General features: G+C 36.2%; 3 protein-coding genes across 4 annotated transcripts; 1 reads left to right on the top strand and 2 right to left on the bottom strand.

Annotated features, from left to right (window-relative positions):
- Positions 1 to 11877: 11877 nt before the first annotated feature.
- Positions 11878 to 14423, bottom strand: LOC118481727. The gene is made up of 3 exons (XM_035976945.1): positions 14369 to 14423; positions 14048 to 14205; positions 11878 to 12567 (listed from the first exon to the last, which is right to left on the bottom strand). The coding sequence occupies exons 1-3, from the start codon at positions 14421 to 14423 to the stop codon at positions 11878 to 11880; spliced, it is 903 nt and encodes a 300-aa protein (XP_035832838.1).
- A 2148-nt stretch (positions 14424 to 16571) lies between these two features.
- LOC110877631 (ankyrin repeat domain-containing protein 2B) lies at positions 16572 to 26499 on the bottom strand. 2 transcript variants are annotated; one of them, XM_035977379.1, is made up of 10 exons: positions 26361 to 26446; positions 25471 to 25513; positions 24751 to 25271; positions 23369 to 23520; positions 21344 to 21550; positions 21097 to 21245; positions 19440 to 19605; positions 19277 to 19369; positions 18080 to 18219; positions 16572 to 16803 (listed from the first exon to the last, which is right to left on the bottom strand). In XM_035977379.1, the coding sequence occupies exons 3-10, from the start codon at positions 24758 to 24760 to the stop codon at positions 16704 to 16706; spliced, it is 1017 nt and encodes a 338-aa protein (XP_035833272.1). In that variant the 5' UTR covers positions 24761 to 25271; positions 25471 to 25513; positions 26361 to 26446; the 3' UTR covers positions 16572 to 16703. The 2 variants fall into 2 exon arrangements, with proteins under 2 accessions (XP_035833272.1, XP_021981482.1); XM_022125790.2 differs by lacking the exon at positions 24751 to 25271 and having other exon boundaries at positions 26361 to 26499.
- Positions 26500 to 35240: 8741 nt separating this feature from the next.
- Positions 35241 to 39514, top strand: LOC110877632 (transmembrane emp24 domain-containing protein p24delta3). The gene is made up of 4 exons (XM_022125791.2): positions 35241 to 35576; positions 37921 to 38130; positions 38416 to 38492; positions 39177 to 39514. The coding sequence occupies exons 1-4, from the start codon at positions 35370 to 35372 to the stop codon at positions 39319 to 39321; spliced, it is 639 nt and encodes a 212-aa protein (XP_021981483.1). The 5' UTR covers positions 35241 to 35369; the 3' UTR covers positions 39322 to 39514.
- The last annotated feature ends 32575 nt before the right edge of the window (positions 39515 to 72089 follow it).

Below are 72089 nucleotides of genomic sequence, written 5' to 3' on the forward strand. Positions count from 1 at the left end.
ATGAAGTCTCTTGCAATCTCGTTTTCGTCTCATCCCGATGTTTCCGCCATCGGTTGGGGTGTGACATCATGACCATGATATAAGGTGTTTTGGAACAAAAAGTTTGTGATTTTGAATGATGAAGTAGGCTCATATACATGTTTTTTGGTTACTTATATCTAGTGGTTAATGGTTTGGTTATATTTTTCACTTTATGATGTAATATGTTTTTTTTGGTATGGTGTTAAGGGTGTTGATGTACATGTGCATAAAGTGAAAATATTATACATTTTGGTAATGGTAGTGTATTATGGATAGTAGGAGATAATGATAGTGTATTATGGATGGTATGATAGATGAAAAGGAAAGTGTATTCAAAGTAGTGTACCAAAACACGTTATATCATGTTCATATATGTTGGTGCACTACGTCTATCGACTTTGTCTTGTATCGAGTCTTACTCTAGATTGTTAGATCAGGGCACGTTGTACGAGAAAGTAGGATTTAGAAGTGTTTGAGCTGATTTCGCTTAAATGGGATTGATTCCGCTTGAAATGACTTGTGACAGTTTCAAGCGAAATCACATTTAACTGATTCTGCTTGAAATGTTACTTGTCACTTTCAAGCGGAACCCCATGCCTATATATAGATCTCAAGCGAAATCATATGTATCGGTTTTGGATTTTGGATACCGAGGTGCTGCCGGTTTATCCTGTGATTGTAATTACTGTTATATCAATCTAAAAGGTGTTTAAAGTGATTTGAAAGTTGTTTCAAAGTCTGTCTCTTAGTTTCCACCTCTGAAACAGATCAAAACTCCTCTGATCGACTCGTTCGGATCTCTCAACGATCCTACAATTGGTATCAGAGCTCAGGAGGAGGAGTTCTTACCGATTCAGCTTAAAATTTCTGTTTTCTACACCTTCTTTTCAAAATTAACAACTTTTCACGGTTAAAATTGGCTCATTTTCTCACATATTGTGTAAAACTGTGTTTTAACAAATCCTTGAAAGTTTCAGACTAAAATTCGAATTAAAAATGGCTAAAATGGACCTAAGATATGATTCCGCTTGAACGAACACCTTGTGATTCCGCTCCAAGTTTGTTATTCCGCTTGAGTTTTTCAGGCGAAATCAGAGATTCCACTTGAAATTGTCTGTATCCGCTTCAAAATTGCTATTCCGCTTGAAACTTCAAGCAAAACCAGTGATTCCGCTCCAAATTGTGTTGATTCCGCTCCAAACTAGTTATTTCGCTTGAAATTGTTTGGTGATTCCGCTTGAAGACGTTATTCCGCTTGAACATAGACTGTGTTTGAAAGTTTTGATTTCGCTTGAGTGCATATTCCGCTTGAACAGAGTATTCCGCTTGAAAAGGGACTTTTACCGAATCATGGAAGAAGAGTTCTATAACGCGTTTGCTACATCTTCGACTACTCCATCTGCCATTGCTCAAAATATGAACTTAGAAAACGAAATCGGAACTTTGCAAAAAAACCCCCGAAACTTATGGGAATTGAGGAGTACCATGGATGGAAGAATCGTTTTGAGAATTGGGTTCAGGCAAACCATCTGAGAGCTTGGGAAAGTATTGAAACAAAGTATGTTAGACCACAGACTGCTTTGAGAGTTGATAAAATAATTTCAAAATTCACCGACCAAGAGAGAGACAGTTATAAATGAGAGAAAATGGTGATCAATCTTTTACAACAAGCTGTTAAAGAAGACATCTTTATTTTGCTTCAGCATGATGGGAGTGCATTTTCGATCTGAGAAGCACTTGAGAAGAAGTTTGAAGGAAGTACAGAAATGCTCAAAAGTAAAGCATCTTTGTTGAAAAAGGAGTTTGAGTTGTTTACTAGTATGCCTGGTGAGACTACAAAGACTCTCATTGAGAGATACTGTCATCTTGTGCATACCATGTCTCAGTTGAAGATTACTAAAACTCCAGCAGAATGGGTTGAAAAGTTAGCTGACGCTTTACCGCAGAAAGAATGGGGTACTTATCTCATGATATTAAAGAATTCTGGAGAGTTTAGCAGATTGTCAATCAGACAGTTTATTGAAAAGCTTGAGGCACAGGATCTTGAACAGCAGAAGATTGCCAGAATGAACAGCTCATGCAATCAACAAGACATCAAACTGTACTATAAAGGAAATGTTCAAACTGTTGAAGCAAGTCCAAAGATCCAAACCGTGTTTAGTGCAGGAAATTCATCTGGATTAGTCAGTCAAAATTCAGTCAACACTAGTGGATTTTCAAATGTTAATCCTCCAAGTGTTCAAAGTGCAAGTGTTGGTAATGGGCATATGATTCAGTGCAATGTGGCATTGCATCTTCAAAATGGACAAAATTTTTCTGAGGAAGTCGTAAAAAATCATATGGCATTACTGGTTACTGCTTTGAATCTTATGAAGGACTGATTGCTGGAAAAATTGGTAATCCTATGCTAACCAAGGAAGATTATGATCAGATCGATGCAGAGGAATTGGAACTCATGGATATAAAGTGGTGCTTAGCTAGTGTCTTGAGGAGAGCAGAAAAATTCAAAATGATTATAGGAAGAAATGACTTTTTGGATGCTCACCTTTCAGCTTTAGGTTTTGATAAATCTAAAGTTACTTGTTTTAAATGCAGGGAGAAAAGTCATTTCAAAAGAGAGTGCAAAAATCAGGAGACTAGTGGAGCAAAGAATCCTTTTGGAAAAAATGATTACTGTAGAAAGGTTATATATCAACAAATCACTAATCAACCACATCAACAAAAGGATTCACAAACTGCACATGGAAAAATGATCGAAGATGCAAATAAGAAAGCTTATTATGGCATTATTGATCAAGATGATGAGAAAGTGGCTGAAGGTTTTAGCTGGGACAAGTACATTCCAGCTGATTCCAATGTTAAAGCTTTCATTGCTCAGATTGTTCAAAAGCCAGAGTTGATAAAGGAATGGATAGATATGTTATCTGATGAAGAGAAAAGTCAAGATGAAGAATCTGTTTCTTCATAAAATAGTTCAACAGAAAACAGTGATGATGATGAAGAAATTGAACAGATAAATATTGGAAAAACTCATTTTTCTTCTGACAGATTTGAATTTTATTTTGCAGATAAATTGAAGAAACTTAAAGAGAGAAAAGCTGCAAAAGAAATAAAGGAAGTCAAGGTGATTGTGAAGATAGTTGAAGTGGAAAAGATAGTGGAAGTAGAGAAGATTGTGGAGGTCGAAAAGGTTGTTGAGGTCACAAAACCATGTCTTACATGTTCAGTATCTTGCAAACAATGTGAAGAAAAAGACGAGAGGTTTAGTGAATCAGAAAAGTTGAAAGAAAAGTTGATGTTTGATGTTAAGAATGTGAAGGAGTCATATGATGTTTTGAACAAAATAGTGAACAGTTCGCAAAAGACAAACTCAGAAAGAGAAGATGCTTTGAGAATGATGAATGCTACAATAATGTCGAAGCAGAAAGAGATAAATTTTTATATTGAAGAATGTGCAAAATGGAAGCAAGAGTTGGAAATTGAGAAAGTAGAAAATGAAAGAATCAGACGTTTACTGAGAAGTTATACAAGTTCTGATTATTTAATTGACAGAATTTATCCAACTGTTGCAGGTTTTGAAGTGTTTGGAGACAAAAAGCCGAAGAAAAAGGATACTGGTAAGAAACAGAGTGTCTGTTATAATAAGTGTCCGCCTCCAATTTGGGAAGGGTACTCGCCTAGAAAACCGAATGAGGAACAAGTAAAAAAGGCAGTCAATATAAAGTTAGAGTCCGAGTTAACCGATGTATTACCAGACAACATTGACATCACATTCACAGCGTCTGACACAGATCATGAGTCCGAATTAATAAAAAGAATGGTCGATCAGGTGTTGGATAAGGATGAGGAATCAGAGTCAAAGTCCGAGTCCGAAAATTCGTGTTTGTCAGTCGGGAGTTCGTCTATCAGGAGTTCAAAAACGTCGAGAAAACGGGTTTATAGTAAAGAATTTTTGTTGTCAAAATCTAATTTGAAGGACGAAACATTTGAGGTTGCATATACTTTGAATGATTCTGACAAATTATATTTTGATAAAGAGTTTCCAATAAGAGGTGTTAAAACTAAATTGATCAAAAAGGTTTTCAAATTAACAGAAATTAATGTTTCTGAAATAAAAGATTTAAATCTTTCTGAAAAACCTAAAAAATACACCTCAAGAGTTCAACAAAGGATAAGCAAGAAAATGGGTTACAATTATGGTTCAGATTTTTGAAAGAAACCAAACCATAATGGTAATTTCAAAAAGAAAGGTCTCGGTTTTATTCCTCCAGAAAACTATCAAAATGAGAAAATTTCTAAAAATACAAAATTTGTTTCAGTTCCATCTGCTGAGGAAGAAAAGAAGAGCTCTTTCTGGAGACAATCAAATCAAGAATTTCTTGCTGAGAAGAAGAAAAATGAAGTTCAGGGGAAAGAAACCAGAACCTGTTTTAGATGCAATGAAGTTGGTCACATTGCATGGAATTGTCCTTTAGCAACAAAAACAAAACAGGGAGTTTCTGAAAAACTGAAAGAAGTAGTTGTTGATAAAACCGAACCACCAACTGAGAAATTTAAAGTGTTTAAAAACTCAACATATGAAATTGGTGAATGTTCAAAGAGATTTTACAGGAGAAGTGTGAGGTTTGATAACCAAAAGTGGGTTGTTAAGAAATCTGATGTGAAAACTGGCGATGAATCTGATTCCACAAAATCAGAGGAGTCACGTGTTGTTAAAAAGAGTGAAAACTCAGTTCCTCAAATGGATGATGAGAACTTTCCACCGTTGAGGACTGAGAATTTTAAACAAAAAATTGGGAAAGTTGAGATCTCAAACCAATTTTATTCTGAGAAGAATGATTTTGATGTTGAGAAAGTTTTTAATAGAAATGTGAAGAAAATTTTTGGAAAGATGATCGATAGAAAGGTTAAAGGGGTTAAAGATTTTTATGCTACAAAGAAAGCAACCTACACCCCAACTAAAGAAGAGCTGGTATCACCCAAGGCTGGTCAGGCCTGGGTGGACATTTTCTTTCATTGAAAATCCTGACTTGCCGCAGATCCCAAGTTTGTAATCGCGGATCAGGAATCGGCATCTTTCTTGTTAAAATAGATTTTGTGAAAGATTTTAAAATTGTTTAAATTTTACAGGTTATGACTTGCCGGAGCTTCCAAGTTGGTAAGTGTGAAGCAGGAATCAGCATTTTTGTTGGTAAAAATGATTTGTGTAGATGTTTTATTCCTACATGTGGTACTGGTTTGGTTTTTACAAGTGGTTAGTCAAGGTCATTAGTTTGAAATTGATATAATCAACATACATGTAGTTAAAATGAACAAGATGATGAACCCTAACCTACAGCTGGTTTTTAACAAACTTATTATCCAGAAAAATTATTTTGATTAAAACAAACTTAAATGTTTTGAAATCTTAATGAGAAAATGGTTTGTTGAAAGGGGGAGTTCTGATTGTTTATGCCAAGTGGATGGCGAATTGAAGCAATTCGATATCTGTTGTCACTTTATTTGTACAGTTTGTTTTCAAATTTTTATTTTATGTGTTTGCATTTTAGGGGGAGTAAAAATTTCAGAAAATCCAAAAACATTAGAAAATTTGAAAAAGTCAAAAACATGATAAAAACAAAAATGAGTTTTGTTGTGAAAAATAGGAAATGATAGTATATCAGTGGACTATCACAACATGCTAAAGAAATGGAAAGTCAAATGTGATAAACAATCTTACTGCGGATATGCCAGTAGGTTTTTGCACATTTAGTAGATTGTGACGAGATATAAACCTAAATTTCAAACTTGCTTATATCGTGGGGAACAATTTCTTGGATATATGGGTGACCCCCGAAATCTTGTTTGAAAGGTCCCTCTTTCTGAGATACTAGGTCTTTATGCTTTGTGATATCTGGGGTATTATCCCGGGACTTCTGCTGAATGGAAATTCTGACCTAGTCCCCGCATAATACTTTACGGCTTGAAATAAGCACCGCCATAAAAATGATAAAACATTGAAAAATGCTAATCATGTGTTGTTGAAGAAAAGATCCTCTAAAGGGGACACACCTAAAGTCGAGCTGTCATCTCTCTGCTGAACGGAAGTTCTGACCTGAGTTCTCACGGTTTCGCACCTAACCCCTTACAGATATCATCTAGGTATACTCACCTGTAAGACTGAATATTGGGATCTGGATACGGGAGTATATTCAAGAGGTGGGACACGCGAATAAGTTTAAGTGATTAAGACATTAATCTCATATCTCGAAATAGTTGAACTTTGTGTGAAAAATTTAAGTGGACCAATATAATGACAATCTAAGTTAATTGTTTAGAACTTAAAATAAAATGAAGCTTAACGGTGTTGGTGATTTGTCTCAAAAACTGATATGATCCTCTTACACAAACTAACAAAAATATTCTCTGTAAATATTTCTTTATTGCATTTCATTTTCTTTTATTTCAAAAATTCCAAAAAGATTTTCTTTGTGTTTTAGCATAAATTTTGAAAAATTCAAAAAGATTTTCGACAACTTGTGTTGGAGAGCTGATTTTCAAAATTCCAAGTGCTAGACATGATGACATTTCGTGAGAGGGAGTTTGTGTTTAAAACTTTCATAATGATTAAATCATTCTTTCAAGTGGTTCATCAGAAAGAGAATTTCAAGAGGTGTCTGTGGTTGTCGTCTATTAAAATTATAAAACTTACGTTTGTGGTAGAGACAATGCAGGTTTGAAATTTAAAAAGAGCCATGTTTCCGATACCTGAGGAGAATGTGATCCAGACTAAGATCCCAGCATAATTCAAGGGGGAGTCTGCTAATAGATCAAAATCTGAGGGGGAGATTAGCTGAAGACAGTAGTAGAGTGTGATAAGAGCCAGATAGAGATTCTAGAAGCCCGAAGACTGATAAAGACTGAAGATTGTAAAGACTCGACTCTGAAGACTTCGTCAATATCCAAGGGGGAGTTTGTTGGTGCACTACGTCTATCGACTTCGTCTTGTATCGAGTCTTACTCTAGATTGTTAGATCAGGGCATGTTGTACGAGAAAATAGGGTTTAGAAGTGTTTGAGTTGATTTCGCTTGAATGGGGTTGATTCCGCTTGAAATGACTTGTGACAGTTTCAAGCGAAATCACATTTAACTGATTCCACTTGAAATGTTACTTGTCACTTTCAAGCGGAACCCCATGCCTATATATAGATCTCAAGCGAAATCATATGTATCGGTTTTGGATTTTGGATACGGAGGTGCTGCCGGTTTATCCTGTGATTGTACTTACTGTTATATCAATCTAAAAGGTGTTTAAAGTGATTTGAAAGCTGTTTCAAAGTCTGTCACTTAGTTTCCGCCTCTGAAACAGATCAAAACTCCTCTGATCGACTCGTCCGGATCTCTCAACGATCCTAAATATATATAGATGAACATGTACATTTCTAATATTGGTAATGTAAAAAGTGGTGTATTACGGATGGTAGTGTAAATGAAAGTGCAATTGTCTAATACTGGTAATGTATTACGGAATTTGTCAAAAAAATGATACATATGCACATGTGCAACGATAATTGTTACTCGAAAAAAATTAGTAATGAAATATAGCGATATTTTTAAATATTAAAAAATGGTGTGTTTTTCGATATTTATAGATATTTTTTATTGTGTTCACATTGGTTCTCGCGGTTCTCGCAATAAAGGGTGGTTCCTAACCGATCCTTATCGTGTATATATATATATATATATATATATATATGGTCAGCATTTAGAGAGAACGGTGAAAAGTGTGAGAATGCTGAGAACGATTTTGGTGGTGACATGTGGCATTGATGCTAAATTACACTAAGGGATAATATTGTCAAAAAAAACCCCACTCACATGAACTGGGTGTTCAAATAAAACGCAATAAAAACACTTGATTCAGAAAAAACGCCTTGAAAATACCCAGTTAAAAACGTCATAAAACACCCAGTTCAGAAAAAACGCCATGAAAAAACTCAGTTGAAAACGCCATAAAACACCTAGTTCAGAAAAACGCCATGAAAATACCTAGTTAAAACGCCATAAAAACACATAGTTTAGAAAAACGCCTTGAAAATACCTAGTCTAAAACGCCATAAAACACACAGTTCAGAAAAACGCCATAAAACCTAGTTAATTTTTTTTCGAAAAGTATATCAATAGTATACTCGTTGGAAAGATAAAAAAACGCTGAGTTTTATGGTGTAATTTTTTTTTTGAAAAATAATCATGTATAAATAAGGAATTGTCGTTTAAATATAATGGGGGGAAATGGCATGTGATTAGCATGTGCACCTTTGTTTGGATCTTCCTATTTTACCCCTCCTGGTAGTTCCAATGCCTCTATTATTTACAAAAATGCCACCGCATCAATCTCAGCTACAAACCAATAAGATCTTGTGGCTGAGAATCGTTTTCACCGTTCTCACACTTTAAGGCGTTCTCTCCTGATCCTATTCTTATATATATAGTTTTTCTCTCATCTCATTTGTTATTCTTTTTGACTGATTAATTAGTCATAAAGATTATCATCCTCCACACTAAAAATTTTGCCTAGACACATCAAAATTTATTCTACACGTTTTTTTAAATTTATCCTACACATACAGAAATTTATCCCACACAACTCGTAATTCATCCTACATACCTCATAATTTATCCTACACCTTAAATTAATTTTTTTTCTTCTTTGAAAAGACATATTTTTTTTGAAAATAAGTTACAAATTTAATTTAGTTAGCTATTAAAAAGGAAGACAAACAATTAATTTTTTTTTCTTCTAATTTTACCAATATACCCTTACACCCATATTAAATACAAAAATTAAATGAAGTAAAATAAGGTATTCTTATTGGTTGAAGTTTGTTCTTTTTTATTCTTACAAAAAAAATCTTCTCATTTGAACCTTCCACTATATATATATATATATATATATATATATATATTGGCTAGGAGTTGGTTACAAAATCCAAATTTCTTAAAAGTGTAAAAAGTCATAAAACACCAAAATGTCAATCATAAAACACACCCAAGACCCACAAATAACAAAATGAAGATTACTAAAATATTATAATGTGGGTCGTGTTTTGTGTTTTGGATAATAAGACTGTGATTATTGAATGACAAACATTATTGTGTTTTATGTTGATTAGCATGTTGTGTTTTATATTCACAGTTCTACGATTGTGTTTTTTAAGTTTTTATAGACTACTATGGTTTGAATATAAGATTTTAGTTGTCTTCACTTTGTTATTTGTGGGTTTTAGATGTATTTTATGACTGAAATTATAGTATTTTATGACTTTTTACACTTTTTATGAAATTTGGACTTTATAGCCGAAACCCACCCTATATATATATATATATATAGGAGAAGAATCCGTTAGGAACCACCCTTTATTGCGAGAATCGCGAGAACCAATGTGAACACAACCAAAAATACCTAAAAATAGCTAAAAAACACACAATTTTTTGTAACATTTTTTATAAAAAATCGCTACTTTTAGTAGCCAAAAAAATTAAAAAAAAAATTGCTACTAAAAGTAGCGATTTTAATGTAAAAACAAAAAAAAATTGTGTGTGTTTTTTATTGTTTTAGATTTTTTAAGATTTTTTGGGGGTTTAGTTTTTAGCATTTTAGCTTTGGGGGGGGGGGGGGGGGGGGGTTAGGTTCTTGGGGGGTGGGGGTGGGGGCAGGGGCGGACCAGTAGTGTAAATTATTTTTTTTTTTTCGATTTTTATACATAGGACACCCCTGAACAAGTACGAGGACACCCCTCAATTTTTTTTACAAAATAATAAGCCTAGTTGGTAAGCCCAAATAAGTAAATAATAGCACATTAGGTAAGCCCAAATAAGTAAATAATAGCCCAAGATTGAATGATTATTGATTTGGGCGGCATGTTTAATCAGTGTTGGATATCAAACGGACTCCAAATCTCCAATAGTCAAACGTCGAACTCGAACGCAAAAAAGAGCCAACATTGCACGAACATAATTGGAACTTTGGCAGATCATTGAACGAACAGACGTCGACTCCAAAAATGAACGAACAGAATTATTTCGATTGGCAGCACTCAGCAGAACATTGAGCGTACAGAATCGGCACTTCGGCAGGTTTGTTCGATTTCGAACAGAAAATAGAGGTTTGTTTCGATTTCAAACATATTGTTTGATTGATAATTGTTACTTGTTAGTTTGATGATTGATAATTGTTCAATAATTGGCACTTTGACAGCAGCACAAAATTGGCAGGTTTGTTCGATTACGAACAGAACTACAGAAGTCAGAAGATAATCTTCGAAATCGAAATTCGAACAGAATTGGCACTTCGGCAGCAGCGACAGAAACAAAATTCAGGTTTGCTTGTACCGGTTGTAACCGCAACCGTTGAAAGATGTTTTTCGAAATTGAAGCTTGTCAAGACGGATTTACGCAATCGAATGGGCCAATAATTTTTGAACAATGCTATGGTCTGTGCGGTCGAAAAGGATTTTTTACGTGAAGTAAAAGACGACGATGTGATGGAACGATTTCAAGCAACGAAAAAAAGAAGATGACAAATCTATTAGGTAATTGTTTTACTTTATTTATTTATTAACGTTTTTTTTTAATATTGTATGATTGCACGGTAATAAAAAATTTTGGGATACCCCTGAGTTAATGTTCTAGTTCCGCCACTGGGTGGGGGGTTTAGGCTGGATTAGGTTTTTTTAGCTATTTTAGGTTGTGTTCACATTGGTTCTTGTAGTTCTCGCATGAACCTTACCCTATATATATATATAGGGTGAGATTCTCTTACAATTGTGGTTTTATCTAAGAAGTGTTTTATACCATTGGATCTAGATTTTAATGACCGAGATCAACAATGGCAAAATTATAAATTGTGTTTTATTTTTGGGTTATTGGATTTTAATAATCATAAGTTTCACCAGTTGGCCGATAATAATCCCAACTTGAAAAATTCTTTCCATTAATCCCAACTTGTAAAAGTTTTGGCCGCAATTGATCCTTTTCAAACATGTAAGAATTTAGTCTCCTCAATAGATTCAATTACACCTAGAGACTCCTTAATTGATTTAAGTGCACCTATGTTAGAAAAGGATCAATGGCGGCCAAACTTTTACAAATTGGGATTATTGGAGGGAATTTTTAAAGTTGGGATTATTATCGGCCAACTGGTGAAACTTAGGATTATTAAAATCCAATAACCCTTTATTTTTTAACAACTGGTTTGACTTGATAGGGATAATAGTGTCCTTACATCGTGATTTAAAAAGAGAAACTGTATTTTTCATTTAAAACTAAATGATCATCACTCCCTTTAAATACATTTTTTTTCCTTTTTTTTTACCGGAGAAAATGGTTCATGTAAGAAGTTTGGTTTATTTTTCAAACGTAATCATTATTTCTTCATCATGATTGTGTTTTAATAGCAGTTCCTAGAAATTTGTTTGACAAAAAAATAAGATACAATGATAATGTAGGTGCGAAAACATGTGTTAATGCAAGTGAATTAAGTTATGGTGTTTTAATCATCTGGAAATATTGTATTGTGATTCAAAGTCATGGTAATTTAGTATCTGGAATGACTGTATTATAGTTCAAGTCATGATATTTTAATTTCAAGTGTTTTAGTGATAAAAGAGTGTGTGTTTTAATCAATATATGAATAAAAACAAATGTTACAACATGTCATGTGTGTGTTTATTTTTTGCAATGCCACGGTTGGGATAGGTGGAATATTGGGATTGGGAATCCTTGACAATGCTTAGTTGTATTTTTTTAAAGGCAGCATTTCATTAAAACGGACTCACAAGCAAACAAACAAAAAACAGAACAGGAACAAACTAGAAATTACAATAAGTCAAAACGACTCCAATTCATTTCATTTATGCCCAGAGATTTAGCCCGATGCTTGATCCATAGAAAGCCCACTGGTTTGATTTCACCGATGACACCATTAGCCGAAGAATTCGACTTTTCAAAGATTAGTTTGTTCCTGGCTTTCCATAACATCCAGCAAGAGATAAGAAGAATAGCCTGTATGAGCTTGCTGCCTCTCTTCGAAGTCCTCAAGGAGCAATGAAATAATAAGATGTCTTTATAACCGAAGGCAAAGATAGGAGGAATCTTTAACCAAGACGAAACTCCTGCCCACACTTCATTTGCGAACCGGCAAGCAGAAAATAGATGATCAAGAGTTTCCGTAACCTCATCACAAAACGGACATAACTGCGAGTCAATGTGGATATTCCGGGCAGCAAGAGCGTCTTTAGATGGTAATCGGTTCAGGAAGAGGCTCCACCCAAAGATGTTCACTTTCAGCGGAATCCATTTATTCCACACAAAACCCAACCGGTCAGAGGTGTCAGAATGGCCACCGATAAGTCTGCGAGCCGACTTGACCGAGAATCGTTTGGATGAGTCTGCCTCCCATAACCAAACATCAGTGTTTAAACCGAGCTTACATCTGTACATCAAATTTAGACACGATGTCAGTTCAGTCACTTCCTGACCCGAGTCAGGCTCCCGAGACCAACTCCACTGCATGAGAGGACCAAGATTATTCATAAGCAACCTATACTGAACCAAAGCACTTTTATCCCGTTCCAGGAGAAATAAAGCTAGGAACCGAGTTTTGAGCGGATCATCACCCACCCATGTGTCATACCAAAACCTGATGTTAGAGCCGTCCCTAAGCTTGCCTCTAAACTACCTATCCAGGTTTATACCCCGGTCTTGCAACTCATTGACCGGCCCAGCGATTTGTTTCCATATCCCCGTTGTCGTGTTCTTCAAAGGCACCCAAGAATGAAGCCTAAGGTTGCAATGAAGAGCTCTAATAATGTTACTCCACAGTCTCGGGCCTTCAGCTTTTAGTCTCCATAGCCACTTAATTAGGAGACTTGTATTGAAATCCTTAAGCGGGGCTAAACCACGGCCACCCGCTGATTTTGGAGAAGTGACCTTGGACCAAGCGACCCAGTTCATGTTGTTTTTGTCATCCTTGCCCCCCAAAGAAATCGTCTCCTCAGGCCATCCAGCTTATGAATCACCCTAACCGGCGCCCTGAAAATAGAAATATAGTAGACAGGATGACATTCAAAAACCGACTTTAGAAGGGTGAGTCTCCCGCCAATAAAGAGAACTGAAGCCTTCCAAAGAGCCAGGCAGGCTTCAACTATGTCAATCACCGGTTTCCAGATTTTAAACAATTTCATATTGGCTCCAATAGTTAAACCCAAGTAAATAAACGGGAGAGATCCGGGTTTGCAATAAAGAGCCGCTGCAAAACTTGTGACCAAGTGGTTTTCCACGCCTACCCCATATAAAGAGGATTTATGGAAATTTATTTTAAGACCAGAAACGAGATAAAAAGCCCGCATAAGCCTCGCAATACACATCACATTTCCCATCGACCAATTGCCCATTATCAATATGTCATTTGCGTACATAAAGTGCGTAATACCCGGACCGTTATTTGGTGTACGAATCCCAGTGAAAAGATTTAAACTTTCAGCTTGATTCAAAAAGCACGTAAAGGCTTCGATGGCAAGAATGAAAATGAACGAAGATAGAGGATCTCCTTGCAGAACTCCCCTGAAGCACTGGAATTCGTAGGTCGGAGAACCGTTAACCAGCACCGAGGACCGAGCCGACTCCAGAATGCCCCGAATCCACATACGCCATCTTGAGGGAAAGTTCATTTGGTTCAAAATTGGATCGATAAAGTCCCAGTTGAGAGTATCGTAAGCCTTTTCAAAGTCCACCTTAAAAATAAGTGCTTTCGATTTCGTTCGCTTTAACCAAGAGATAATTTCGGTGACCACCAAAGGACCGTCCAAAATGTTTCTTTCTGAGACAAAACCTGATTGGTTGTCCGAGATCACCTTGGCCACAATAGGTTTAAGTCTTCTCGCTAAAACTTTCGAAATCACTTTCGAGATGCATCCAATCAAGCTGATCGGACGATACTCATTAAGTGTTGAAGGGTCTCCGGTTTTTGGAATCAAAGCGATAAAACCTGAAGCACATCCTCGACTGCAGTCAAGTGAAACTGTTTAAGAACTTCCACAAAGTCCTTTTCCAAAATCGACCAGAAATGCCGGATAAAAGTGAAGTTGAAACCATCCGGGCCAGGAGCCCGATCTCCATCACAGTCCCAGACTGCTGCCTTTATCTCTTCAATAGATAAAAAAATTGTTTAAATATCACTCTCACTTTTATTTTTCTCACAACTCAAAAACAATCACAACCAAACTACAAACTTCACACACCATGGAGAAATAAAACAAGGGTGATTTCCAAGAAAAAAGTTTCGGCTAGTCAAGGATTCGGTTTGAACCCAAGGGGACGCGTCTCGCAAATGAGGCGAGGCGGTTCGAACCCGAGTGCACCATTTCAACCCCCACTCGGGTATTCAACACACTCTCAATCTCATCCTTTTTACTCCCAAGCTTCAAAACCGAGTTTTTACAACACCCAACCCCAACCAATCATCCGCCACAATTATTTTCAGTCAGGGAGGGTCCAACAATGGTCGCACCCAGCCTGTATGAATATTTCATGGAAGCGCAAAACTCATTCAACCCGTTTGCTTATAGGAGCCCACCAATTCAATCACCAAAAGAGAATGTAGAACGCTTGCTTCCGATCTACGATGACAATGAAGACGAAGATGTCCCCGAAATGCAAAATTTTGACGAAGATGAAGATCTTGGCGGATACGAAAAAGAATATGAAATTGAAGAGGAAGCTGAAGATGTTAGTGAAGCAAGTGAACCAAAAGGCAAGGGAGGAAAGATGGAGCGTCAAAATTGGACGAAAAAACAAGAACATGCGTTAGCCAAGGCACGGGTTCATTGTTCTTTAAACAAGAGAAAAGTCAATCAACAAAAATCGGACGGTTTTTTAAGAAAAATACTCGAGCATTACAACCTGACGGTTGGCGGAAGTACCCAAACCACTTGTCAAGTACGTTTAAAATAGGGACGTATGTTGACTAAGTTGAACTACTTCAACGGCCTTTGGCATCAAGCGGTATAATTTTTATTTTTTTAACTTCATATATTTGTTTATATTTTCTATAACAATATTTCTGTATATATTTTTTAACATTATATATTTGTTTATATTTTTAACTTTTTATTTTTTTACCTTTATATAACTTTTATTTTCGTAGGATCGTTTATGTGGTAGTGGGAGTAACGATGTTGCAGTCTTGAAACAAGCTTTAAAAGATTACCAATCAAAATATTCGGGTGGTTTTCATCATGTTGAGGCGTAGGAGGTGCTTGGAAAACATGTCAAATGGTCCCCCACTACCATTGTTGGGTGAAGATAGTAGTAGTTCGGGCCAAAAAGAAAGTCTTCGAATCCGAGTAACTACCAAACGGGTACACCGGGAAGTGAATTCACTAGTTCTATACCCGACATAAACGAAAACCCCTCACCAAGAAGACCACAAAAGAAAGATAAGAGACCCACAACAACGTCCGATAGCTCTACGGGTTTGTCGGAGAAGCTCGAACAATACAAACTTATTAAAGAAGCAAAACAACTAAAAGAGATGGAGTTGGTGGAAATAAGAATGAAACGATAGGAAGACACTATCGCGTTAGTTGCGGAACAACGCAATGCGGTGAGACAACTTTTATATGATCGACATTTAGAGACATTTACTAAGCCACACAACAATATTCCACCGGAGATGTTACCCATTCACCCTAGCCTGAAAACGCAAAATCACGAAAAAATGCCCTTTCTAATTTTTAGTTTTGTGTTTTTATTTTCTAAATGTTATGTAATGTCTTTGTTAATATTTATTTTAATTTAATATAACGTATTTTTGTATTAATGTAATTTTATTTTATTTAAAAACTGTTTTAATTATTGATGCATAATTTTTTGAAATAAAATAAAATAAAAAAGAAATGGACTCCCCACAAAAAGAGGATCTCTTATGTTCAAGTGCAAAATGAGAAGTGAAGAGGAAGGTGACATGACATGTAGTGATTGGCTCTGGTAGAGAGTTTACCACTCACCAATGTCTAATTACTTGTTCAATAATATTCCCTTTTTTTTATTTGTTTAGCTTTTATTATTATTGATCAACTTCTAGTCTTCTACCCTTTTTCACTGCCAAACCAATCAAACATGACTTGATAAAAGGTTGCTCAAGCTCGTTTAAACTCAGCTTTAAGCAGGCTGACTCACAAGCAATCTAGCAGCCTTTACGCCCCTACTAACCATACTTTCCATCATGAAAACTTCGGCTCAAAACCCTCTCACATGAAAACTGCGTTTAGTAACCTCAGGTAAATAAATCTTAGTCAACAATACGCATGATTGTCATTGATTATCCACAAGTTGATCACTTGTGATCCCGTCACACTGCAACTTGTGTCAGGGTAGGCCGGGGGTGTGTCTGCAATGCAATGCAATGCAATGCAATGCAATGCAATGCGCGAAGATCAAATGGCACATCAGGGCAGACAAAGAAGGATCCACTCTCATCGAGTACTTACACATACCAAAAGCAAGAGGGGTGGTGATCGAAAACAAGAGACGTATGAGGTGAATAAAAATGAGTACAGTATGAAACAATACCATAAGTTATAATGGGAACCAAACCAATTCCTCTCAACACAAACATTCACTAACCATCAACCACCTCATGCTTACAGGAACGCATCCTTTTCCAACAGCTTCAATACATCGTTCTGGCTATTTAGTTTTGCAACATCAATAGGTGTCTTGCCGTCCATGTTTTGTAGTGTTCTGCACAGAAATGACAAACACAGAAAAAAGTCAAATCCAAAATTATCACAAAAGACAAGACGCCTATTTAGTTATGAAGTGTTCTATTTATAACAAGTCAAACGGGTTAAATCAAAACATTAGCTATAAGGGAAATAAATTAAACGTACCCTAAACTGTTTTTAAAGTATAAAAGCTTCCTAAATTAGATTAGTATTATTATTGTAATCATGTTCGAACTAAACTATAAAAAAAAAATTAAAAAAATTGGATCGAAAGTATTTCGTTTAAATGACAAAATCCGGTTGAAGATGAAACCTTAAACAAATGCTCTGGATATGACCAATCTAGGTGCAACTTTTGCGGCGCAAGTTACAAGTTGCCGTTACATGCATGGGTGGGTTGTGTGCCAAGAATTTTGTTAACTTGCTAGAGAATTTGGAGTTTTGGACTTAAGACTTTTGGCCCAAAATATTGAATTTACATCATAAATCTAAGGGGTATTGGATTTTAATAATCCCAAGTTTCACTAATTGGCCGGTAATAATCCCAACTTCAAAAATTGCCTACAACAGTCCTAACTTGTAAGATTTTGGCCACCAATGATCCTTGTCTAACTGGGTTATAACCTTGTTGGGCTGGTGACCTGCAACTTATTCCGGCGACCCATTTTACCCCTGAAACCACCAAACGAGACCACCACCAATCATCTCCGACCTCCTGTAATCTTCTCCGCTTCTCAAAAGTTTAAAATTTCCACCATCTACGCAACTCCGGTGACCTGCAACTTATTCAAACGACCTTCTTTACCCCTGAAACCACCAAAGGAGACCACCACTTGTCATCTCCAACCTCTAGTGACCTTCTCCGCCGCTCAAAACTTCAAAAAACTAACTGGGTTATAACCCAGTTAGACAAGGATCATTGGTGGCCAAAATCTTACAAATTGGGACTGTTGTAAGCAATTTTTGAAGTTGGGATTATTACCGGCCAATCAGTGAAACTTGGGATTATTAAAATCCAATACCCCTAAATCTAATAACAAAAATTCAAACAAGTTCGGTGCAGTTCGGTTTTAGAACGAGGTATTACCGAAATCGAACCGTCATATTAGTATGAGTGATTATTTCGGTTCAGTTAACTTGGTTGCGGTCAGGTTAATCGGCTTTTTCCTAACCCCTAGTTGTTGTGACAATCAGGCTCTCAATTCTACCGACTACCAATGTAGAATTTGGAGAAGGATCTACAAGAATAAAATATATATAATATAATATAGGTGGGTTGATCATAAGCTTACACAGCAGCGCCATTATCGAGCAAAAGAGCAACACATTCTTTCCGACCATAGCCAGCAGCATAATGGAGGGCAGTGTTCTTGTTCTTATCTAAAGCATCAACCTTGGCTCCAGCCTCAAGAAGAACCTGAGCGCATTTCACCTGGACAAACATAAATCAACACTAGTGAGCTTGTAAAAACACAAATAAAAGCCTTTTCTTGGATAAAAACAAATAACTTTATAAATAAGGTGACGCATGGTGTGTGTGTGTGTGTGTGTGTACTAGAGATAGCGATTTCAACTAAACCGATCAATTTCCCTAATATTTTGCTTCTAACGGGAGATATGGGTAAAGTTTGAAAACTGGTTGAAAGAAAACACAAGGGTGTGAATTTCTGACACGACACGAATCTAACACGAAATTCACGGGTTTGGCTTTAGTCTAGATGGATTCCGGTCAGTTTCAGGTTGAACCCGCGACCCGTTTAGCTAAACGGGTCAGGTTCAGGTCAACCCAGTCGGTTGGCGGTTGACTCGTTTAACCCATTTATATTATATTATATTTTTTACAATAGGTTTCATGTCATAAATTAAATTGAGTGTGTATTTTATGCCATAATCATAACTTAAAAAGAGATATTGGCATAAGATTTTATACTTTAAATGTAATTGGTATTGGTATTATATACATTTGTGTTTTTTTAGTAAATTTTAATTTCAACATATTAATTTGCGGCATAAAAAATAAAAAAAAAATCCAGGTTGAACGGGTCGTGTTCGTGTCAACCCGTGAATATTCGGGTCGTGTTTGGGTTCGTATAATACGATTTTCGGGTTCGGTCAGGTTGAACCCTAGAATGTATGCAAACACCATAATCATATATCATGATTTTAAGGAATAATGGATTTTAATAATCCTAACTGTTAGTCGTTGGCCAGCAACAATCCCAACTTCAAAAATAACCAGTGGTTGTCCCACATTTTCACATATTGTAAACCAATGGACCTTTAATAACAGAACCTTAATTTCTTTTTGTCCCCTTTTCTGTTAGCAAAGGTCCACTGGTTTACAATATGTGAAAAGGTGGGACCACCACTAGTTATTTTTGAAGTTGGGACCGTTGCCGTCCAATGACTAATAGTTGGGATTAATAAAATCCATTATTCCTTATTTTAAATCAAATTATGATTATAGTAATATAGTATCTTAATCATACCTCCCCATAACCGCAAGCAAAATGCAATGCTGTCCTTCCCTCTGCATCTTCTTCGTCTTTATCAGCACCAGACTCTAACGCCTTCTTCAAACCCTATTTATTGCAAAAAAGTATTTAAAATTGCATGTTTTTCCTATATAACATTAGAAAGGAAGGGACGTACCTCCACATCACCGACGCTTGCAGTTTGATGAACAATAGACTCCTGATTTAGTTCATCTTCATCTTCACCTGCTCCTGAATATCCAGCAAAAGCGGTAGGGTCTCCCGTAACTGGGAGGCCCATTGCTTCACCCAGTTTTTGTAGAACATCTTTGTCGTTCCAGTACCTAAATTTTTAAAAAATGATCTTTTATATATATTTTTTAACGTTTATGATATATTTTAAGCTTTTTTAATACATTTTAAGCTTTTTTGTATATTTTTTTTTAAAACACTACATTTTAGGGCCCGATTTAAAAAAATGATTTTTATATATTTTTTTTCTTATTATATATTTTAAGCTTTTTTTAAACATTTTAAGATTATATATATATATATATATATATAGGTAGAGGATCCTGTACAAAGTCCTACTTTTGTGAGAAGGGTGAGAAATAATGTGGTGATGACAAGTGTCCTATATCTAAATTAATTCAAAAGGGTGAATTAGTAATTTTCTATTTCTTTCAATTAATTGATTAAAAGATAACTGCCCAAAATAACCGCCACCCTTTATTATAGGAATTCGAATTTAGGAATTAATCTACGAATTTGTGTAGTGTTATATAATTCTGTAGTGCAACAACCATTCAGAACTGTATAGTGTTATATATTTTTTAATAGTGTTATATAGTGTTACTTGGTGTTATATGGTGTTATAATATGGTTTTTGGTGTTATATAATTCTGTAGTGTTATATAATTTTGTAGCGCAACCATCAAAAAACACTATATAACACCATAAATTATTAATTTTGTAATGCAACTACCATTCAGAACTATATAGTGTTATATATTTTTTATATAGTGTTACATGGTGTTATATAGTGTTCTTTGGTTATATAGTGTTAGATGATGGATGCATAGTGTTATATAGTGTTATATTTTTTCTGGTAGCATGTCTATGATGGATGTATAGTGTTATATATTGTTATATAGTGTTATATGATAGATGTATAGTGTTATATGATGGATGTATAGTGTTATATGATAGATGTATAGTGTTATACGTTTCTTGCAGCAGTTACATATTTTTGTATTTTTAGAATTAAGGATCGATATAATTTAGCAATTAAATTTGAATAGCTAGTTTTTAGGAGATTAATGGGGGTTTTGGTTGTGTAGGATATGGTTACCATTTGGAAAAGACACTATTGCCCTTCAATTTTACATAAGGTCCTTCTAATTAAAACACAATTTACATTTTTATACCCTATTGATCTCAACCATTAGATCAAATATCCAATGGTTTAAAACACTTCTTACCCTTCTCACATTTTAGACACTTTTTACCATATCCCTACCCTATATATATATATATATACTTTTTTTAAATATATATTTTAAGGCCCGATTTTCACTGCTCGCACGGGGCCCAAAGATCTTTTAGAATTTTCGGGAACGGCCCTGCATTTCTAAAGCTTGTTTAAAGCACCGTAAACAATTAATGTACCAAATATGATGGGAAAAAACAATATTAGTATAATATCTTTCAAATAAAACGATTTAGTATGCTCATGCTATAAGCATTTAAAAACATTTAGAAGCTTTTTTACTTGACAATTATAATTGGAATATATGTGTATACCAATCCTGATATAAAAGCTTATACGGTTATACCTCATCATTGCGGTCGGACCACCGGTTTCTATATCTTCTAAAATATGTTTCAATGATGGATCTTCCTTGATACGTGCCATCCGTTCTTCAAGCTGATCCTTTTGAGCTGGATTGGATAAACTCTCAAGCATCTGAGACATTGATGGATCCTGCCACATATACACAGATGAAACGGTTTGACAGTAAGTTGCTTGTAGCACACATTATGTGAGAAACAACATGCGATAAGCTTAGAGAAACTAAACACCTGCATCAAGGCACTACCAAGGCGTTCAGCCATGCTCATGAACTGAGGGTTTTGCATAACCTGTTGCATGGTGGTATAATATTGCTGTGTGTCAAATTGAGGGACACCACCTTCACCGGCTTGAAAGGTCTTCTGGAGTTGCTCTGCCATTTGGTTGAATGAGGGGTCTTTTGCTATTTGTTCTGCTAATTCTTTCACACTTGGGTCCTGCAAGTGCCATGAATAAAAAAGAATGTTGTAGTGCAAGCTGCCACCGCATCAAATGTATTATTCAGATTATTTATCTATACTCTACAAGTAGCAAATATGACCCGTGTACTTATAAAAACAATAAAGTCGTGCAAAGTGAGAAGGTGTCAAATGAACCCAACATGACAAATGGGACGAAAGTCGCGCCAAGTGTATTCTTTTTAAGCATACAAACTCCAAAATCGTTTTAGAAACTTAAATTGTTACCAAGAATAATCATCGTTGACTTACTAAATATTTACTAAAGACAAAATATTTGAATAAAAAGTGTTTCGGCCGACCCAAAATGGTTCCAGTCCGTACAAAAGAACTAGAATTACTCTTTCTGACTTGTTACACATCCTCTATTCCCATGAGGATGACTTAAGTACATAAGAATGTGTTTTGAGTGATATTTTTTAAGATAACCAGCAATACCAATGCCATAGCTATTGTTATATATCTTAAAAAATAAAGTGTGGTATTTACCACCAGCACCCTTCATTTTAAAAACTTTCAATTTTAACCCATGTGCTCTTACGTTGTAGTTACACTCTTCAAATTTTGAAAATTACAACCTTAACCCCTAGACTATTACTTTATTTTACACCCCCTCAACCTTAAAAAAAGGAAATTTTCTATCAATCTTCAGATAGAAGTACACCAAGCTAATCTCACTAGTCTTGACTTTAGCATTCTTTTCTTTCTTTTTAGGGGATATCTTAGCTATTGGATTACCAAGCCCCTTAACTAATAGATGCTAGTGGAGATCTTCCTTCCCCCTTGCTAATTACCAAGAACTTCGTTGCCACTAGTGGCGAAGAATAATGAAAAACAAAAACAAAAAAACAAAAAAACAAAAAAACAAAAAGAAAGAAAAAAAGAAATAAAGAACTCGGAGCCTAAAGAGAAGTAAGTCTACAAGAAGCTCAGCTAATATGCGCCGGAGAAAGCCAGGTGCCGTAGGTAAGCTCTATTCGGCCCGGAGCATTGATTCCCCATAACGAATAGGCCCTTCGGTCGAGCGAATCCCATTGTTCCGGTCCGAGAATCCCTATGTCTGAGGTCGAGCAGTATGCCACCCTCAAAGCAATGGCCAAGCTGAGGCGGCGGTCCCCATAGAAATCGGTTTACCTAGCTTTCGAGTTCTATCCCTTTCTTCTTTCTTTCCTTGAAGTTTGCCTTTTTAACCCTCAAGTTTGATTTCCGCCACCACCCCCCTCAAGTTTTAAACTTTACGCTTTAACCCCTTCCATTGTTATTCCATTTTTAATGCCACCACCGCCTCAAGCTTTAAACTTTGCGTTTTTACTCCTTGCACTATTACCCCCTCAAGTTTTAAACTTTGCGGTTTTACCCCCTTGCACTATTACTCCATTTTTAACACCACCACCACCCGCTGAATTTTTAAACCTTGCGTTTTTACTCCTTGCACTCAAGTTTTTAAACTTTGCGTTTTTACTCCTTGCACTATTACTCCATTTTTACCGCCACCACCCCGTCAAGTTTTAAACTTTACGTTTTTACTCCTTGTACTATTACTCCATTTTTACACCTCCTTAACTTTAAAATTTTCATTTGGTTAATGCATCACATAACGCTTGGACTAAACCATTCGATGTTTGCAATGTACCTGCGCCGCAACGCGCGTGGGTCTAATTGCTAGTTAATATTTAACAGGCAAGAAAGGTATGTGTGCTTATGTGCAGCCATGTATAAGCATGTCAATGAGTGGCATGCATGCAAATAGATAGACATGTGTGTAAAAGTAGTGAGCGGGAGAAGGGAGTACAGTACATTAAGTAGACCAGCCATAGATGAGAAGTCAAAGGGATTTGCAGGAAATCCAGCACCTGGCATGGATGGTATGGCAGGTGTTGTTCCAGATGGGGCATCTGCAGAGCTTGATTCAGGTGAAGATTTCTTCACTGCTGGATCACTTGTTTCCTCTGTATACATGTATGTAAGGATTTATATTTCTTCTAAATAAAAACTGAAGATATTTGATAACTGCCTAAACATGTGATTCGTTACAACAACAAAAAAAAGATCATCACATAGAACTAACAGCCAATACATATTGTCCATGCCTTTAATCAACTAGATGATAAATTACAAGGAAAACAAGATCAAGTAGCATTCTTAAATTGGAACAATCTACCATTCAAACCTCTTAGCATGATGGCTATCTGAAACGATTAAGAAAAGACAAAAAATCCATATTATTCTTCTAACAAAAAAGGGCTTACGAAACTATATGCTTTGATATCAAAGCAACTACAACAAAAAAACAAAAATCCTCATATGCGTTGATATAATTTTCTAAATTCACTAAAATGGGATGAAATTCTGAAACTTTGATCTTGTTGGATACACAGAAGGCAACTTGCAAAACATTGTCCTTCTAACCAACTTTATTTCAGTATGTCTTCATTCACTAAAGTTTCAAATAAATTTCTCAATTTAAGCAAGTATGATTCATGCTAAAAATGAGAAGTCCATTACCTCTGGTTAAAAATATCAACCATTTCAAATCAATAACAAGGCCATAACAGCAAGGTAATTAAAGGCACAATAAAGTCATAATAGCCTAGGCACCCAGTGCAGCCATACCGCCTTGCATCCATCAAGGCGCTCCGGCTAGATTCTGATCTGAATAGGTATGAACAGCTAAAACGGGTCTGAAACATCCAAAGATGGCCTGGAACCAGCCTAAAACATGTCTAAAACCCCTAAAAATGGTCTATGCATATTGTGTCTTGCTTAAGAAAGCCCTTGCTTTTAAGCGCCTTGTACCTAGGCCCAAGGCCCACCTTTCGCACCTTGAGTACGCCTAGCACCTTCAATTACCAAGCATAATAGTAGCTTAGACCATACGGAGTGGAGGGGCTTGAAAAGGGGGCTTGAAGCGCCATGTGGCAGCCACGTCAGCAAGTGTCAGAAAAGTGGCGTGGTGCAAAAAAGGAAGGAGTGGGACGGGGCGTGAAAGGGTGGCGTGGTGCGACACATGGCATACATTTTTTGTATTTATTTTATATTTAAAAAAAGAAATCTATTAAATTTAAATAAAAACATAAATATTAATTAGATCAATAACATAAATCAAAAAGATTACATTAAGTTAAAAAAAATCATTAAGTTAAAATAAAATTACATAAAGTAAAAAAAATTACATGAACCTTTAATCATCGTCTTCGTCAGCGTCGTTTCGTGGAACGCTCCAAATGTGTTCAACTAATTCCACTCGAAGGTTGTTGTGTGTAACATTGTCATAAAGCTCCCTTGAGTTCGCTTCTTCTCTTTATCACTTATTTCTACACCATTTGGTTGACTCCCCTCCTCATAGTACTAGCAAATTGTGCGTCCCTCGTCCTCCAAAGTCATGTTATGTGAAATAACGCACGCGTACATCACATTTCGAAAAACTTGAAAATTTTGAGTTAAAAAAATGTAAATATATAGGTTTCTTGTACATTTTTTCATCAAACTAGCCGTTCAACAGCTAGTTAGACCTCATCCAATAGAAGGCGGCCACGTCACCCCGACCATTGCCCTCAACGTCGGTCGAATTCTTCAAGCCCCTCCCCCACGCCGCTGACCACACATTTCCAGGGTGGTATGCCCGGGTGGACTAGCTTCCACGCCAGTTTTCCACGCCCACACCGTATAGTCTTACCTATGAGGTTTAGAGTCCAAAATTCTGTGTGACAAGATACTATCACTTATTATTATTATCCAATTGATACAATTATACATTTTCAAAGACAACCTTGTTAAAATGTACAACCTAATTCCACCATCAATCTTCCGGCAATCATAATCTTATTACTATCATCAAATTCAAAGTTCATCTAGTAGAAACAATGCAAAATCACAAAACAACACAATTAAAAACACACCGGTAGTGGTGGCATCCTTGACTTCTGGAACCTTCTCGTTCACCTACAAAATCACAACATAATCAAAATCATCAACAAGCTTCTACTCGAATAAATCTCAATTCAACTTCATCATATCAAAAACAACAAATTGAACATCCGCCAACACAATACCTACTCAAAACAAAACAAAACAAAACAAAATGAATAAATTCATTCAAGTATGACAAAACTGAATAGATACTTCAAATCGAACTAGTGTTTACCTACAATTAACGAGATTGAAATCATTAATTGAACAAATTGAAGTTTGCAAAACAAACTTGAAACTTCTACTCAAATAAAACTCAATTCAACTTGGACATATCAAGAACAACAAATTGAACGTCAGCTAACACAATACATAAACAAAACAATACAGAATGGACAAATTCATTCAAATATATGATGAAATGGAACAGATACATCGAATCGAACAGAACAGAACTAGTGCAGACCTGCAATTAACGAGATTGAAATCAGAACTCAACAAATTGAAGCGTGCAGAACAAACTTCTTCGCAAATAAAACTCAATTCAACTTCAACATATCAAAAACAACAAATGAAACATCCGCTAACACAACACCTAATCAAAACAACACAAAACGAACAAATTCATTCAAAAATGACAAAACTGAACAGATACATACAGACCTATAATTAACGAGATTGAAATCAGAATTGAACAAACTTCTACTCAAATAAAACGCAATGCAAATTCAACATATCAAAAACCACAAAGCAAACGTCCGCTAAAACAATATAAAACGAACAAATTCATTCGAATATGATGAAATTGAACAGATATATTGAATCTAACTAGCACTGATCTACAATTAACGTGATTAAAATCAGAATTGAATGAATTGACCTGCGACATAAGGAGATTTTTGAGAGATAATCACTCGTTATCGCCGGGAGAGAAGTGAAGTGAGTTGAACAGCAATCCACGAGTGTTGAAATAATGAACGGCCTCTGTGTGTTTATCTTGTGGCCCGGATTATCGGTTTGTGTTGGATTTTATTTTATTTTATATTTGTTTGAAAGGTTATTTTATTTTATTTTATTTTATTTTATTTTATTTTAGAGTAAACTGCAATTTTACACCCTGAGGTTAGGGGTCATTGGCATGTCTACCCCCTAAGGAAATAATTGCAAATTACCCCTCCCCCCACTGTTAACTCTTATGTCGCACTTTTACCCCCCGGCCCAACATTCTGTTAGTCTTTAGTGTTTTCTGTTAATGGTCAAAGGGCAAATAGGTAAATTGGCGTTCCTGTTGACCTGCAACCTCATAAAACCCCCTTTTCACCACTTTGAAACCCTGAGGTTAACCTAACTCAAAATTGAAGACACCGCAGTCTCGTTCAAGCATCCTTCAACAATTACAGCTGATTAGAAGTTGTGTTACGAGCATGGATTTTCGATTGTGGAAGTTACGAGCTGAAGATCAGTATTTAGAACCGGCTGAAATGTACCGTAAGTGACATGCAAGCTCACAGCGTTTGAATCAGGTAAAATTTTAACATATTTCTGTGTTAATTTGTTTTTGTTGTTTGATTACAGGTGAAACCCAATCTGAATTTAGCATAAAATTTCACCATGGAGGTAAGTTTGTAGAAAACCCAAATAGGAAATACGTTGGTGGGAAGATGAACTACATTGATCATGTAGATTTTAGAGTGTTGAATACTGATGTGTTAGAGGCGATGGTTAAGAAATTAGGATACAATGATGGGTTGGTTTTCTGCATTCATTACAAGGAACCGTATTGTTCCTTGGATTTTGGTCTTAAGACTTTAAAAGGTGATGTTGACTTAGAGCCTATCTTTGATCATGTGCGTCAAGGAGTCCACATGATAGACATGTATGTTGAACACCGGAGGTCAACAATATTGGAAAATACAAGTGAAGGTCCTATAGGGGCTAATAAAGCAATTGTTCCTGCATCATTTACAAAATATACTCCGAATGATAGTATGAATGAAGATGAGGAAGAGAGTGACGAAAGTGATCCTGATTATGAGTATGTTGAGGAAGATAATTTGGTTTATGAAATAGAGGTGGATATGCAGAGGTTCATGGCTAATGTTGACTTTACTAGGGAAGAACTGGATGGTTCAAGTGATGGGGATCATGATGATGATAGAAGCGAAGAAGGTCATCAGCCTGTTGACCTGGAGGTTTTTGAAAGTGGGTCTGATGACAATTCAAGTCTTAGAGATAAGGTTGCTAGGAAGATAAGGAGGAGAAACAAGAGTGCTTTAAAAGGTCCAAATGATTTGCCATTCTATGTTGGTCAGCTAATTGATGACAAGAAAACGATGAATCAGATGGTGAAAAGTTATGCTCTTAAGGCTAGGAGGGATGTGTTTATTCTAAAAAATGAATTGTTAAGGTATAGGGTAGTATGTTTTGGAAGCAATCCACCACTACTTGGTCCTGTAAAAAAAAAGGGAGAAGAGGGGCAAAATAGTAAATGCACCAAAGTAGGGCAAAAATACAAGCACCTTAAAAGGCATATCAAGCCCACTTGTCCTTGGGCATTTCACATCTCAAGAAACACGGACAAGGATAAGTGGTGTGTGAAGACCATTCATAATCAACACAATTGTTTGACAACAAGGGTCGTTTCTTTGTATACAATGAGTTCGATTGCCAGAGAGATTCAACCTATGATTGAAAGCAATCCAGACATGCCAATTCATGCAATCCAAAGTCAATTGCTTCGGAAGCTGATGTCTGTCGTTAGTGACATGCAAAAACCGAAATAAACTAGTAGCTAGAGTAAGTCGGATATCGAACCAGAGGAGGATTGTGGAAAGTGTGTAATGTTCAGTTTTGATTAACTACTATTGAAAAAGTAAAACTCAGTTGTTGGATTTGATTTATTATCTAAAAATTACGAACTAAAAGTGAGATTTAAATCAATAGAAAGAATAATGGTTCCTCCAGATTTCAGGTTTTATAGCTAGATTCAATTATGTGTTTAATCGAAACACTCACATAGACATAAGTGTTTAAACCTAATTCATCAATTGTGATAACCAACGACTAAGTACTCCGGTCAATACATAACGGGAGGTTATCGAATGATTATCAATTACAATTACAAACCCTAACCCCATGTCAAATATATCTCAATTACTAGAACTCTCGGGAACTGAATGCTTAGAAATTAAGGTTTAAATAAATGCAATTGTTTACAACCAATAAATCAAATCAAATCAAAGGTGAAAAGCATCGAATGCTTAGATCACCTAATCAAAACGATAATAACAAACACATAGTTTTGTCTAACTTACAAAAACCCTCTATCCGGATAAAACCATAAAAGACTAGCCGCTCATGATGGGTTGATGATCTTCAATTGCTTCGGTCATCCCCTTCTGCCGTCGAGATGATTGATGAATTGATGTGATGATATGATATCTTTTAAAACCTCCAAACCTTGCTGCCTATTCACGTGTACTTTGCATGGGCCGTCCACTAGTCAGCCGCCAAGTGATGATGATATGTTTTGTTATCGGCCCAATCCTTGTTCACGTGTTGCCTTCCACACAAAATCCAATATGTCGGCCCAAGTTAAACCAAAGGCCCAGCTGCCACGTGATGTTAAGGATCAGAATCAAAATCCCCTCTCTATGCGTGTGTATATATTAATCTTCTTGTCCAACATGTGACGTCTACACCCATGTGCGGCCCAATCAGGCCAGCCGCCCAAGTAGTCCACGTGAATATTGTTGGCCCAATAAACTCCTCTAAAAATGATGATGATTATGTTCCGATTCTCGTTCCCTCCAAACCTTAAATGGCGGCTCTCTTTCTCCAACTTTAGATGTCAGCCGCCACTTTCAATAAGTGTGTGATATATCTACCCATGTGATGTCTTAACTGATGATGATGATGTTATTTGTTGACAAAAAACCATCCCCACTTGAATTAAAGCTGCCAACATTTACTCCTCTCTCAAATGCATGTGACACTCTAAAAATAAGTCATGATTATGTTGTATCTTGACTTTTTGTGCCTCCTTGTTTTTCGTGAATCATTGTTTGCAATTTTAGAATTGTCGTAGACTACGGATTAGTACCGTAGCTTACGGTCTAGACATTCTGTTTCTATTGTTATTCTTGGCCGTAGTCTACGCTTTCTATACCGTACGCCACATCTCAACATGCTGCTGTGCCTTTGTTTGAATTAGTACAACTTTCATTTAATTACCAATCAACCTCTGGACTTCATTCTTGTGCATCTCTTGTACATTCAAGCAATCTTTTCGATCCGAACAAGTCCAGAATAACGCCTTTCGCCATGTGTTATCATCCACGGGTGTTCCGCATCATCTTTAAACTCTCCAACTTTACCGAATTAAGTGATTTACCTGTAATATCACAATTATACGTAGTTATCACATTCGCAATATATAACCGCATAAAACGCACTAAAAACACAATACTTAAACACTTTAACACCCGGGTTTCACACTCTCCATCAGAAGCATCAACTTGAAATATCACTCCATAAGGTCTTCAGAGCCAAGAGGATAGCAACTACGAAGATTTATGGTGATTACCAAGAACAATATGCTTTGCTAAGGTCATATTGTGATGAACTTCTAAAAGTCAACCCAGGTAGTACAATTAAAATTGATGTGGAGCCATGTGGGAACTCAACTAGTCCTACAAGGTAGTTTCGAAGGGTTTATTTTTGTTTCGCCTCTATGATGAGAGGATTTAAGATGATTAGAAGACCATTGCTGGGTGTGGATGGCTGTTTCATGAAAGGTCCATATCCTGGACAGATCTTGAGTGCTGTTGGTATTGATGGAAATAATAGCATATATCCAGTTTGTTATGCCGTTGTTGAGGCAGAAACAACACAAACCTGGAAATGGTTTTTGCAACTGTTGAGAGATGACCTAGGGTGTACGGCTGACTCTTGTTTCACCTTCATCAGTGACAGACAAAAGGTAATAAGTTCTTATGATTAATAAATTGCAAAAAAACTTTGGTAGCAAAATATTATAATTATTTAGCAAATTGAATTGCATTTTGTATCACAGGGTCTGATTCCTGCTATGCTAGCTGTTTTTCCTAATGGTGAGCACAGATTTTGTTTGAGGCACATCCATGAGAACATGAAATCCAAGTGGCGTGGAGATCTTTACAAGAATTTGCTTTGGTCAGCCGGAAGGAAGACATCCATTCCATACTTTAACAAAGCTATGGAAGAAATTAAGACAACAGAACGAGCTATGTATGACTGGCTGAATGAGATCCCATTCACCGCTTGGTCAAGAGCATATTTTTCTGGAAGAGCTAAATGTGATATGTTGCTGAACAACATTTGTGAGGTTTTTAACCGACAAATCGTAGGAGCAAGGGACAAGCCGATTATCACATGCCTAGAATTCATTCGGGAGTACATGACCAAGAGGATAGTTAATGTCAACAAATTGCAAGCAAAGTGTACGGGGCCACTGACACCTCATGCAACTGAGGTGTTCGATGAGATCAAGAAACAGACTGCTAAAATGTCTGTTCTCATGGTTGATTCAGACAAGTATCAAGTAACAGGTCCGAGATCACAGTGTGTTGTGAATGTCAAACATAAAACTTGTGCATGCAGGAAGTGGGATTTAACAGGGATGCCTTGCAAACATGCAGTTGCAGCCATATGGGATATGTCAAGGAATAACATTGATGCTGGCATACCAGAAGAGTGGGTGGATGATGTGTATTGGTTGTCAACATGGAAGAAAGTCTATCAAAATGTGATAGAGCCAATCAACGGGCCGGAGATGTGGACTCCTTCAGAGTGTCCAACAACACTCATCCCACCGAAGCATCATACACAAGTTGGAAGGCCTAAGAAGAAAAGAAAGAAGGCATTTGGTGAAAAGGATCTTGAGCATGAGTTCGACAAAGGAGGTAAAATGACCAGAAAGGGAAGTAGCATCAAGTGTGGTAAATGCGGGAACATGGGTCACAATGTCAGGAGCTGCAAAGGACAAGGTGGTGAACAATCAACTGCTTCACAGGAATCACACACTGCAACTCAAGGTGCACCAGTTTACAATCTTGATGAGTGATGGATGGTTTGTAAGTTTAGAGTATGTTTGTTTGTTTGTCAAGTTTCAACAAGACAATGTTTGGTTTGTACCTTTATGTTTGGTTTGTACCTTTATGTTTGTTTAATGTCATGCATGCTTTGGTTTATTATGGTAGAGTATGGCTGCTTTAGTAAAAAAATGTGTTCAAACAGATTTTTGGGGGAAGGTCATTCGATTACAAACCAACATTTAGTACAAATAAGATGTCCAAAATACAAACATACAACCGAACAAATCTAGCCTATTTCCAGTGACAATCATCCAAACAAGACCAATCCGAATCAGAACCATGCTCCCCTTCATATGGGTCAAAGTACCAATCATCGTCTTCATCCCAATATGTGTAATCCCATGCATGTTCCAGCAGTTCAGGATCATAATCCTTTGTCGGATCTCCGAATATCTTTTCATAATCAGTTTGTTGCTCCATGTAAGGTCTGAGTATCTCAGACTCTTGATCTTCAAAGTATACATAACTGTCTGGTTCTTCGGCGGCAACAACGTCTTCATCCTTAGCAATATCTTTCTCATTCTCAACTTTACCATTCTCTTTGTCAGCCATACCTACAGAATTACATCCAGGCTACCAAAACAAACATATAAGAACTTGAAAAGTAGCATTGCATAAACTTCAAAAGTCATAACCAAAATACGGTTACACTCAAAATACACAACCAAATCCAATTTCTCGACATTAACCTACTTAAGTAAAAAAAAATACAACAATCAAGACCCAAGTAATCACAAAGTACATCTTCAGTTTCAACACATCCCCATTCTTGTACCGAGCCAACTGTTCTTTACACTTAGCCAACTCATCCTTATCTTTAATGCTTTGAGTTAAAGCAGGCATTACCTCTCGACAAATCGAACATCCCTGTTCTTCACCAACATCTGCCCATCTGAGGAAGCCACATCCTCCAACCTGTTATCGGACATCATAAGCAACATAAGAATGAAACTTGAGTTTCAATAACCATTTAACAGAAGAAACTTACACATCTAAGATACAATAGACCAGGATTAGCTTTGGAATGTGACTCTTTGAACACTGTTTTCGAACCACAAGGACATATGATGTCCGAAGCTTCACTTTTTCTCATGGTCTCCTTGGATCGCAACACAGAGGAAGAAGATGAAGACATGTTCAGCGATTTTGGGGGTGGATTGAAGAAGACAGTGAGAGAGAGCGATTTACACAGAGAAATTAGGGCTAGAACCACTTAAATGAGGAAGAGGAATATGTTGGGGGGTAATTTGGACATTTCATCACTCTCTAACGGGAAGACTAACGGAATGTTGGGCCGGGGGGTAAAAGTGCGACATAAGAGTTAACAGTGGGGGGGGGGGGGTAATTTGCAATTATTTTCTTGGGGGGGTAGACATGCCAATGACCCCTAACCTTAGGGTGTAAAATTGCAGTTTACTCTTTATTTTATTTATAGGGTGAGGATTTTGGCTATGAAGATAGGAAACAATAGAATTATAATTATGACATGTGGCAAAATTTAAAATAAAGAGAAAGGGTATTTTATTCAATCATATCCTTTCTTATTTCTCTTCTCCTCAGTAACTTCAAAACCCACCGTTTTCAAAACTCACCATCTTCAACCATTTCTTCGCTTTCTATCTTAATAATCACTACATTATAGTGTGATTTTCATCACCAATCAATGATTCAAACACCCGATCAACGTGTTCTTCAGCTTTTTTTGAATAAACCTAGTTTAATTTCATACAATATCTCATTTTTTTCATGTGATTTTGAAGCGAATCACTCGATTCGTTCGATTCGATCGCTGATAAGTGTTTCTAACATTCAAATTTCGTCAATCGGTGAAGAAATCTGAAGAAATCGGCTTCGATCTATGTAAGATTTTTTTGAATTGCATTTTTACGATCTGGATTTTTGAATTGAGTCATTGCGTTTTACGATCTTGGCGGGGGTCCGGGGGCAGCGCCCCTAGGAGCATGGTCCAAGGGGCAGAACCCCTGGCTGGGGTCGTAGTCAGTTTTTGATTTGCTACTCTCTGGTTCAGACATCACAGACAATTTTATGTGTCCATTGCGTTTTAGAAATAAGAGAGTTTTATGTGTTTTCTAGCCATTGCGTTTAAAAAAAAACACATTTTTGAAGTGTTTTTAGTTCATTGCGTTTTAGGTAAACACATTTTTATGTGTTTCCAGTCCATTGCATTTTAGAAAATATACTTTCTTTTGTGTTTTTAGGTCATTGCGTTTTAGAAATAAGACATTTTTATGTGTTTTTTGGCTATTGCATTTTAGATAAACACATTTTTGAAGTGTTTTTAGTCATTGCGTTTTAGGTAAAAACACATTTTTATGTTTTTTCAGTCCATTGCGTTTTATAAAAAAGACATTTTTAAATGTTTTCTGGCCATTGCGTTTTAGAAATAAGACATTTCTTTGTGTTTTTTGTGCATTGCGTTTTAGGTAAAACACATTTTTATGTGTTTTCAGTCAATTGCGTTTTAGAAAGTACACTTTCATTTGTGTTTTTAGGCTATTGCGTTTTAGAAATAAGATATTTCTTTGTGTTTTCTGGCCATTGTGTTTTACAAATAAGACATTTCTTTGTGTTTTTGGTGCATTGCGTTTTAGAAAAATGTCATTTTTTAGGTTTTTTTCCATTGCGTTTTACGCAACTGAGTTTTTTTCCATTGCATTTTACGCAACTGAGTTTTCGATTTTTTTTCGAAAATATAGCAATAGTATACTCGTTTTAAAGATAAAAAAAACACTCGTTTTTTTGGTGCAATTTTTATAAAAAAAAAATAATGTCGTATGAAAGAGTTATTAACGTTTAAAAAAATGAGGGGGAATTGGAGGAGAGAGAAACTATTGCCTTGGATTGACTAGAATGCCCCTAGATAAACCCACGAGCTTCCTTTTTTTCTTCAATTTCACTCATTTAATCTTAGCATTTGATTAAATAAATAGATGGTGAAGATGACTTCCTAGGCTTTCTACCCAAATAAACTTCCTATTATATACTAACCCTATATTTATAATACTTTAAAAAGGAGAATTAATAATTGCAAAACTTATTAGTGTATACGGGTCGTATAAGCTTATACAACCCGTATAGAATAAGCCTTTGTCAGTTTACTTTATTCTATTATGGGTTGTATAACCTTATACGACCGTATACACCATGTGAGAATAAGATTTATGTCTGTTCCTATATAATGTATAAGATACCTTTATACGGGCCGTATATTTTAAATTTCGTTTTTTTTTAATTTTAATTGTTTGACTCGACGTATTATTTCTCGATACGCGTGTGACAAGACGTAAGATTCTTCAATTCGATGTTATATTTCTCGATTTTCATGCGAGTTATGTGATTAGACAATAGATTCTCGATATTCGTGTGAATTATTTGATTCGACGTTAGATTTCTCGATTCGAGTGTTAATCTTTCTTTATTTTTTAGTTTTGAATTTGATTTTTGAACCACCCACGAATAAAAGTCCTGCTCTCCCAAACACAAAATCACACCAATCCGAAACACCCCTTTACAATGCCGATTTCCAAGGCCCACTAAAATAACCATTTCCCAAAAATCATGCAGAGCCCAGATCACACTTTTCCACGTCATCATGCCAAACCGCATGAGTCATGACAATAACATACACCAACTTCAATTCTCTTATCATTTCTTCATCGATCATACCGAAATTCACACACAGAAAACCCTAGAAATCCTTACAAATACATAATAATTTTACACGCAAACTCAAAATGACGGATAAAATTAGATTATTGTTGCCGATTTTCTTGTTATTGACGTTAGTTTTCGTGCAAATTGGTGAATCTGTGTGGTTGAATTTACCTAAATCGGGAAATAAGTGTGTGAGTGAAGAGATACATAATAATGTTGTTGTTGTTGGAGATTATGTTGTGATTTCTGATGATCATCTTCATCCTACTCCCACGATTTCTTCTAAGGTAATTGACTATGTATTTGTTTTTATGTAGTTGAAGATGAATTAAGTTTATGAATTGTTTTGGTTTGTGGTGTAGTGTGGGGAAAGTTAAATAATTAGAGATTAGCAATTGTAAAGAGCCTCAAATGTTTAAAAGGAAAATAAAGTTTAGGTAGCCCAAGCCGCTAGACGCACTTTGGGCGTAGGCGCTTGGGCTTTTTAAATAAGGCGCATTGTATAAATATACCATTTTTAGGGGTTTTTAGACATGTTATAAGACCATGTGTAATGGGGGAAGTGACATAATGGCAATGCCCAGCATGAAGTGACATGTGGCATATGTGACATTATTGGGGTGAAGTTAAAAAGGGGTGTAGTGGAGATTTGTGAAGACGTGGAGAAATCTGATTTTTAATTTCTTTTTTTTAAGTTAAAAAAGTATTCAAAATAGATGTGGAAGGATCTGATTGGCCATTCAAATTCATCTCAGGCGTGTTTGAGGAAACGCCATTAAAAAAAGGCAAAAAACGCCTGGGGGCGCTGTGGTGGGCTTTATGGGGCGTTTTTGGGGCATTCCACGCCCAATTCCACCCCCACTACGGATGGTCTAAGTTGGTTTAGGGCTAGTTTAGGTGGGTCCCATGTGTTTTTTGGGATGTTTCAGACCACTTTTAGCTGTTTAGGACAGAATATAGCCTCACCTCGCCTAGGCGACTGCTTTGAATAAGATGTAATAAGCAGATAAGAAGTTTTTATAAGCAATCCCAACACCCCCTCATATGCATCAGAATACTCTAGGTAGATAGATACTTAGCTTCAATACACGATTCCATACACCCCTAACTCTGTGAATAATGGTATTCTCACGACTGTTGGAAGCTATAATGTTGATCTTTGTGGTAGATTTTAAAACTGGTCCTTTTATTTCATGGTAGAAAGAACAGTTATAATGTGAATTTTTCTTTTTGATAGATGAACGAGTATTTGGTTTTATATATACATTAGTGATTAGACCACTTGATTCGAAAACTAAAACTTGATGTAAAACGTTTCTGTTACGAATATACAACCTTGGTTTTAAAATGCGTGTCTGAGGCATGAGGTGATCTCACGGCCTTGAGATGGTGCCTCATGCATATCTGGATCAAAATTAGTGCATGTAGGAGGCTGGTATGTAAAAACAACCAAAGGGATGAGGAAATTACTTGATAAAAAGGCTGCAGCTTCTGGTTGTACATAAAGCTTACACTTATCAGTTCTGTAAAAGTTCATTTGAATTATTTAGGCTAACTCCAATGCGCCTGTTGGTGGTGAATCCTTTAAAATCCTTAATAGCCCTTAGCAATGTGAAAGTGTGTCCATACATGTCTATGGCAAAAAAAGCCCTTCTGCAAGGGCGTTTATTTTTCTTGGATTTTACATATGAGTGGGCCCAAACTAAAAAAATAAAAAGGTTTCGTTTAAATATTGTGTGTAGTGAGTAGGTGATGAGGTGGAAATTAATTAAGGTAAGGATATTTGTAGGGTTGGAGATGAAATGAGGGCGCACATAGCATTGGAGATAGTCTTAGAGCCCATAAAAGCTTTAGATATTTGTAAGGATATGATGTGGCAGATGACGTAGCAGCTAAGGACGCATAAGGGCGCACATAGCATTGGAGATAGTCTTAGAGCCCATAAAAGCATTTTAACAAAATGGGTTCCTTTGGTTTTCCATCATCCATGCAAAATCACCCACGAGCAGTGGCGAAGCTTTAGATTTCCGACCGGGGGGTCGAAAACGTATATACCAAAAATTTCTATAAAACCGGAAGGTCAAAAACGTATATACCCAAAAATTTCTATACGAAAACTATATACTCTCCACTACTGAGCGAAAAGTTCGGGGCGTCGGCCGCCCCCTCCTGCCCCCACAAAGCTACGCCCTTGCCCACGAGGGGTTAAATTTGGACCTAATGTGACTACTGGTTGGAACATTTAGAACAAATGATGTTTATCTGCTCAAGGGTCATTAAATAAATTATCTGGTAGTGTTTGTTATCTTCACATTTCTTAGAATGCCCTGATAAAGCATATCTTTTGTAATGCCAAGTAGCATGGACCAAACCTAAAATCTTCTATCATATGTACAAAACATATGTCATGTTGTGTGTGTATAGTCGCTGCATGTTTTAAGTCCAGCTTAACAAAGTCTTTTTTTCATGGCAACTTCTATAAAAGGACGTTTTATGTAATTAATAAATGTGTTTGGTGTTTACTTTCCTTTTCTGCATCATGTAATCAGGATTATCTGTATAATGTATATAATTTTTGCATATGTTTGAACACAAATGAAATCTAACTATGGTTTTGGCTTTTTTTTGTAGGTTACATCACCTTATGGAAACGTTCTTCACCATAAGGAGAATGTGACACATGGTCAATTTGCATTCACATCAAGTGAGTCTGGTCAGTATATGACATGTTTCTGGCCGGACCGCCCTAATGAAGGTGGTGCCTTAAGTGTTAATATTGACTGGAAAATTGGAGTCGCAGCAAAGGATTGGGAGTCGGTTGCTAGAAAAGAAAAAATCGAGGTGAGTTACAACTCTTGACATTATGTTAAAAATGTCAACAAAGCGTAAACAAATAGATTTAAGGTGGCAAAATGATTCAAAAGTTGATCTTTTCTCATAAGTGGAATATTATTTTCTCATTGTTAGTTACAGTGATTCACTTCCAAATTTTCTGTATGAATCTATGATGCATTCTATAAAATCATTTGTCAAGTTAAACATTCCGATTTTCACAGATGGGGGGGGGGGGGGGGGTTATGTTCCACTTTTACTTTTCCTGATATTTTTGGTTGAATTATGTCACAGGGTGTTGAGCTCGAGTTGAGAAAGCTTGAAGGAGCAGTGGAGGCCATTCATGATAATCTGTTATACCTCAAGAGCAGGTGAACTTTATTTCTTGCAATTCAACGTCAATGTTGTTAATCTGCTGAGGTGGCAAGATGGGTGAGTTGAAACGTTTTAACTCAAACTGCGTTGACCCGCTAACACTTTTTTCTTCTCTTTTGCATTAGTTTCTTTTTAATATAAGTAGGGATGATTTCATATACTCCCCTTAGTCCCTTACAACGAACAAAAACTCACAATATCAAATATACCCAAATTTTAAATTTATGACATGTTTACCCTCCCCTTGGATATGAGTTTGAAGCGTAAGGAGAAAGAGAAGGTCTAATTGTCATATTACAAATTGTATTCAATGAAAATGGTAAACTTGAAATTACAAGTAATTGGACTGGGTAGATTTAATTTTAATTTGTTTGGTTCGGTAAATATGTTATTTTGCAAGTTTTCAAGGGTATATATGAAATTTCCCCACATAGATATAAATAACTAATGTGTTATCTATTATTACAATAGTAATCTAGATCTAGATATATAAATAAAAAAAGATTAGGAGATTATATGCGTTAAGAAGCAGAATTCAGATAAACGACTTTTAACCCGTTTGACATGTTCCCCTGGGCTCATTTGTGATAAAAACACAGAACTTGCCACCTCTATAATATGTTATCTCTACGTGTCCGTGTGTTTGGATAGTGATTCGCGTTGTTTTATGGGTAATGCAGAGAGGCAGAAATGAGAGGAGTTAGTGAGACTACCAATTCTCGGGTGGCTTGGTACAGTATCATATCCTTGGGTATTTGCATTTTGGCGTCATGTGCACAACTATGGTACTTGACTCGTTTCTTCCAAAAGAAGAAACTGATCTAGATTTTTAATCTCTCATGGTAATGTTATAAGATAGGATTTAATCAATGAAAGAAGTACTGTTTCTTTTTTTGTTTTTCTTGATTATGGTGGATTCAAGATTCGTGATACCATGTGTAGACAAGTATACTCCTACATGTTCGCTTTTCGGATGATGGGAAATAGTTTAATGAACATAACACGTTTATTGTGTTTACGGTTGTTTAATACATGTTTTCTTCATGTTTGTGTTTGGGCCTTTCCGTAATACCAATGTTAAGGCGGTTATCAACTATCCTGTGTCTCCTCCTACACACGTCGAGAGCGTCATTTTATTAGATTATGTAGGGAGCATATTATTTTTAGAATTGTTTCACACCTGGACACAATAGCAAATCATGTAAGATAACAATAGAGTACCAGTAGGGAAAGTAGCTTAGAAAGTAGGTAGGCCAAACAACAAACATGTTGGGAAAACAGGTTCATGTTCTGTAGATGTTGGTTCAAGTGTTGGGTGAATTGTTCACTCAAAGGATTGTAGTTGGTTCAAGTGTTGGGTGAAAGTGATTACTCAAAGGATGGTGCAAATTCTGGTTCAAAGAGTGGGGAAGTGTCATGTTGGCGAGTTTCGGTCGACAAATTGAATTGATGACGTTGACCATGACCATGACCATGACCTGTATCATGTGGTGAAAATAACGTTAAAAGAGTGGGATGGTTAATCATGCATCATGTGGTAGCGTTGATAGCCGAAAGACAAAAGGGTACATGCACCAATCGGTTTTTGTCCCGATTGTTGAGTGTTATGTGCCTTGTGTCCAAGGCTTGATGCAAAACTACTATCGAGCCAGGGGTCTCACTGGAAGTAGCCTCTCTATTCCTACGGGGTAGAGGTAAGGCTGTCTACATCTTACCCTTCTTAGACCTTGATGGGATTTACTGAGTATGATGATGATGACCATGACCCGTATAGTTATTTGTGTTGAAGACATTACCCTTAACCCAAACACACATAATATTTCTTCCGATGTATTTATTTGTGATAAGAATCCTAAGCTAGACACACTTAAACTCATGTAACCTAAATATAACTCGTGTAACCCATTTTTATTTAAACATTTATCTAAATGAGCAAAACAAGTTGAGAATTTGTAAATAGACTGACCATTTGTATATGGATTATGATTAGTTGTAGTGTTTTAGACATGACCCGAAATATGATATGAAAATAATCAGATTATGGGTTAGCTAATATAATTCGTTTATCAAACATATAAACCCGAATGCAACACACATACATGTTAATCCATTTAAATGTTGTGGGGTTTTTAAAAGTTCATATTTAAACTTTATAGAGAGCTATTTAAAAGTGTGCAGATTTAAATTTTAGAGTTAAACTAGGATTAAGCATCTCCGCGTTGCGACGGGGGCATAAAATCGTGACTTGTTTATTATGACATCGATGGGCAAAAAATCGTTACTTGTTTATTATGACATCGATAACATTCCTAGAGTCTTGGGCTGAACTCGAATCCGGTTATTCATCGTGTCCATTTGTTTCTTCTCGTTACAATTAACAGTCCCACTAAAGGTTGCATATATCAGCAACAACTCAGCAACTACTAACACTTGTATTTCAAGTTATATCATCTATACAAACAACTTAAATCCCAAAGTCTACATAAACCCCCACATTGGAGTCATTTAAATTATCAAAACAAACCCAAATATCATCTCGCATTCGATTTGTGGGATTTAAACTCCCCAAAACAACAACCAAGAAGGCAAGAACGTCACAGAAACAACAAACAGCCAGCGGTGGAGTTCAAAACCCCCTTAAAAACTACGATGTAAGAGAGGTTTTAGAGAGAATCTGTATGTGGTGAAGAGAAGTTGTTTATGGTGTGTCAAAAAAACCCAAAATACCAATACGTGTCAACACCCAAATATGAGAAGCTGAAGATGGTTTTCAAAAGTGACAATGGTTTAACAAAAAATCACCATAAAGTACAATACAATTAGACATGCATAGTGTAGAACATGGTATACATAGAAAATGGTACAAACCATAAAGAAAAAGATGCAAGTAAGTCATTGCATGAAACATCAATAAAGCACAAGTTACAAGTCCCTATACACAAACATGTTGCAAATTACATAGTTATATAATGTCATTTTAGTTCCTAAGGTTTGGATCATTTTGCCAATTTAATCCAAAGATTTCATTTTTCGCCCGTAGGTCCAAAAAGGTTTCACCGTTACCATTTTAGTCCACTGGGTTAACTTTATCCATTTTTTCTGTTAACGAGAAGGGCAATTTGGTCATTTTATATGGCCGAATTGCCCTTCTAGTTAATAGAACTGCATAAAAAATGACCGAATTGCCCTTCTCGTTAACAGAAAAAATGGATGAAGTTAACCCAGTGGACTAAAATGACAATGGTGAAATCTTTTTAGACCCACAAACGAAAAATGAAACCTTTGAACTAACTGACAAAATGAACCAAACCATAGTGTGACTAAAATGACATTTAACTCTAAATTTTAATTTGAAAATTTTCTTTTTTCTATCCATTTCCAAAAGTAAAAATAAACTATCCTATTGAATTTTACACCCAACTTTATTCATCACTATTAACTACTCATTCTCATTTTTCCTTTCTCCAATCATTTTCATCCGATTATTCTAATCTCAAGTTAGATATATAAAGTTGATTTTGTTAATTAGGAATGATAGATGACAATGTTTTAACTAAATTTCAAAGTGATTTCAACAAATAGGAAAATAATATGTGGAACTAGAAATCAAACTTTTAAGAAACAGAAATACAAAATTTTTAAGTTTATATCACTTTGAAAAACTTACAAGGTTATTGAATATTACAAATAAATACTTAAAGAATTCCATGATGAAGGGTAATGGAGTTTTCTAGTACATGATAAAAGCTAAGCTTGACTCATTTTCCTTTCACAATAATGTTCTATATTTATAGAGAATGTGTGGTATGAATAAACATTTGTTTATTTATACACTTAGTTGTATAAAGTAATTTTTTAACATATTCATTGAATCCATTCAAGTCCACTTGCTACTTAGAAGTTTGTGGAGAACCTTATCTCTTTGACAAGTTATTTATGTGACAACTGGCACAAAACCGGTAATTTCCGTACTATTTTACTAATTATTTATTTCCTGCAATTATGTGCTTAAACGTCAACATTATATGCTTACTTGCTTTACATATGAATTCATGCATGTTTCATACTTCAATTATCGCATTGTACATTACATTAAGCGTTGCGTCGAAACGACTAGGAAACTCACCGGTAAGACAAGCTGTGACAGCACAGCCTCAGCATGCAGTTAAACGATAGATTTAGGGCCTAGATGTAGGTCCAGCATAAAAAATACAATAAAACCGAAGTGTGGGAACTAGGGATAACATAAACACTTTCCGGAAGATGAAACAAGCACTAAAAACTGCCTGAAACACACCTAAAATGCAGAAATTCAGCAAAATCAGCATTTTAACACCAAAATTACATGCAAAATTAATGTTTTGGTGTCCAGAATAACTTGTAAAGTGTCGGGAATGAAAACTGTCACAAAAGGTACTTCATACCTTGTAAAAATTCACTATTTAGCACTTTAACGAACCGACAACCGAAAGATTAACCGGACACTACCCAAAACATCAAAATAGACTAGAAACATAGTTTTTATATTTTAAAGCTAGTTATGGTAATAGAACACCTTAAAAATCATAAAAACACTTAAACATACTAAACCTTACATTTAACACTTCAAATTACATCTTCCACCCACATCTTCCAAAATTTTACAATTTACCCCCTATCTCTAATCGGCCCCAAGTGGCCCCCACTCCCTTTCCATTAAAATATTATCAATTGTGTGCAAGATATGGGACACTTAAACTCTTGGGTAAACATATGGTGGAAATTTATATTAAAAGACCACTAGATGAAGAACAAGATCATTTCTCTCATTCAAACTCACCATCAGTGCCGTCTCCGAGAAATCTCAAAACATTTTGGGCCTGGTGCGAGTAAAAATAAATCGGGCCCATATAATACAAACCCAATAATCATACATAAAAAACCATAATATGGCAAGAATTGTTATAACAATCATCAAAACAAAAGTATCATACCAAAATAATCTAAATTTACCTACTTAAGCGAATCGTGCGGCTCTCCTAGCGTTTTTGGAAGCAAAGCATTCGATCAACTCTTCATAATCCATGGTCTCTAATATGTCATTTTCAATAGATATCATCGCTAATCCATTGAGTCTTTCTTGGGACATACTCGACCATAAGTACGTCTTCAACAACTTCAACTTTGAAAAGCTTATTTATGTTGATGCTACTATTACTGGAATAGTCAACAACACTCTATATGCAATTAAATTACAAAACCATTTATTTTAAAACTGGACTTAATACATAAAAATGACTAAACTAACACTTAATGGAACCACACAATCACATAAACAAACTATACTTCTACCAAACACAGGAGATACCTTGATTCCTTGAAAAAAATTGATTCAAAGCCCTTGAACAGTGGAACGTATATGAGGACAGAAGATGAAAAAGAATTGATTCAATGCCCTGATCGTCGATTTGGTCGCTAGACGAGTGAGAGCTTCGATTTGAAGATTAGAGCGTTGGTATCGTAGATGATGGCTTGTATGTGACGTTGTGTATTATCTGACGTGTTTTGATATCGTGCTCATCACTTTTGTTTGCAATTCAAGGGCCCAACAGGTTACGGCCCTATAACAATAACTAGGTTAAATTTTTCAAAGGCCCACAACAAATACATAACATGTAGATTTTTTTTAAACTTTGGGCCCTCAGGATATTTGGGCCTGGGTCCATCGCCCTACCTGCCCCTAGTCATCACCGGCCCTGTAACCTTAGATTGCTTGATTGATGAATGAAAATGGTGGATGTATATGTATGTATGTATGGCCGAGAGTTAGGAGAGGGAAAGGAAAGCAGATGGTGAGCAGGGCCGGTGATGACTAGGGGCAGGTAGGGCGATGGACCCAGGCCCAAATATCCTGAGGGCCCAAAGTTTAAAAAAAATCTACATGTTATGTATTTGTTGTGGGCCTTTGAAAAATTTAACCTAGTTATTGTTATAGGGCCGTAACCTGTTGGGCCCTTGAATTGCAAACAAAAGTGATGAGCACGATATCAAAACACGTCAGATAATACACAACGTCACATACAAGCCATCATCTACGATACCAACGCTCTAATCTTCAAATCGAAGCTCTCACTCGTCTAGCGACCAAATCGACGATCAGGGCATTGAATCAATTCTTTTTCATCTTCTGTCCTCATATACGTTCCACTGTTCAAGGGCTTTGAATCAATTTTTTTCAAGGAATCAAGGTATCTCCTGTGTTTGGTAGAAGTATAGTTTGTTTATGTGATTGTGTGGTTCCATTAAGTGTTAGTTTAGTCATTTTTATGTATTAAGTCCAGTTTTAAAATAAATGGTTTTGTAATTTAATTGCATATAGAGTGTTGTTGACTATTCCAGTAATAGTAGCATCAACATAAATAAGCTTTTCAAAGTTGAAGTTGTTGAAGACGTACTTATGGTCGAGTATGTCCCAAGAAAGACTCAATGGATTAGCGATGATATCTATTGAAAATGACATATTAGAGACCATGGATTATGAAGAGTTGATCGAATGCTTTGCTTCCAAAAACGCTAGGAGAGCCGCACGATTCGCTTAAGTAGGTAAATTTAGATTATTTTGGTATGATACTTTTGTTTTGATGATTGTTATAACAATTCTTGCCATATTATGGTTTTTTATGTATGATTATTGGGTTTGTATTATATGGGCCCGATTTATTTTTACTCGCACCAGGCCCAAAATGTTTTGAGATTTCTCGGAGACGGCACTGTAAGGTTATACAAAGAAGTACAAGGATGATCTAAGAAGGTTTGGAGCAAAGGAAGTGAAAGGACCATCTTGAGGAGCTTTTTCCACTCATCTTCTTCATTCTTCATCTTCTTCTTGTTCTTGCCACTTCCCTAGCCACTAAAGCTAGTAGTAAGCATCATAATCTCTATTTTCCTTCATGTTAAGCTTATGTACAAGTTACACCATCAAAGAACCTGAACTTTGAAAGATGGTAGTATGAAAATCTAACATCTAAGTGAAAATAAGTTGTTTTGAAGTTGTTTGATGTATGTTATGAAGTTGTGAGTGTTGAATCTTGTGTTTTTAGTTAGATCCATCGTGTGAAAGCTTGTTACAAGCTTAGATCTAACAAGTTTAAGCATGGAACTTGAAAGATCCATGGGGAAACTTGAAGATGAACTTGAAAAGTCTTTATGTAAACATGAATGGTTTTTAAAGTATGTTCTTATGATCTTGAAGTAACTAAGTTTATGGATGGCTAAGTTATGAGATTTAGTTTCATAAAAAGTTCATGAAAAATTCATCAAGAAGCTTATTTTTGAAAGAATCAAGTATGTTAAGTGTAGATTTACAATACTACATGTTTTTTATAAAATAATCAAGTTCATCCTAGAGTTTACATGATGATTTTAGTGTATGTAACTTGTGAGATTGTTGGAAATTGAATTTTGGTGATGAAAAGAAAATAAACACATATTTTGAAAACATGAGAAACCTCCATTTTTAGGGGAAACTATGTCAAAAATTTTATAAAATTTTGACACTTAGAAAAATATAAGTTTTGGTGAAACTTATTCCCCAAAAATTCACCTAAAAATATTTACTAAGGTTTCCTAATTCTTGTACAAAATTTCAAGGCAAGAAATAATGATTTCTTCAAGGTTAAATCACTATTAAGTATGTATATTTTTAGGAAAAAATATATATATTTAGTGGTCACCAAATTTTGTGCTAAAGTGTATATTATATTATGTGTATTATATGTAGTAGTGTATTAGGAACTTGAAAATACACTAAATACTTCAAAGGAGTATAAATACCAAAATACACACAAAAATATACAAGGAAGTATTTATAAATATATATACAAGAATTACCCATAAAAAGGGGTATTTGGACAATAAACAAAAATATATATTAACATAAATATATTCCTCAAAATATATGGACTTGGAGAAATATTTGGACATTTTGGACATAAACATATATTGGGACAAATATATATATAATTACTACCAAGTAATGAAAATTATACAAAAATCGGGTAAATGATAAAAGTAAATATATATATTTAACAAGCATAACAAAATATACATATATTTCAAACAAACCTTAAAAATATATTATTTTTAAGAAATATAATTCCGGAAAGTATTAAAAATCAAAAAATTGATTTTTGACAAATAATGTAAAATACACAAGTATTTACATCAAAATACAAGTATACTTCCCTAAGTATACTTACACAAAAATAATATTGAAAATATTATTTAACAAATTACTTATATTTATTTTTGGAAAATAATACAAGTATCATAGTTTGGATAAGTTAAAAATATAAATTATTTTTAACACGTACCGTTTTTCAAATCCTACATATACAAATATATATTTTTTGGGAATAAAATATATATTTACAAGTGAATAATACAAATTCAAATTACAATAACGCGACGAACGGGCGAGACCCGACAGACAAGGGCACGACCATCACAAATGACAAACTTATACAAAACAAATACCTAACTTAAGATGGTGACTTTTACTTAGTGAGTTACAACCGATGGCGCAAACATCAGAGTGAGACAAAATAGATTGCTCGAGACATCATAACACTAATAATTGTGACAAGTATTTAAATAATAAATTTCATTCCATTTCTAAAGAGTCAATTACAAGGATTTGAAGCAAATACAACAAAATGAATAATGAAATACAATACAATAGGAGTACAAAATTTAAAGTGTGTATCTAAGCATCCTACTAGATTCCATGCATCACCAACATCATCGTTAAACCTGCAACATGTTTTAAAAGCATAGTTCAATACAAAAGTATTGGCGAGTACACCAGTTTTAGACACGTGGCATAAGTATAAAAGTATTTTCAATCCAACACAACAATTTGGTATTCAAGGTCAAACTTTCATGCACAACTAAAAGTCAAACCCAATTGTCCACAAGAATAATAGCATCCCCTGATATAGCAATATCGAGACCGTAAAGAATGAATAATAGCATCCCTCGATATAACAATATCGAGACCGTAAAGAATATAACTTAACAAAACCCCGTCGGGTGGTGTGCTACTCCTATAGCGCTATAATTGTTAAGGCGGGTTAACAAGTAGTATGAATTCTAGTATGAACCTAAGCATAACAAAGCATGTATAAGGATTGAATGAATAAAGCATGTTTGTGAATCGTGCATTTTAACAAGTAAAACATGTTGCACCCAAAGTGTATTTAAAAGGAAAATGGGTCAAGTGTACTCACAAATTTGCTAAGTCTTCCGATTATCCAAGTATTGACGAGTTAATGGGATTTAGTGTATGAATGGGTTTGGATTGAAGATTAAGGGATGTGTAGATTTGGAATTTAAAGTATAACAAAGTAAGTATACACGAAAATAATCATCTAGACTTAGTACTCGTTCTTGACACAATAAAACCCATAGGGGTTAGAATGATTTCATAGGTATAATACCCATTAGAATCGTAACACGTAATTAAGTCTTAGATGATGTAATCTAATACTTTGACAAATGAACACAAATTCATCATCAAAGGTTCGATTATTTGGATAATATATAAGTATTATATAATGTTCATATTGTCATATAGGTCAAGCATGAGGTAAGAGGATGAATCCCCCATTTAGGAACCTCTTTGTTTATCATAGAAGTCATGTCAGAGGTAGGAAGAACAAGTCTTCCATTTAGGTACCTCTTGGTGTTCACCACTACACTTGATGTTATGAACATTCAAGGAGGGTCATGAACATACAATAAGAAAGGAAACAATTACAACTAATCTAAGAAATCATCAAGTAATGTGTGGTTTTTTAGTAGGATAGCCCAAGTTTGTCCTATAATCACACAAACATCAAGCTTCAAGTTTGAACACTACTTGTGGGTAAACCCCTAAACAAAACAGAAAGTTTATGAGGTTTACACCTCTGATTTTACATGTCTCAACCTTGTTTTTAAGCCCAACTAACCATTCAATTGATTATGAGCATAAGGACATAGGAATGAGATGAGATAACTCAAGTTTAACTAAGTTTAACAAAGTTTGAATCAAAAACAGAAAGTTCAGTCTACTTTGGAGCCTTTTTGGTGACATTCCAGACCTTGGTTTTCCATGAAAAACCCGTGGAAATATTCCTAAGGTCAATCCAAGCGAGTAGGAAAAAGAATCAAAGCAAAAGGTTGAGAAAGGAGTGAGATATGCTTGTTTTAGTAACTTGTGATGAATCTGTCCAACTTGGCGAATTTCAGCTGATTGAGAGTGTTTGAGGGTGAGTTTGAGGTGTTTGAAAAGTGAAAAATGCTTGGAGATGAGTTGGCTTTTATAGGGAAATTATTAGGGTTAGTGGTTGTGAGTATTTATGACAAGAAACACACTTAAAACTCAAGAAAACACAACAAATCCCGCCAATCAGCAAGGCTGATTAAGTCAGGTTGCGGATCCGAGTCCGTGGCGGGGTGCGAAGGAAGAGGCAAGCTCCGTCACGGGTAGCCAGGGACCGTCAGGCCCGATTTTATGTTTTAAAAGTTGTCATTTTGAGTCCCTTATGTTTATTTTGAATGTTTTAAGGTATTTCAAGGGTGTATTATGTCATATAAGCATATTATAAGGATAGAACAAGTATGAATATCATCAACCAAGCATGGTGAAGTATAATTGTCACACCCCGATATTTCCACGTATTACCGGTGGGGAGTATCGTGACGTAGTTGATATCATCATAGTCAATTTATCACAGTTCTATTAGACTCTGTATGCCCAAGACACATATTAAATTGATGTGGCTAGTACGTTATGATCCAAGTCGAGTCTTACCCAATAACAAGCTAGACAAACACTTATAATATTTATTTATGATATGATCAAACAAATAAATATTAACACTTATAACATTTGGAAATTGGTTTTCTAAATAATTGCACTTGAGAAACTAATAAATTATATGGATAATTTATTTTTGAGAGAATATTTTATTGTGTTATTTAATGGGTTAAATAACATTTTAAAATATTGTGATGTGTTGCAAAAGTCTTGTAACATAATGTGTTATATTTATAAAAGTTATAAATAAATAAAAGACTAAATTTAAATGAAGATTTTGAAATTAATGGTGGGAAAAGCATTTAATGGCCAGCCCATTTATGGCTTCCCAATGTGGGTTTCCACCACTTAAAATGCAATGCAATACATCTTTACCAAGAGACATTAAATGCTGATTCTCTCTCCTACTTTCTCTTACTTATTTAAAGTTGCAAAGCTCCATAAACTTGTCTAATAATTAATTTAGCCAAGAGAAGATTTCCAAGGAGTTTTTAACTTTGAATTATGAGAGATGAACTTGAAAGAAAAACACTAGAGAATTCTCTCTAGGATTTCCGGCCATGTTATGATTATCCAAGTTTGAAAAATCAAGTGCAAGAACTCCATAATCTTCTCTATAATTTTCGACCATGGTGGTAGATTTAGAGGGATTTTTCAAGTGAGTTCATGAGTGTAAAATCCTAGCTAAACTTAAAGTGTTTGTTGGAAGGCTTGGGGTATACAAGCTTGAGGTATTCTACACTTGAAGACTACCATTCAAGAAGCATCATCTTGTTCATTTCTTTTACTCCTTGAAAGGTAGTATTCTTGAAACACTCTATGGTTGTGTTCTATTTTTGATAGCATGCATGTTCATATATGGATCCGGGGATTGGGTTTTACATATTAAAAGAGTTTTATATCTTGTAATTAACATGTTTTAAATAATCTTTCCGCTGCGTTTTTATTTTATAAGGAGAAAATAACTTTGATAAACATGTGAAAAACCCAACAATGGCATCTAGAGCCGCTTATATGAGTGCATGCTTCATAGGATTTAAAATTTTCGGGTTTTCGGGTTTGGAGAAACCCCATGGCCGAAAGTTTTGAACATGGTTCTCCCTTTGTTTTTCAAGATTATTTTCTGACATGCATAAAAATATCTTGAAAAGTTATGTCATATGGATGATTTGTTTGTTTGGATAAAAACCCACTTTTTCGGTTTTTCATTCTTAGCCGAAATTGGGTTATAAAAAGGGAACCGTTTTTGATTCTTGAATTTTATATATATGGATATATTTTTTTGTTGTTCATAACCTAGCCATGACCTTGTGTTTGAATATGTTGAATATGTTGAATATTTATGTTTGTGATTTGTATTTAATTATTTCAATGGGTTGTAATAATTATTTCTCTTTGTTCTTCCATTTGTAAAATATGTAATTTATTTCTTTTCATTTGGTATGTAAATAAATAGATTAGGTGCATTTTATTTTTACTAGAAAAATGTATTAGGATATTTTTTTTTGTAAAAGAAGATGCACATAAAATTGTGTTTTTGGTTTTGGCCAATTTCGGGCCTAAAGAACTTCATAGTTCTTAATGGGATTTTAGCCCAATAACCAAAACACATTTTCGGAGTCCAAAAGAGATTGGAGCTGAATTTAAAGACATTTTGGAAGCCCAAAGAAAGTAAAGAAATCACAACACACGAAGGAGACTTGAAGCATTTGGATGCGGGATCAAGTGGGAGTTCAACGACACATTATTTATGTCAATATTCAACCCTTAGGAAGGACCTTTTGGCACACTTGTTTCGGCTAACAAGTGTTGTCAAAAATAGTTGGCTATGGTTACGCACCTATTGTTATGTATGTTATGCTTGTGTGGTTGCTTGTTTATGTTGTTTTGATGATATTTGGATATGCATGCTTAACAAACTAATAATCAACAACAAGCTTAAAATTGGTTCTTTTAAACATCATTAAAGTGGATAATAAAAGGTTATTAAAAATTAATGATTTTATAATAAAATGGGTTTTATTAAAAAGAACCTTGAAAATTTGTTTTCACAAAAGTACCAAGGATTTGAATGCATGCAAATGGATGGTACATAAAGTTTTCTAAAACTAGAATTTTTTTTGAAAACTCAAAATCCCTTTTATAAAACAAGTCAAACACCATCCTTTTATATAACACTTGAATCACTTGGGAACTCTTTTTTGGGATAAAGGTCACCTAACCACATTTGAGGGAACTTGTATATTTGAGGTGGGGTTACCATGTTTGTGGGATAAAGGTCACCTAACCACTTATATGTGTAAACTCACATGTGTGTGTAAGTTGGACAACTTGATTTGGAAACCATGAACTTAGGGTCACCGAAGCATGGGGAACAAAGGTGTTGATGGGATTAAACATGCCAACTAAACATAAAGATGTTTAACCGATCCCATATGGCTAGAAGTTGCAAAGAGTTGCAATCGTCAAATGTTGACTACCTTGTTAATTAAATAATGGGATAAAGGTCACCTAACCAATATTTAAATGTAACGTTGGATTCTAGATTTTAATTATTAATTGTCTATGAGACATAAAAGGGTATTAATGATTAAAATATAATAATATCAAAAATACTAAAATTGAACCTTGTTAAATTTTGTAGATGACCGCTAACAATATTACCCAAACCGTCCGTAACCTATCACTAAGAACCATCCTTGAAAATGATCGTATCAAACATAACTCTTCATGGATTAATATTGAAACTTAAGAATTGTTCTCAAGTAAGAGAATATATCCTATATGTTGAACGACCCTATTCCTGATGAACATCTTATGGAAGATGAGGATGCCTATAACGATAGGATTAAGTATACCGAGAATACTATGCAAGCCTCTTGCCTCATGTTAGGAACTATGATTCCCGAGATTCAAAAGGATTTTGAACATCATGAGCGTACGACATGATTACCCAATTGTAGGAAATGTTCCTAAGGGTAGAACGCTTCGAAACGGTTCGAGCGCTTCATGCATGTCGAATGGAGGAAACCCAATCGATATTATATCTTTAAGATGAAAAGCCACATTGATCGCCTCGAAAGGCTCAATATGGATAAAAGGGCATTATCCATTCTAACGATCAATGAGGTGGCAACAAGAAAGGGCATCACCCCGACACCAAAGCAAATGTTGCAAATGATAATGCGAAATTCAAAGGGAAAAAGAAAAGAAAGACTAAAGCGAAACCACCGAAACCAAAAGAAAAGAAGGCAAAGGTTGCCATGAACAATCCATGCTTTGAGTATGGTGAGATAGGGTATTTGAAAAGGAATTGTCCAACCTATCTCAAAGAGTTGAAAAACAAGAGGGATGCTAGGCAAACCTCAGGTACAATCTTTATAAAACATATTGACCTTAATATTATTTATTCAAACACATGGGTATTAGATACCGGATGTGGAACTCATGTTTGCAATTGTTGTAAAGGGTTCAAAAGAAATAAGCATTAAAAGAAGGGAGACATTAGTCTCTTCCTGGGCAATAGAGCGAAAGTTCAAGTTGTAGCCCGATGAGACTATGTTTTGAAACTTCCAAATGGTTTGAAAATTGTTTTAAAATGTTTTGAATGCTCCTAGTTTGACTAGGAACATTATTTAAGTTTCCCTTATAAGACAATATGGTTTTGTATTAAAGTTTGTAAACAATGACATTTTTCGATGAATGACATGTTTGACTTTAAAGCTATGCTTTCAAATGGTATTTATGAATTGGTTCATAATAATATATCATTTGATAGTTCAATGTACCAAGAAATCACCAAGAAACTCAAATGGATTTGAGTGAGACCTATCTTTGGCATTATCTCCTTGGTCATATAAACAAATGTCGCATGTAAACACTTCGAAAGAATGGTCTTTTGGAGACAAACGAAGTTGATTCATTTGATAGATGTGAATCTAGTTTACAAGGTAAAATGACTAAGAAACCCTTTAGTAGGAAAGGGCAAAAGATTTATTAGGAATCATACATTCGGATGTATGTGATCCTTTTAAGCCAATGACTAGGAATGGTGAGAGATACTTCATTACCTTTTACCGACAACTATAGTAGTTTTGGTTATGTGTACTTGCTAAGACACAAAGATGAAGTTTTGAAACGTTCAAAATCTTCAAAAGTGAAGTAGAAAATCAACTCAATTAAAGTTCTTCGTTCTGATAGAGGAGGAATCGAACTCAATTGGATATAGTTTGATCTATGATGGCTATGAGCGCATTATCTCTATCATTTTGGGGTTACGCTTTGCTCTCCGCGGCCCGTATATTAAATGTGGCCCAAACCAAGAAAGTGGATAAGACACCTTTTGAAATATGGCATGGAAGGGCTCCATCATTATCATATTTAAAGGTATAGGTTGTGAAGCTTATGTGAAGCAATACACCCCAAACAAATTAGAAATACGATCCACTAAGTGTACTTTTGTAGGATATCCTAAAGATACTATAGGATATTAATTCTACGATCCAACAGAGCAAAAAGGTATTTGTTGCTCGAAAGGCTGAGTTCTTAGAAGCTAAGTTCCTTATGGAAGGAATTAGTAGAACAGTGGAACTTGATGAGGATCAAAACCACAAGCCAATACACGTTTGGTTAAAACTAGCACTCAATAAGAGGTTGTTGAAAACGATCAAGTGGTTGATCAAAGTACACAAAATGTTCGCAGATCTGGTAGAATTAGTAGTCCACCTGAAAGATATGGTTTTTTCATGGATGGATGCTACATGTAGATTCGGGTGAACCTACCACATACCATGATCCAATGTCAAAATCTGATTGTGACAAATGGCTTGAAGCCATGAACGTAGAGATGCAATTCATGTAAGACAACCAAGTATGGGAGTTGGTTATACTACCTCTTAACTCCAAAGTAGTTGGAAGTAAGTGGGTTTTCAAGAAGAAAAATGATATGCATGGTAACTTGGATACTTATAAAGTGAGACTTAGGTTTCAATCAAACTCAAGGGGTTGATTGTGATGAGACCTTCTCGCCTATGGCGATGCTAAAGTCAATTAGGATATTATTTGCCATACCTGCATAATATGATTATAAGATTGGCAAATGGATGTCAAAACGGCTTTCCTTAATAGATATCTTGAGGAATATGTCTATATAGTTCAGCCTGAAGGTTTTGTCGATCCAAAACATCCTGATAAAGTACGCAAGTTAAAGAAATCAATCTGTGGATTGAAACAAGCATCGAGAAGTTGAAATCACCGTACTGATGAAGAAATTAAGAATTTTGGATTCATCAAGAATGGCGATGAAGCTTGTGTACATAAGAAGGCTAGTGGGAGCATTATCACTTTCTTAATATTATATGTCGATGACATTCTACTATTCGGAAATGACATTCCAACCATGGAAGGTGTAAAAACCTAGCTTGGTAGTTGTATTTCCAATAAAGGATCTTGGGGAAACCACCTATATTTTGGGAGTAAATATCTATAGGAATAGATCAAGGCGCTTGATAGGTTTAAACTAAAGTGCATACATTGACAAATTCTTGAAAAGGTTCAAGATGGAGAACTCTAAGAAAGGTTTAGTACCTATTCAAAGAGGGACAATATTGAATGCGTTTCAATGTCCAAGCTTAAAGGATGAGCAAGAAAGAATGAAAGGAATCCCATATGCGTCAGCTATAAGATTCATTATGTATGTAATGATATGCACTAAACTGGATGCGTCATGCGCATTAAGCATGAGAAGAAGATACCAGAGAAATCCAAGTAACGGTCATTGGATAACTGTTAAGAGCATATTGAAATACCTTAGGAGGACTAAGGATATGTTTCTAATATATGGATCTGGTGAGGAAGAACTCGTTGTAAAGGGTTACAGGGATACGAGTTTCGGAATTCGTTGTAAAGAGTTACATGGATACGAGTTTCCAAACTGATCGATATGATTCTCGATCACAATCAGGGTAGCATTGTCCACTACAGAATCAGAATACATCGCCCGCTTCATTGATAGAGATGGTTCATGTGGATCTACCACTTGAATTATTGCCGATCTAGGGGTAGTCCCTACCATTCAGGACCCCTAGAGATCTTTGTGATAACGATGGTATGATTGCTCAAATCAAGGAACCTCGTGCACATCAAAATACTAGGAACATTGAGCGGAGATTCAACTACATAAGGGATGAAGTTGAAAAAGGGAAAGATATGTATTCGCAAAGTTCATACTGATCAAAATACTACGGATCCACCCACGAAGCTCCTTAAATGGGCAAAGCATGAAGGGTCATACTTGTGCCTTAGGACTTTAAAATTCTAGTGATTGGATTTGATCTATTTTGTATTTGGATATTGGAACAATTGTTATTTTAACTCTCTCACATGGTACGTTGAGTTATGTTCCATTTTAGCATGTTTAAATCCATGAGTAAGTTGCTTATTCTAAATGTACGTAGTCGATCATACTTGTGGGAACAAATATGAATGTAAGACTATTATGAACTTGGATTGGTGGATATTCATTAGATATGAATATAGAGCAAAGTGTTGCTGCCAAAGTTCATAGATATTTGTGGGATACAAATATTGGACTGACTCGCTCTCAAATCTTACTGCATGGAATCATTTGTGATTGATCATAAGTAAATTTGAGTAAAGGATAATATCATAGTATCCTCTAACCTGAGATACATATTGGGTCTTGATATTCACCAAATATTATGCCTTGACTTATTTCTTCGCTGTCAGTAATATGACAGTACATAAGGCTAAGCTCAGGTGTGGTACAAGGTGATTGTGAGAGACGTATGTAGTCAAGAATGGATTTGTTCCTCTTATTCGTTGAGAGTAAGATGCCTAAGGCCTGCTAAAGTTAAATCAACAGAGAGTGATCACTCTATGTCTCTGGATTTAACATGACGTCTGTAACGAAAGGATAAATGATAAATTCACCTAAATCACGTTCAAGTAAGGGACTTGAAGGGGATGATGTTATTGAATGGGACATATAGTCATACGTATTAGGGGTAGTAAACCGTAGTTAGGCGTTATTTACTACTTGCATCAATCTTCTATGTATCTTGTGCAAGTGGGAGATTGTTGGACTCTGTATGCCCAAGACACATATTAAATTGATGTGGCTAGTACGTTATGATCCAAGTCAAGTCATACCCAATAACAAGCTAGACAAACACTTATAATATTTATTTATGATATGATCAAACAAATAAATATTAACACTTATAATATTTGGAAATTGGTTTTCTAAATAATTGCACTTGAGAAACTAATAAATTATATGGATAATTTATTTTTGAGAGAATATTTTATTGTGTTATTTAATGGGTTAAATAACATTTTAAAATGTTGTGATGTGTTGCATAAGTCTTGTAACATATTGTGTTATATTTATAAAAGTTATAAATAAATAAAAGACTAAATTTAAATGAAGATTTTGAAATTAATGGTGGGAAAAGCATTTAATGGCCAGCCCATTTATGGCTTCCCAATGTGGGTTTCCACCACTTAAAATGCAATGCAATACATCTTTACCAAGAGACATTAAATGTTGATTCTCTCTCCTACTTTCTCTTACTTATTTAAAGTTGCAAAGCTCCATAAACTTGTCTAATAATTAATTCAGCCAAGAGAAGATTTCCAAGGAGTTTTTAACTTTGAATTATGAGAGATGAACTTGAAAGAAAAACACTAGAGAATTTTCTCTAGGATTTTCGGCCATGGGGTGATTATCCAAGTTTTCAAGTTTGAAAAATCAAGTGCAAGAACTCCATAATCTTCTCTATGATTTTCAGCGATGGTGGTAGATTTAGAGAGATTTTTCAAATGAGTTCATGAGTGTAAAATCCTAGCTAAACTTAAAGTGTTTGTTGGAAGGCTTGGGGTATACAAGCTTGAGGTATTCTACACTTGAAGACTACCATTCAAGAAGCATCATCTTCTTCATTTCTTTTACTCCTTGGAAGGTAGTATTCTTGAAACACTCTATGGTTGTGTTCTATTTTTGATAGCATGCATGTTCATATATGGATCCGGGGATTGGGTTTTACATATTAAAAGAGTTTTATATCTTGTAATTAACATGTTTTAAATAATCTTTCCGCTGCGTTTTTATTTTATAAGGATAAAATAACTTTGATAAACTTGTGAAAAACCCAACAAGTTCAATGCACAGCGAAAGTCTAAAAGTAATAATATTACAAACCGAATGAAAGTAACATAAGTATTACAAACGGAATGTATAAGGATCCACAGGCGGATCAAAACAAAAAAAGATATTGTTCAACAGATTTTAAAGTGATAAAGCTTGCATAATTCTTTATTTAATTCACTCAGGAGTAGTCAGCCTATTCCGCCTAATACATGCACTTAACCTTTTTGGAAAAAATACGTCAGTTTACACTGGTAAATACAATTAACTGACTCTTTTTGAAAAGTGTTTATAAAATTGATTTGAATGCACATGGCACAAATAATCTTTTATAACTTGGGATAATTATTTAAAAATAATCTTGTAAAAGAATTATATGTTTGTTATACGTTTAGTAGTCCGGGTTGAATACCGGGTTAAAGATTAATAGACACGCCACATAATATAACCCACGACGAGTTATTCTCGAACAGGCGGGTTCATTATTTTACATACGCACCGGCAGGTCGTGGCCATTTCAATGAATGAGCCGAGGATATCCAGGACATGGTCATTAACGCCCCAAAGGCTTAGATCAAACAAAACAAATTAAACGGGTTATCTCATTAATTTAACCTTCATATGATTAAAAATTCAATACCCGACCAAGCGGTATTTTATATACCGTACCCCAAGCCCGTATAAGGGAAAATAAGTTAAAAGTATTTACCTGAGCAAATATGTATATCAATCAGCAAGTGCAAATATCTTTTACTCCTACTTAAGTTTAAACTTAGACCGGTTAGTTTTAAAGAAAGGTATACGGTTCAAAATGCAAGATTAAGCGAAGACCGGATTAGAATGTGATTTAGACCCAACAAGTACGAAGACTTGTATAATATGGGTAAACTAAACACATTCTGGATTTTGAGGCAAAAATGATAAGGTTTGACCCGTTTCGGTCAATTTATGCAAACTAGTCACATAAACCATACCGAATGCGAAAATGCATAACGGGTAACCAAATGAGTCATGAACAGATTTCCTAAGTTAATATGCCTTAAATATGTTGTGATATCAGTAGGATACCTTCCATTATGCCCAAAGCGGATTTAAAATCAATTTATGCCCCGTAGGGGTATTTTGGTCATTTTTAAGATTATAAAAGAGATTAAATATTAATCTGAGGTTCTGGTCTAAAATGATCAGTAAAAATTTTTATTTTTGCTTGTCATATCAGTAGGGTATTGCATGTATATGAAATTTATCATTTATAACCAAACTATCACCGTAGGGGCATTTTGGTCATTTCACATAAGCTTTAAAGGTTAAATTTGGAAATCGGAGTTAAAAACTTTTACTTACTGTTAACGTATAAAAATTTACTTAAAACATCAGTAGGTATTAAGTCTTATATGTTAAAAATAGTTTTAATCCATACTATGCGTTTAAAACGCGTAAAAAGTCGATTTTAAGCGATTTCCGTGTTATTTAAGGAAAGCTGAGATTTTTATTAGTCCAAAAGGCTTAAAATATTTTATTTAAATATAAATCAGTAGCAAAAGGTTTGGTATCAAAATGTTATGTAAAAATCATTTTATTAGCAAAAAGGGTATAACTGTCAATTATCGAATCAAAGCAAGAGCCCTATGTTATGATCAGTTTAAAAATAAATAAAAATCTTCAAAAATCCCAAAATATTATATGACATCAGTGGGTAAAAGGTTTGGTGTCAAAATTCGAGTTTAAATAGGCTTTATGCCAAATATGCCGTTTAATTAATAAAAAGCTTTCAAATTACGATATTGAGCATAACTCCTAATTTAGACCTCAAACTGATGTCAAATTTTTAGGACAAGTTTATAAATCTGTAATAAAGGTTTTTGTCCTCTCACATTTTCAAAAATCTCGTTTTATAAAGTCAAAAGGGCATAATGGTCAACATTTAAGCAATTAACAGAAACATGCAAATGAATCAGATAAATAAGGAACCATGTAGTATAACCTCAGAGGGTTTTACTAACCTATAATATGGTCCTAAAGAAACCTTATGGCATATCTGAACTAAGCAAAATCGGGTCAGAACTGAAAGTCAAAGCAAAAGTCTACTTTTGCGACTTTCGGTTCCGTACCGAGCCTAAACTCGGAATTGTCGGGTTGAACATGCTTAGACATGTTCTTACATTATTTACCAAGTTATTTTAGTGTTAAAATAGGTTCCATAGCTTCTACATTACTAGTTATGAATTAATTTGCAAAAATAGCTTCTGTTGACTTTTTAATATTAAGTTTGACCCGACAATTGACCAAGTTAGAGTGATAATCAGGGGTGCCACTTACAATTCGAATTATGACTGGACCATTAGTGATTAATCACTAAGTCAAAGCTTAATTACGACGACTTTGACTTTTGGCTATTAGACTAACAAAACTTGAACTAGAGAAGCTAAGAATGCTTACAAAGGCTCTTAGCACGAATTGGGAACTTGAGGAAACTTGATTGAACTCTAGGAAGTTCCAGATATGAGAGTTGTGAATATATTTTGAATTGTGCAAATGTACTAGTAAACAATCAAGAGCTTATATAGGACATTAAAACTCACAAGATCCTTCCACATAACTCTACAACTGATCTCTGATGAATTCCAGGTGTTCCTAAGCATGAAAAACTGTTGGCTGAGCTCCTGGATTCGAAAAATGGCATGCAAAGGCGGTGTAACCTGAAGAACCTGCAGCTGTGCAGTGTTTTCTGCATCTGGCAGTTCTACGTGGCCCGTGTAAGAACTGCCTTGATGCTTACGCGGCCCGTGCCAAGGCCACATCCGGTCACCAAGTTTCCACACTTTGCATTTTTGGTCCCAGGTCCTTCAAAACTTGTTTTAACTTGCGTTTATTGCACTTTTAACCCTTAAACTTGATTTTTAAGGGTCTTGAATCTTCAAACATTTAACAATAGGCCTTCGGTTAGTTATGAGGTCACCCGAACGGTCTTGGAATGCAATATTAACGCATTTGGCCCTTATTACTTGTAATTACCGCTTTGCTTATTTATATGCGTCGAAACTCCATGAATTTAATATCCGTTATTCTTGGGATCAAAATAAATTATCACATTGTTTTTGGGATCGTTAAAAGGTCACTCAGAGGTTACTTTCAACATGTTGACACTTTTAACCCCTATGTTTCACAAGATCCTTATTTCGAGCACAAACGACTTTTCAAGTTCGATAAATTATTCTTTAAAGAATATGAACGTCGTGTGATGTCAATCAGAGGCATAAGAATGGCATGTTGACACTTTGGATCCCTTTATTCACATAATTACATTGTTTAACAATTTCAGTCCCTCAGAAATAATTCTTTGCACGTTTTAAAGTCCATGACACGTGTCTTTATTATATTGGTCGTGATTTTACGAGGTGTTACATCCCCACCCCCTTAAAAGAAATCTCGACCTCAAGATTTACTGAAATAAATGAGGGTACTTCTGTTTCATTGTGGACTCAACCTCCCACGTGTATTCGGGACCCCTACGGGCATCCCATTTAACCTTCACTATCGGTACATGCTTCCTTTGAAGCTTCTTAACCTGTCGATCCTCAATCGACAAGGGTTTTTCAACAAACTTTAAGCTCTCATATATATGCACGTCCTTATGTGACATGGCTAGCGATTCATCGGCTAGACACTTCTTCAGATTGCAGATGTGGAACACATTATGAATTCCACTGAGCTCTTCAGGCAAGTTTAACTTGTAAGCCACTGTTCCGACACATTCAATGATCTCGAATGGTCCTATGTTGTCACACCCCGACCACGTAGGACATACAAAACGTGGCGGAAATGTCGGGGAGTGTTGTAACAGAATCAGTTGTTTCAAATCCATGGCAATTGAAGTTTCGTTTTATTAATCAAACATGAAAGTTTACATTGTTTTAAACAAGAACCAAAGAGTACATAACATAATTTAACTAGTTCTTGTCTCGTTTTAAGTCACTAAGGCACAGGTCCGCCTAAGTATGTCTTGATAAGTCCTATGCATCATCTCCTGAAAACACATGTGAAAATAGGTACGTCAGCATAAAAATGCCTGTGAGATACATTGGTTTTGTGAAAATGGAATTCATGACTTATGTTTGAGAAAATGTTTAGTCATGAACCTTGTATTTTGCTTTGTCTTGTAAATCATTTGAAAAATGGTAAGATCAAATGATATGTATAAATAAGAGAATAATGTATGGTTAAATGAATAAGCATGTAAACTGAGTTTGTATAAGATATGTTGTTTGTAAATCAATGTCTTGTGAAAAGTGTGTTATTTGTATAAAATGTCATATGTCTCAAATTGAAATGATTTAAGTAACGCAACGATATGTAATACCATACAAACACTTATTTATAGGAAGTACCAGCGGCGTATCCACCATGCTTGTATCATATTACACATGCCTTGTTACTTAGATCACTTGCTCAAACCAAACCATCAAGATGTAATGTTTAACAATTGTAGAAATGTTTATGTATAGTCAAATGTCTATTGTCAAATGTAAATCATGTCAACAGATACAACTGGTTCACACGGTTCAAAGGTTACGAACGGTTCATATAATCAAAGGGTTAAGACAGTTCACATAGTCAAACGGTTACAACGGTTCAAAATGTAGTATAATGTGTTCATATGCTGGATGAGCATATGCAACAGAAATGCAATGAGAAACAATGTACTAAGTATGCACACAATGGGCGTACGTAGCATGAAATGTATTGTAAAGTTATGTACTAAGTATGCACACAATGGGCGTACGTAGCATGTGATGTATTGTAAAGTGATGTACTAAGTATGCACTAATGAACATAGCAAGTATATGATGTGAAAATAGGAAAGCATGAAGGTAACAAGTAGGCACATGTGTTTCACCCCAAAACAGTTTGGAAAACAGTAAAAGAGGGTTTCAATGTACTCACCTGAGATTGCTTTGAAGTTCTTGTGTAATAATCACACAATGCTAGAGATCACGGAATATCAAACGACACCTAATAGGTAGCTAGGTTAATATACCGGACCTAAATCGGAAGATCGGATAGTACGCGGGTTCGTAAACCAAACGAGCATGGAGACTCGTGAAATATGGTTTAACAAAGCCTACATACTAAAATGAAACCTAACCTAAGTGCTTGCGACCCATTACGACCCGTTTAGGTAGCTTATGCTACCTTAACGCGTCGTTCGCGTATAACGCGTTTGGAACGCCTAACATCGTGACCACAAGGTATAACCTCGGAAGGTTACAGCTATGGTCACCTAATATGTTTGGTCTGATCCTAATGATCGACCAAATGGGCTGGGTTCGAAAGTATAAACGATGGTTTAGGTCGCTTACCTTACGACCCTAAATAAGCACTAAACTAAAAGTGACGAGCTAAGCATGTTAGAACATGCTTAACTAAGTTTAGAAAACAGGTTTGGCATCAAAACAAACGGCTTTAATGCTCACGAGTAGTTTGGTTACAAAATATGCATGAATGCGCATTTTGGTCGAAACTACGACTCGCCACTGAGCCTAGATAACGTGGTAATCAGTAGGTATAGTCACTACGGACTATAACCATCGTGATCACGCTCACATTATGAAGTTCTATTGAACTTCATGTTGACCATAGGCTGGTCAACGCAGAAAGTCAAACAAAACGTTGACTTTCGGACTCGAAAAGCGAATAAAAGGACGAAAGAACACTTACGAAGGGTCCCCGAAAGCTAATCTCGATCCAGGAGCTCAGGTATGAAGCAAAGGCCTCAACTTAGAGCTTTAGATCAGATTTTGTGGGTTTTTAACCAGGGGGGGTACTTATAGGAAAAGTAAAGCCGTTAGGATCGTTTTCTTGAATATCATGCCACGATCCAAGCCGTACACTTGTCGCAAAGTTGTGGTGCCTTATTTTGCCCCCACCATAGGAATTCGACACGTGTCGTTGCCCTTTGGGTGATCGAAAGGCCAATGCAAGTGGATCAAACATAGAATCTGGTCTGCATGTCTGATGCGGCCCGCGTCAGGATTCACACAAGGCTCAGGCGGGCTGCCTGGCCTTGTCTGATCCGCACAAACTTTCAGAATTTGCTGTTTTGGTCCCTGTTGCATGTTTAAGCCATTTCCGACACTTTTAAGGCCCGTAAAGCCAACTTTAAGGCCCTAAAATGATGCCTAAACATTGTGGACATGAAACATGCTCAAAAATATGCCGGATGTTGGTTCGTTTGGTCGTACGATCGCGATATTCGGTTAATTACGACGGAATGCGCATAAGCGCGAAAAACGATCCAAATGACGCGACGAATGGATTTTTCTTATGCCAAACACTAAAACGAATTATTTTGCTTACATAAATTTTTGGATGTCCGGATGTATTCAGAACGTAAGTTATGCGCGAAAGTGCAAACTTGTGCACTTTTTGACACTTTTAGCCCCTGAATGATCCAAAAGTTTGTTTTAGCATACCAAACACCTCAAAGCCTATTTCTAAGCTATGGAGAGGATATTTATGGTATGTTTAACTTATGGACATGTTCCAGAATGTTCGTTACAGTTCAAATTGGCATACTTTCGCAGTTTGTCAAGTTTAGTCCCTGTAAGCGAATTAACTTGTTTTTGCCATACCAAAGCCTTCAAAACTTATTTCTAAGTTATGTAAAGGTTATTTAAGGTATGTTAAGTATATGTTGATGTTCCAGAGTATTTATCGCATTTAAACTGAGTACGTTTATGCACCAGTTTGCGTATAATTCTGCAGAAAGCGATATAAGGTTTGAAATTGAACAAGAATTGATATGTGCAAAAGATACACATATTTATACAAGATCCCAAGTATGAAATACAATATTTCATCGGCTTGGTATTTGTTTGATGGTCGCGGTGACACAGGTGTCACATATGTATCTTGGGCTCAACTTGCCTTTCTTTCCAAAACGCATTACCCCATTCCAGGGTGATACCTTAAGTAACACTTTGTCAGCTACCTCGAATTTCAGAGGTTTACGCTGTGACATCTGTGGTTGTGTAATCATTTTGCAAACTTTGAACAATAAAATATTAATAAAACAATGTGTTTTGATTCCAATGTTGTAACATTTGTGCTTGTAATCATTGTGAACAGTTCTATTATCAATAAAACAATGTTATTTGATCCCAATGTTTGTTTGGTTGTGTTTTACATTTTTCATGTTTTGACTTTTGTTCAATTTCAAACTCTACACCGCTTTCTGGAGAATTATACGCAAACTGGTGCGTAAACGTACTCAGTTTAATGCGACAAGTACTCTGGAACATCAACATATACTCAACATACCTTAAATAACCTTTACATAACTTAGAAATAAGTCTTGAAGGTTTTGGTATGGCAAAAACAAGTTAATTCGCTTACAGGGACTAAACTTGACAAACTGCGAAAGTATGCCAATTCGAACTGTGACAAACATTCCGGAACATGTCCATAAGTTAAACATACCATAAATATCCTTTACATAGCTTAGAAATAGGCTTTGAGGGGTTTGGTATGCTAAAACAAACTTTTGGATCATTCAGGGGCTAAAAGTGTCAAAAAGTGCACAAGTTTGCACTTTCGCGCATAACTTACGTTCTGAATACATCCGGACATCCAAAAATTTATGTAAGCATCCTTATATTATGCCTTAGTGTTTGGCATGAGAAAAATCCATTCGTCGCGTCATTTGGATCGTCTTTCGCGCTTATGCGCATTCCGTCGTAATTAAGCGAACATCACGATCGTACGGCCAAACGAACCAACATCCAGAACATCTTTGAGCATGTTTCATGTCCACAATGTTTAGGCATCATTTTAGGGCCTTAAAGTTGGCTTTACGGGCCTTAGAAGTGTCGGAAATGGCTTAAACATGCAACAGGGACCTAAACTGTAAATTCTGAAACTTGTTGTCTGATCTGCACCTTCAGGCGGCCCGCATTAGTTTGGCCTGCACCCTCACACGGGCCGCATCAGACAAGCAGACCAGATGCAATGTTTCTGATCCACTTGCATTGGCCTTTCGAACGTCCAAAGGGCAACGACACGTGTCAAAACCCTATGGTGGGGGGCAAAATAAGCCACCACAACATTTTGACAAGTGTACGGGTTAGATCGTGGCACGTTATTCAAGAAACGATCCTAACGGCTTTACTTTTCCTATAATCATTTTGATCTAGATTAGCATTCGGGGACCCTTCGTAAGTGTTCTTTCGTTCTTTTATTCGCTTTTCGAGTCCGAAAGTCAAAGTTTTGTTTGACTTTCTGTGTGACCAGCCTATGGTCAACACGAAGTTCATGGAACTTCATAACGTGAGCATGATCATGATGGTTATAGTCCGTAGTGACTATACCTACTGATTACCACGTTATCTAGGCTCAGTGACGAGTCGTAGTTTCGGCCAAAATGCGCATTCTTGCGTATTTTGTAACCAAACTACTCGTGAGCATCAAAGCCGTTTGTTTTGATGCCAAACCTGTTTTCTAAACTTAGTTAAGCATGTCCTAACATGCTTAGCTCGTCACTTTTAGTTTAGTGCATATATAGGGTCGTAAGGTAAGCGATCTAAACCATCGCTTATACTTTCGAACCCGACCCATTTGGTCGATCATTAGGATCCGACCAAACACATTAGGTGACCCTAGCTGTAACCTTCCGAGGTTATACCTTGTGGTCACGATGTTTGGCGTTCCAAACGCGTTCTACGCGAACGACGCGTTAAGGTAGCATAAGCTACCTAAACGGGTCGTAATGGGTCGCAAGCACTTAGGTTAGGTTTCATTTTAGTATGTAGGCTTTGTTAAACCATATTTCACGAGTCTCCATACTCGTTTGGTTTACGAACTCGCATACTATCCGATCCTTCCGATTTTGGTCCGGTATATTAATATAGCTACCTATTAGGTGCCGTTTGATATCCCGTGATCTCTAGCATTGTGTGATTATTACACAAGGAATTCAAAGCAATCTCAGGTGAGTACATTGAACCCCTCTTTTACTGTTTTCCAAACTGTTTTGGGGTGAAACACATGTGCCTACTTGTTACTTTCATGCTTTCCTGTTTCCACATCATATACTTGCTATGTTCATTAGTACATTTATAGTACATGATTTCAATACATTTTATGCTATATATGCCCATTGTGTGCATACTTAGTACATCACTTTACAATACACCTCATGCTACGTACGCCCATTGTGTGCATACTTAGTACATTGCTTTACATTACATTTCATGCTACGTATGCCCATTGTGTGCGTACTTAGTACATTGCTTTACATTACATTTCATGCTATGTATGCCCATTGTGTGCGTACTTAGTACATTGCTTTACATTACATTTCATGCTATGTATGCCCATTCTGTGCGTACTTAGTACATTGCTTTAGATTACATTTTCCTGCTATGTATGCCCATTGTGTGCGTACTTATTACATTGTTTCACATTGCATTTCATGCTATTTATGCCCATTGTGTGCATACTTAGTACAATTGTTTACATCACATGCCTTCATTTTGGTATAACATTTGGTTTGTTTAACATGGAACAATACATTCATTAACATTGATCACGCCATTCGTTAGTAGGTAGTGGTACCATAGGAATTGACAACTCCCGTTCCTGAAATCCTGGGTTTGTTTGGATTGGAAGGAATGACCGAATTCGATATACATAACTTAGATAAACCATTAATTTGTTTAAGGGTTTATCGCCACAGTCTCAAGGCTTGAATGTATGCATTTTCACAATACCGCATAAATGTTTATATCAGTAGAGCATGCATTGTTCCACAAAACATAACGTTGATTTAAACCATGTTTTACTTCAACACCTTGTTTTGTGCATTTTACATATGGTTTAGTTGATACATCTCACTTACCATACAAGATATATTTTGGGTACACATTACATGATCTACATTAAACATAAACATTTTGACATTGATATACATACTTGGTGGTTTACATTGAACATAGACATTTCTATATGGTTTACACAATAACACTTGACAATTGATTTATACATGAACAATTTACATGGTGGTTGGTTTGGGTAAATGGTTGGAGTAACGTGGCGTATGTAATATGATACAAACATGGTGGATACGCCGCTGGTACTTCCTATATATAAATGCTTGTATAATATTACATATCGTAGCGTTATCTAAGTCATTTCAGTTTAGACACATTACATTTTACACAAATAACATACTCTTCACAAGACATTATTTTTACAAACAACTTATCTTATTCAACTCATTTTACTTGGTTACTCGTTTAACCTTACACTTATCTATACATATCATCTGATATTATCGTTTTTCAAAAGGTTTACAAAGCAAGACAAATTACAAGGTTCATGACTGACTGTTATTAAACATTTCTTTAAACTCAAGTCATGAATCCCATTTTCACAAAACCTATGTATCTCACAGGCATTTTTATGCTGACGTACCTACTTTCACATGTGTTTTCAGGAGCTATTCCATAGGATGATGATCATGACACTAGGGCGGACCTGTGCCTTAGAGACTAAAAACGAAGATAGACTTAGTTAATTATGTTATAAACTCTTTGTTTTACTGTTTAAGACAATGTATTTCGCTTGTTTAATAAATAAAATGAAACTTTGATTTCCATGGTTATGAAACAATTAATTCTGTCCCAACACTCCCCGGCGTTTCCGCCGCGGTTGCATGTTATACGCGGCCGGGGTGTGACAGAAGAGTTGGTATCAGAGCCATTGGTTATAGGGAATTAGGTTATTAGTAATGCTTTGGCCTAGACTATAACTTTCTAGGACCCTAACACAAGTTACCTTGTGTTTAGATTTTAAAACATGCACTTCACCTATCCTTAGGTGATAACCACAACGGGAACTTCGGTTCCGAATCCGCTTTGAAAATTAATCATCTGTTCTAGGATGATTGATTACTAGGTTTTGAACCCTCGGTTATAAGGTTTTGAACCCCTTTGAATTTTCAAAAAGTCGCGTCAAGGTTTTGGGCTTTAATAGTGTGAACACGTGCGAACTGGAAGAGTGAATGCCTGTACCCTGAGTTTTCTGTCTAAGGCTAGAGTGTTCGTACAAATCCACATAATCGGACCAGTCACTCTTACCTGGGAACTCTTGGGGTGAGTGTTCACTTATAGGCGAACATGTCTTCGCGATACATTATTTTTGACCCACTTACTTTGACTAGACATTTCGTTTCACTTGTTTGCTTTGCGATGCGTAACCACCATCTTTGCTTTTGTTGATTCTGTTTCATCTCGTTCTCTTCATCCAATCATCTCACTCGTTTCCTTTCATGTTATTCCTCTTTTAGAATGCCTCCTCGACGCGAACACCAGATAGCAACTGCCGAGCTGGCAGAAATTATTGCGCAGCAGATGGCTGCTCAATTCCCAAATCTCTTTGCTCAATGGAACCAAGCCAACAACAACAACAATGGTACAGGAAATTTCAAGAATTTTAACTCGGCTAAACCACTCAAGTTTAGTGGTTCTGAGGGAGCAACTGGGCTTCTTCAATGGTTCGAGAGCATCGAGAATACTTTTCGCCACATGCAGTGCCCGGATAATCGCAAGGTCGAGTTTTCTTCGAGCGTGTTTCAGAAGAGGGCTCTTACATGGTGGAATGGGGTAATGAGAGACCGTGGTGCAGAAGTTGCTCTAGCACAGACATGGGCTGAACTTAGAGAACTGATGATGAGGGAGTTCTGTCCTCGTCATGAACAACGAGCGTTGGAGAAGGAGTTTGACGATTTGAAACAAGATAGTGGTGAGCACAGGGCATATACTGATAGGTTTGAGGAGTTGAGTCTACTTTGCCCGACTATGGTCGCCCCACTCGACAAGGCTATCGAAAGGTACATCGACGGCCTGCCTGACTCGGTACAAGACATTATTACTGGTAGCAACCCTACCACACTCCGTCAGGCAATCGAGTTATCAGCGACACTGACTGAGTCGCAGATTCGAAAGAATAAATTACACAGGAAGGGTGACAAGGGCAAGAAACAGTCGGCTGACAAGGAAGATAGCAAGAAAGGTCAAAATAAGAAGGGAAAGGATTCTGGTTCCTCAAGGGGGTCAAGGAAGCGTAAGGCTTCCCAAAATTTTGCTGTTACTGCCCAAGCTAACCAGGCAGCTCCCAACCAACCCTCACAGCCTCCAGCAAAGAAGCCCTATTCAGGAAGTGCACCTTTGTGCAATCGATGCAACAGTCACCATCAGCCGCAACATCAGTGCCGTTTCTGTACTAACTGTGGGAAGTCAGGTCATCTTGCCGATGTTTGTCGGTTTGCTCAAAATCACGCAGTTCAGAACCCTGCTCAACAAGTTGCTCAGCCTCCTGCTCAACAACAGGGTCAGGCTGCACGACCAAACTACCTACCAGGTGCTTGTTATAACTTTGGGGATCTGACCCACTACAGAAACCAGTGCCCAAGGCTAGCAAAACAAGAACCAGAATCAGAATCAGGCTCAGGCTCGAGGGCGAGTCTTCAACATGAATGCTCAAGAGGCACAAGCAGACAATGAAGTGGTGAATGGTACGTTCTTTATTAATAATCAGCCTGCATCTGTTCTTTTTGATTCGGGTGCCGACAAGAGTTTTGTGTCATTGACTTTTGAGCCAATGCTTCGCGTGTCTAGAACGAAACTAGGTAAACCTTTGACAGTAGAGGTTGCCAGTGGTGAACCCATTGTTCTTGATTCTGTTCTTCGCAACTGCCAGTTGAACCTTAACGACCATATTTTTCCTATTGACCTCACGCCAATGCAACTTGGAAGCTTCGACGTTATTGTGGGAATGGATTGGTTATCTAAGCATCGCGCAGAGATAGTTTGTTCTGAGAAGATTGTTCGTGTGCCGCTGTCGACAGGCGAGATCCTACAGGTTCGTGGTGAGAAGCCTGCCGGTGGTCTCAAACTCATGTCTTGTTTTAAAGCACGGAAGTATCTACGGAAGAACTATGTGGCTTTCTTAGCACATGTTACAGCAGATAAAGGCAAGGGTAAGTCTATTTCAGATATTCCTGTCGTTCGGGATTATTCTGAAGTCTTTCCTGAAGAGTTACCTGGTCTACCCCCAGCACGCCAAGTCGAGTTCCGTATTGATCTCGTACCTGGTGCAAATCCCATTGCCAGAGCTCCATATCGTCTTGCACCATCCGAGATGCAAGAGTTGTCTAAGCAGCTGCAGGAACTCTCCGACAAAGGTTTTATCCGTCCTAGCTTTTCACCTTGGGGTGCTCCCGTTCTTTTTGTCAAGAAAAAGGATGGATCTTTTAGGATGTGTATCGATTATCGTGAGCTTAACAAGCTCACCATCAAAAATCGATATCCCCTACCCCATATTGATGATCTCTTTGATCAATTGCAAGGCGCTTCTTATTTTTCAAAGATTGATCTACGATCTGGATATCATCAGCTTCGTGTGCATGAAGAAGACATTCCCAAGACAGCATTCCGCACTCGCTATGGACATTATGAGTTTACAGTCATGCCATTCGGTTTGACTAATGCTCCAGCTGTTTTTATGGACTTGATGAATAGGGTCTGCAAACCTTATTTGGATAAGTTCATCATCGTTTTCATTGATGACATTTTAATATATTCTAAGACGCGAGCTGATCATGAGCAACATCTTCGTCTTACTTTGGAACTCCTAAAGAAAGAGCAACTTTTCGCCAAATTCTCCAAGTGTGAATTTTGGCTTAAAGAAGTTCAATTCTTAGGACATATTGTCAACGAACAAGGTATTCATGTAGATCCCTCCAAGATCAGTGCGATTAAGGACTGGGATACACCTACCACCCCTACTGAGGTTCGTTCTTTTCTTGGTCTAGCGGGTTATTACCGCCGCTTCATAGAAAACTTCTCAAAGATTGCAGTTCCTCTAACTGCTCTAACACAGAAGAACAAGCCATTTGATTGGGGAGTCAAACAAGAGGAAGCGTTCCTGACTTTGAAACAAAAACTTTGCGACGCGCCTGTTCTAACTTTGCCTGAGGGCAATGATGATTTCGTCGTTTATTGCGATGCATCTAAATCAGGTCTTGGCTGCGTCCTGATGCAAAGAAACAAAGTCATAGCATACGCATCAAGACAATTGAAGATACATGAGAAGAACTACACCACTCATGATCTTGAGTTGGGTACAGTTGTCTTCGCTCTTAAGATCTGGAGACACTATTTGTACGGTACAAAATGTGTGGTTTTCACGGACCACAAAAGTCTTCAGCATATCTTCAATCAGAAAGAGCTCAACATGAGGCAACGACGTTGGGTTGAACTTCTAAATGACTATGACTGCGAAATTTGCTACCATCCTGGTAAGGCGAATGTCGTAGCCGATGCTTTGAGTCGCAAGGAACGTACTAAGCTTCATTGTGTTCATGTCCAATCTGTTATTCAAACCGATATCCAAGCCCGTATTTCTCAGGCTCAGCAAGCTTGTGTTTCACAAGGTTTGATGGATAAGGAGTTTCCTTATCACATAACTCCTGCTCTAGAACTGAGGGACAATGGATCGTATTACTTCATGGACCGTTTGTGGGTCCCG

Source organism: Helianthus annuus, chromosome 9 (genome assembly GCF_002127325.2).
Source record: "Helianthus annuus cultivar XRQ/B chromosome 9, HanXRQr2.0-SUNRISE, whole genome shotgun sequence".
Taxonomy (NCBI): domain Eukaryota; kingdom Viridiplantae; phylum Streptophyta; class Magnoliopsida; order Asterales; family Asteraceae; genus Helianthus; species Helianthus annuus.

Excerpts from the sequence above, each read along its gene's own strand:
- LOC110877631 (XM_022125790.2), bottom strand. Across the intron at positions 23,521-25,470 it reads CAAGGATGCCACCACTACCG|AGGAAACAAGTGATCCAGCA; the intron begins GTGTGTTTTTAA and ends ACATGTATACAG. Across the intron at positions 21,246-21,343 it reads TTGGTAGTGCCTTGATGCAG|GATCCATCAATGTCTCAGAT; the intron begins GTGTTTAGTTTC and ends TATATGTGGCAG.
- LOC118481727 (XM_035976945.1), bottom strand. The coding sequence starts at position 14,423 with ATGGTGCACTCGGGTTCGAACCGCCTCGCCTCATTTGCGAGACGCGTC. Across the intron at positions 14,206-14,368 it reads TGCGAGACGCGTCCCCTTGG|AGATAAAGGCAGCAGTCTGG; the intron begins GTTCAAACCGAA and ends TATCTATTGAAG. Across the intron at positions 12,568-14,047 it reads CAGTCGAGGATGTGCTTCAG|TGGAGTTGGTCTCGGGAGCC; the intron begins GTTTTATCGCTT and ends CCTCTCATGCAG.
- LOC110877632 (XM_022125791.2), top strand. The coding sequence starts at position 35,370 with ATGACGGATAAAATTAGATTATTGTTGCCGATTTTCTTGTTATTGACG. Across the intron at positions 35,577-37,920 it reads CTCCCACGATTTCTTCTAAG|GTTACATCACCTTATGGAAA; the intron begins GTAATTGACTAT and ends TTTTTTTTGTAG. Across the intron at positions 38,493-39,176 it reads CTGTTATACCTCAAGAGCAG|AGAGGCAGAAATGAGAGGAG; the intron begins GTGAACTTTATT and ends TGGGTAATGCAG.